The sequence below is a fragment of the Xenopus laevis genome, chromosome 8L, assembly GCF_017654675.1.
Source record: "Xenopus laevis strain J_2021 chromosome 8L, Xenopus_laevis_v10.1, whole genome shotgun sequence".
In the NCBI taxonomy this organism is placed as follows: Eukaryota; Metazoa; Chordata; class Amphibia; order Anura; family Pipidae; genus Xenopus; species Xenopus laevis.
In genome coordinates, this window is record NC_054385.1 from 87,566,779 (window position 1) to 87,638,867 (window position 72,089).

General features: G+C 39.0%; 4 protein-coding genes across 10 annotated transcripts in view; 2 read left to right on the forward strand and 2 right to left on the reverse strand.

Moving 5' to 3' along the window:
• Positions 1–8,420: 8,420 nt before the first annotated feature.
• slc25a29.L (solute carrier family 25 (mitochondrial carnitine/acylcarnitine carrier), member 29 L homeolog) lies at positions 8,421–27,378 on the reverse strand. 3 transcript variants are annotated; one of them, NM_001094110.1, is given in 5 exon segments: positions 8,421–12,688; positions 13,755–13,838; positions 16,720–16,801; positions 20,604–20,647; positions 26,981–27,226. In NM_001094110.1, a coding segment is annotated over 1 exon segment (741 nt). In that variant the 5' UTR covers positions 12,686–12,688; positions 13,755–13,838; positions 16,720–16,801; positions 20,604–20,647; positions 26,981–27,226; the 3' UTR covers positions 8,421–11,944.
• An 11,339-nt stretch (positions 27,379–38,717) lies between these two features.
• slc25a47.L (solute carrier family 25 member 47 L homeolog) lies at positions 38,718–51,111 on the forward strand. Of its 2 annotated transcripts, XM_018230557.2 has the most exons (6): positions 38,718–39,209; positions 41,781–41,824; positions 41,912–41,983; positions 43,231–43,413; positions 44,982–45,252; positions 50,178–51,111. In XM_018230557.2, exons 1-6 carry the CDS (start codon positions 39,179–39,181, stop codon positions 50,456–50,458), a joined length of 882 nt encoding a protein of 293 aa, XP_018086046.1. In that variant the 5' UTR covers positions 38,718–39,178; the 3' UTR covers positions 50,459–51,111. The 2 variants fall into 2 exon arrangements, with proteins under 2 accessions (XP_018086046.1, XP_041429002.1); XM_041573068.1 differs by lacking the exon at positions 38,718–39,209 and having other exon boundaries at positions 41,791–41,824; positions 41,912–42,035.
• Positions 51,112–57,365: 6,254 nt separating this feature from the next.
• On the reverse strand, positions 57,366–69,680 carry wars1.L (tryptophanyl-tRNA synthetase 1 L homeolog). Of its 2 annotated transcripts, none has more exon segments than NM_001091076.1 (11): positions 57,366–57,818; positions 58,632–58,772; positions 58,909–59,082; positions 60,243–60,355; positions 61,053–61,153; positions 62,014–62,196; positions 62,392–62,511; positions 63,363–63,471; positions 66,713–66,926; positions 67,701–67,825; positions 69,468–69,680. In NM_001091076.1, coding segments are annotated over 10 exon segments (1,428 nt in total). In that variant the 5' UTR covers positions 67,815–67,825; positions 69,468–69,680; the 3' UTR covers positions 57,366–57,659.
• A 66-nt stretch (positions 69,681–69,746) lies between these two features.
• Positions 69,747–72,089, forward strand: part of wdr25.L (WD repeat domain 25 L homeolog) — a 109,680-nt gene continuing 107,337 nt past the window's right edge. The window contains exons 1-2 of one of the 3 annotated variants that reach the window (XM_041573069.1): positions 69,747–69,887; positions 70,268–70,394. The gene's annotated coding sequence lies outside the window, so the exon portion shown is untranslated. The remainder of the gene's footprint in view (positions 69,888–70,267; positions 70,395–72,089) is intronic. The other 2 variants (XM_041573070.1, XM_018230558.2) reach the window with 2 other exon arrangements.

Sequence of the window (72,089 nt, forward strand, 5' to 3'; positions counted from 1 at the left end):
CAGACTGAAACACCAGAGACACAGGGACTTTAAACTTAGATTAGAAACGGTAAAAATAAAAGATTTAAAAGTAATTGAAAAAAGTCTTTATTTCTGGTGAACAATCTGAAAACAACTAAAAAAAGTGTTTGGAAGGTGAACAGCCCCTTTATGGTATGAAGATCCAAATAACACCAATGACAAGACCAGAAAGTTTCCTACCTATGTTCCAAAACACTGGGTGTAATTTTTGTATTTTAATACTGTAAATACATTTATTTCCCAAAAATAATAGCGGTTTCTATTTTATTTTGTTCAAGGATCAGTCATACTCCTAGTTGTTTGCTTGTGGATGAGTAATGTGTGGAGGCTGGTATATTTGAGTGTATGCAAACACCAGAGTCAGACCAAGAATGATGCACTTTTATGTAGAGGTATGGGATCAGTTATCTGGAAACTCGTTAGCCAGAAAGCTCAGAAATACGAAAATGTTGTCTCCTGTAGACTCCATTATAACAGAATTTTTAAAAAATTATTTCCTTTTTCTCTGTAGTAATTAAACAGTAGCTTGTACTTGATCCCAACTAAGATATAAATAATCCTTATCGGAAGCAAAACCAGGTTATTTGGTCTATTTAATGTTTAAATGATTTTCTAGTAGACTTAAGGTAAGAAGATCCAAATTCTGTAAAGATCCGTTATCCGGAAAACACCAGGTCCCGAGCATTCTGGGTAACAGGTTCCATACCAATATCTGTTTAAACAAGTTTCTGAGCGTTTGCTAAAAATGACATTCTCTTTCTAGCAGGAGTGAAACCATACTGTAAAGCCCGACTGTCTTGTCGTTGTTGCTGTGTGGATAAACTTCAGTAACGGGTAATGCACAGAGATTAAAGTATAGAACATTGTACTTGATGAAGGGAACTATCCGCTGAGTAGAATTTATAGGTTGGTTGCCCACACCAAAATCCTGGACAGCGCACTCTTCGGATCACATCAAGGAATCGCTTGGTCGTCAAATCATTGGTAAAAAAAACTTGATTTTATTTAAATATTCAACATCTTAACAAACTGTATAACCCTGTGCCATGAGGTCTGATGCGTTTCGTGTCACTGCACTTCATCAGAGACCTCACTTCCTACTGGCAAATCCCACACGAAATGCGTCAGACCTCATGGCGCAGGGTTATACAGTTTGTTAAGATGTTGAATATTTAAATAAAATCAAGTTTTTTACCAATGATTTGACGACCAAGCGATTCCTTGATGTGATCCGAAGAGTGCGCTATCCAGGATTTTGGTGTGTGCAGTATTTCGTTTCCCTTAGCGACGGACTCACAACGAAGTCTGGGTAAGACCATATATCCTTATATATCTGGGAAGCTGAATCCGGTGATTTTACCAGGGGTTTGGGGCTTTGTGCACCCGGACCAGCAAACTTGGAGGGTGAGCCCAAAACCGGCATTAAGCGTATTTAAATAATTAAATAAACCATTAAACAAATTAATAAATAACAAATGAAGTAAAAGTGTACCGCAGGACTCGTAGGAAGAGAAAAAATCTTTTGAATCCTAATAAGCAACGCTGAGAATTCTTTTTTGTGATATAGGTTGGTTGCCTACAAGTTAGCCCATGTGTCATTCTGCCTCCTATCAGACTCCTGTTCCAAAGAGTTATAAAGGCTCTATGGTAGATATCGGGGACATTTTGTTGAGTGGGAACCAATGGCAGATGAGGAAGTTGTTTAACTGCTTCAGTTCTCTATGAGAGCACAATGACAGTAAAAAAGACAGCCGTGCAACTGAACTGGTCTGATTTGCTCTTTTGAAGACCATAGTTAAAATGCCACCTTCTGTACTTTTTGCAAGATTGTCAGATGTGAATGTTAAGTATTTCTTACATTTGATTTCAAACCATTGGGAAGGTGTATAGTTATCCATGTAATGTGCCCTATTTGCAAGTTCACTGCGGGTAGCTAACATAAGGCTGCACTACATGGCCATTCCTAAAACAAGTGCATTAATATCAGGTCAGTACTCCACTGCTATAATGGCCTCTGTCCTTCTGGAAAGGATGGTCTCTACATGTTGGAGCATTGCTGGTGGCATTTGCTTCCATTCCATCACCAGAGCATTAGTCAGATTGATTTGTGGGATCTGGGTTGGCTTCCAGTTGGCTAAATTCTTCCTGCAGATGCACAGTTGGATTGAGGTCAGGGTTCTCTGCAGGACAGACAGGTTCTTCCATTTCAGCAAATCCATTCTGTACAGACATCACTTTCTACATGGGGGCACTTTAGTGCTGAAACCTTAGAGGGGGTGGCTCACCTTTGAATTAACTTTTAGTAGGATGTAGAGAGTGATATTCTGAGACAATTTGCATTTGGTTTTTATTTGTGTTATTTAGCTTTTTATTCAGCAGCTCTCAGTCTGCAATTTCAGCAACCTGGTTGCTGGACTCCAATTATCCTAGCAATCATGTGTGGATAAGAGACTGGAATATGAATAGGAGAGGGCCTGAATAGAGATAATAGTAAAAAGACACAACAACCGTAAGCCTTACAGAGCATTTGTTTTTAGATGGGGTCAGTGATCACCCATTTGAAAGTTGAAAAGATTCAGAAGAAGGAAACTAATTCCAAATCTTTGAATAAAATAAATAAAGACCAACTGAAAAGTTGCTTAGAATCGGCTATTCTTTAACATATTGAAAGTTAACTTAGGTGAACCACCTCTTTAAGTTTTGCTTTCAATGTAGCAACCAACCCACTTTTACCTTCTTAATTATGCATACAGACAGCTAGAGACAGCTGCTCTTCCACCCCCCCCCACCAGGGTCCCCACCCCAGATGCAAAGTGTCCTTTGGCCCCCTTCCTGAGCCACAACATCCCCCGCGCCTACCTTCGTTTTAGTTTAGTCATGCTGGGGTCCAGGGAGGGAAGTCAGAAGCAGGGCTGGGCCCACCAGATTTTTTTCCCTGTGTCTCGCCGGCCCAGTCCGACACTGTTCATAGTCTTTCCTTGTCCTTTAAAGAACACAATATATCATACAGATTCTCCTTGTTAAAGGGTTTTGATCACCTTTAAATGTACATTGAGTGTGATGTAGAGAGTGATATTCTGAGACAATTTGCAATCGGTTTTCATTTTTTATTATTTGTGAGTTATTTAGCGTTTTTATTCAGCAGCTCTTCAGTTTGCAATTTCAGAAATCTCATTGCTAGGGTCCACATTACCCTAGCAACCATGCATTGATTTGAATAACAGAAATATTGAAATATGAATAGGAGAGGGGCTGAGTAGAAAGATGAGTAATAAATAGTATCAATAACAATAGATTTGTAGCTTTACAGAGCATTTGTTTTTTAGATGGGGTCAGAGCCCCCATTTGAAAGCTGGAAAGAGTCAGAAGAAAAGGGCAAATAATTCATAAACTATAGAAAACAAATAATGAAGACCAATTGATAGCTTGCTTAGAATTGGCCATTCTTTACCACAGTAAAAGTTAACTTGGTGAGCCACCACTTTAAGAATGCTGGGGGTTGGGTCACAGTCTAGAAAACCCTATTGTCAAACTGCCAGTGCATCAGTGATGGCACCAGTTACAGTGGTGTGAAAAACTATTTGCCCCCTTCCTGATTTCTTATTCTTTTGCATGTTTGTCACACAAAATGTTTCTGATCATCAAACACATTTAACTATTAGTCAAAGATAACACAAGTAAACACAAAATGCAGTTTTCAAATGAGGGTTTTTATTATTTAGGGAGAAAAGGGAGAAAAGAAATCCAAACCTGTGTGAAAAAGTAATTGCCCCCTGAACCTAATAACTGGTTGGGCCACCCTTAGCAGCAATAACTGCAATCAAGCGCTTGCGATAACTTGCAACGAGTCTTTTACAGCGCTCTGGAGGAATTTTGGCCCACTCATCTTTGCAGAATTGTTGTAATTCAGCTTTATTTGAGGGTTTTCTAGCATGAACCGCCTTTTTAAGGTCATGCCACAACATCTCAATAGGATTCAGGTCAGGACTTTGACTAGGCCACTCCAAAGTCTTCATTTTGTTTTTCTTCAGCCATTCAGAGGTGGATTTGCTGGTGTGTTTTGGGTCATTGTCCTGCTGCAGCACCCAAGATCGCTTCAGCTTGAGTTGACGAACAGATGGCCGGACATTCTCCTTCAGGATTTTTTGGTAGACGGTAGAAATCATGGTTCCATCTATCACAGCAAGTCTTCCAGGTCCTGAAGCAGCAAAACAACCCCAGACCATCACACTACCACCACCATATTTTACTGTTGGTATGATGTTCTTTTTCTGAAATGCTGTGTTACTTTTACGCCAGATGTAACGGGACGCGCACCTTCCAAAAAGTTCAACTTTTGTCTCGTCGGTCCACAAGGTATTTTCCCAAAAGTCTTGGCAATCATTGAGATGTTTTTTAGCAAAATTGAGACGAGCCTTAATGTTCTTTTTGCTTAAAAGTGGTTTGCGCCTTGGAAATCTGCCATGCAGGCCGTTTTTGCCCAGTCTCTTTCTTATGGTGGAGTCGTGAACACTGACCTTAATTGAGGCAAGTGAGGCCTGCAGTTCTTTAGATGTTGTCCTGGGGTCTTTTGTGGCCTCTCGGATGAGTTGTCTCTGCGCTCTTGGGGTAATTTTGGTCGGCCAGCCACTCCTGGGAAGGTTCACCACTGTTCCATGTTTTTGCCATTTGTGGATAATGGCTCTCACTGTGGTTCGCTGGAGTCCCAAAGCTTTAGAAATGGCTTTATAACCTTTGAAATTGAACTCAGGTGTGATAAACCACAGTTAAGTTATTTTTTAACAAGGGGGGCAATCACTTTTTCACACAGGCCCATGTAGATTTGGAGTTTTTTTTCTCCCTTAATAACGTAAACCTTCATTTAAAAACTGCATTTTGTGTTCAATTATGTTATCTTTGACTAATAGTTAACGGTTTTTGATGAGCAGAAACATTTAAGTGTGACAAACATGCAAAAGAATAAGAAATCAGGAAGGGGGCAAATAGTTTTTCACACCACTGTATATAAAACACACAATGCATACTATGATTTCTAACCAGTAAATCAAGAACAACATAATTCTATATTTACATATTTGAACAACAATCACATGAAATTCTCAGAGTCTCTAAAAGTAAAGTGACCTACTGTCATTAGGGTCCCCACCTTTTCTGGAAAAAAAAAATACCGGTTTTCCTATATCTTTTTTCCCTATTAATAACATTGGGATCAGCCATTATTTTTACTGGCCAGTAGGGTTGCACCTTTGTAAAAAATTATTTTACCGGCCAGCAGGGGGACGGGAACTAAAGGGATGGGCTGTGACAAAAAAGGGCGGAGCTGTGGTGCAAAAGGGGCGGCCACATCACGCTAGGGCAAGATGAGGAAGGAAAGGTAAGTTTCCACCCGAGGGAAAGGCCTTTTCTTAATGGTATTACAAATTACCGGCAGCTACATTGCCGGTAAATTTGTAATGCTGGCAACCCTACCGGCCAGGCTGGTAAAATACCGGCCAGGTGGCAACCCCAAATGTCATGGGTTTTGTTTTAGTCCTGTACCGTGGGAATTCACCAGAAACCGGAGATCGCTTGAGATAAAGAGTTGAGTGGATTCTGTACTCGCAAGAACAAAGAATAAGGTGGGGGTTTTATATCCCTTCACACAATACACTGTTACATGATAAAAAAACATTGATGATGACACAATGGTGTGGGAGCCGTACGTAGGAACCTCAAAGGGGAGTTGTACCTCCCAATCGGGCCCCACAACCATAAAACTATGAAACCATACATAGTACTGATAAGATATCGCTCTTGAGATGTTACACCAGTGGTGCAGCATTGCAGGGTTCATTTATAACCGATTCACTGTGTTCTTGATAGTCGATTTGAGGTGGGCAATATTGGGCCCAATGATCGGATCATAACAAAGGGTAACGGGCGGTCGGATCTACGGGATTTTGTCTTGTCTGATCGACATCTGGCCAACTTTTGGGCAGATATCAATTGGGGAAGCCTGTCGGAGGGCCCCATACACGGGCCAATAAACTGCAAACTCAGTCTGTCGGCAGCTTTTATCAGCTCGTGTATGGCCACAGAACTGACTAGTGAAGGGGGGCATGAATCTGCAAGGAGGAGGAGGGCTCTCTATACTGAGTCAGGCCTGCTAAACAAAAGGCAACCCTTACAGTTAATTTAACCATTACACCTGTTTTTTGTGCATATTCCCGCTTCAAAGGTACAAGGGGTCTATTCATCAATAGACTAGAGTGCAAATGTTTTTCTAGTAATTACAAGGAGTACCAGGGCATGCAGGGGCGCTCCACCAATGAGGCGAGTTGAGACACTCGCCTCAGGCGGCAGCGCCCCCCTGGTTACCAGGGGCGGCAAAAATGCCGCTCCTGGTAACTAAGAGCCGAATTTCCGGTTTTCAACCCGGAAATTCGGCTCTTCTAGTGCAGAGAGCGCAATTGCGCTCTCTGCACTAGCGTCGTGCAGCGCCCCGACCCCCTACTGCGCAGAAAATGTGAGCGCCGTGAGGAGGGCAATGGAAGGCCGCCTCAGGCGGCATAAAGGCGCGGATCGGCGCTGAGGGCATGGACACAATGCTATTTGTAGATGTGGTTAAAGTGCACTGTGTTTTTGCCATGGGAGACATGAAGTATGTGTTCTAGAAATGCAGTATACTTTAAGTACCTCCCCATGGGTATTTATAAAGGGATTTTTGTGCAGTGTTGTACACATAACAACACCAATGCTTAAGGGGGTGCTTTCACTGCACATGCTCTGTGCTGCTGTCACTTATTGAGCTTAGGGGCCCACTCACAATATACTGTATATATATGAAATGTCACAGTATAAGGCTGATTAGTAATTAATACAGATAATTACTGCACGGCAGCACAGAAACCAGTGCAACTAGCATCAAAATTTAATAATCAGCCCTGTAACATTAGCTTATATTAGAGGCCAAACTCATTGTCTGCTTGATAATTAGTAACGACCCCTAAGCTTAGCTTCTCAACAGCTGCTCAGAGCCCACTGAGCATGTGAGTGTCACAGACACTTTCCAAGATGGTGACCCCCTGTGACAAGTTTGAAGTTCTGGATCATTGCTGCTATTTTAAGCTGGTGCAATAAAATCAGTATATAAAACATGACATTTTCATTTTTATAGTTTCGTTCTCCTTTAATAAGTACACTCAGTCTCAGTACTTAACATAGTGTATGCACTGCTGAAAACTGAGACTTCAAGTTCTGGAGAATGCTGGGAATTGTAGATACGCAGAATTTAGGCACTTTGCCTGTATCAATAATAGGGATGTACCGTATCCAGTATTCGGTTCGGGATTTGGCCTTTTTCAGCAGGATTCGGATTCGGCTGAATCCTTCTGCCTGGCTGAACCGAATCCGAATTTGCATATGCAAATTAGGGTTGGGGAGGGAAATCTCGTGACTTTTTGTCACAAAACAAGGAAGTAAACAATGTTTTTCCCTTCCCAGCCCTAATTTGCATATGCAAATTCGGATTCGGTTCGGTATTCAGCCAAATCTTTCACAAAGTATTCGGGGTTCGGCCGAATCCAAAATAGTGGATTCGGTGCATCCCTAGTATTAATTATTCAAAATACAATTTTTGTATTCTGAGTATTCAAAATAGTTGTTGTGTATTGCAGCTGAAGTAAAAGGGTTTTTTTGTGCTTTCCTGAGAGAGTAGTGCAATCCTGTTGAGGTACATTGCAGGTGGAAAAGCCCAGTAACTTGTCCTGTAATAACAAATAAAATACTTGCTGCTGCGGTTGCAGTCAATAGTGTAGCTCCTGGGTGAAATGCAGTTTGGTGCATTGGCAATGGTGTTTAGACAAGGCTAAAACTGCAAGATGAATCAGTGACACCTATAATAGCTGGGGGTTGGGTAAATAAAAGGCATCTGTACATTCATCTATTGATATGTTGTTGCACAAGTACAGAGGCAATATAAAAAATAAAGTACCGGTACAGGATCCATTATCCTGAAAACCATCATCCAGAAAGCTCCGACTTACAGAAAGGCCATCTCCCATAGACTCCATTTTATCCGAATAATCCAAATCCTGATTTTCTTTTTCTCTGTAATAATAAAACAGTAGCTTTTGCTTGATCCCAACTAAGATATAATTATTCCTTAAGGCAAAACCAGCCTATTGGGTTTATTAAATGTTTACATGATTTACTGGTAGATTTAAAGTACGAAGATCCAAATTATGGAAAGATCCATTATCCGGAAAACCCCAGGTTCCTAGCATTCTGGATAACAGACCCCATACCTGTACTGTCGCCACTTTGATTTTCTAGTTGATCCTCAGTTTGTATGTTCATATTTGAAATGCTTTAGAACCTGACAGATTTTAATTAAATAAAGAATAGCACCGGAACCTGCATTCAGTAGACATATTATTACAGTTTATTTATAAAGCAGCAAGGTTGTTTCACAGCACTGTACAAAACATTATAGAGAACAAAGAAAATCCATTTTGTGTCAAGATCAGACAGACCAAAAGAAACAGAGGTCCTGCCCATGACAGCTTACAATCTAGAGGTTTCATATTGCTCAATAGACCCCCTCAAAATGAGAAGAATGGACATTATTACTAAAAAAAAAAATATTCCCTTGGGGAAAGGGCATGCAGAAATCCCTACTAGCAGTAGCCAGGCTGCCAAAAGCACTACCATAAATTGCTTCTATGTAGAAAAAGAACACATACATAGTAACATAGTATTATTATTTGTCTCCTTATTCACACCTCTGATATTAATACAATGTATAGCTCCTACTAGGTCAAAAAAAAGACCCACCTGAATGTTCTGGGCCTTTCTACATTATGTAGTTCATAGTCGCATTGTCTGAATTCTATGGATCCTTATTACATTCTCACCCATAGTATTAGCAACTGACTGATCTGAATCTCATATGACCAAGTTGCATAAAAGTCTGTAATGTGAGAGGTCAAAGGCTGACCACACACTCACCAACCACCTTGTGAGAAGGTCCGTCACCTTGCATGCCTATTGGCTGGGAGGTATAAAATTGTAATGATCCCACTGTTGGCAAGAACCTGATTAAAGGGGAAGTACATCCCCCTTTTCAACATTATTGCCTTGAATAGGGTATTTGCTGTCAACAGTCATTCTGTATATTGAGCTGCTCCTTGTCTGAAAGTCTAACACACTGCAACTAGGGAAAAGAGGGGGTTTGTTTATACAAAGTGCTTCTCAGTTCTGATTTGTTTTCATTGTGCTTGGCAGAGTAGGAAGCAGAATGTGACTTTAAAGGAATAGTAAACACTTTTACTTTAGTACGTCCGGTCCCTTAGAATGTCAAAGGAGCTGATAAAATAAATTGCCAGTCCATTGAGAAGCCCCTGATAATGATCTGCTCAAAGGCTAATGCTTAGATAAGGGTGAGGGAGTTTGTAATCAATTGACCTATTTATAAAAGAAGGGGGTAAGGTCAGTGAAAATAGCCCAACTTTAATATGAGTGCTCTATAATGGCAAAAAATAGGAAAATATGGATATGCTTTTAAAATTTAAACAATAGGCAGAGTGTAATTTCAACACAAGTCTCATTTTAAGCAACGTTTTTTTAGGTGTATACTGTTCCTTTAATTTCAATTTCAGATTTTGCCCTTTTTAGTACAAAACCCATTTGATATTTCCTAATTAAAACAATAGGCAAAAAGCATGTTCAGCTCAGGCCTAGGCATGAAACAAATGCTGCAAAAGGTGGATATCATTATAAAAACTCTACTTTATCCAAGTCAGCCAATGAATAGCTTTTGCTAAAGTTGGGTTTTGGTTGTTCACACAATCTTAAGAACCCTAAAGGAGCACCTGAGTGGCCAGTAGTATCAATCTAGTTCCATGTATGTGTATGATTATTATGCTTGTATTGGGACAACATTGCATAGACTACAATACCTTCTGAGCTATTGAGTAATGTATTGAGCACTTCCAAAAGTTTGATAAGATAGCACTGGAGGCTCTGCATTGCCCTTGTCCTTTCAGTGCAGTTTGTATAGGACATGTAACAGACGGATTTAAGGTTGTGAAGTCAACAACTGGCTCAGTAGAGATAGGAATACAAAAATAAATAAATTAAAACGCAGGGCTGTGTTTAGTGTGGGGAACCATAAGTCAAATATATGATTGTATTTGCTCATAAAAGACCAGTAATAGCAGAAAATGTAAATGACTTCTGCATATTCACATTCTACAGCATTTTTAGAAAGCACATTTATATGTAAAATACTTTCATCTTGTAAGGCTTTCTGACCCAGGTTGTGAAGATGAAGCATCTGAACATGGATTTATTCACTATTTACATGGACACCACATACACAATGTCTGCAGACACTACAGCCGAGAGAAAGCACGCAATGTAATAAATAACAGGACTTTTGCTTCACATACAAGAAATTCATTCATATGCCATTTACATTTTGTTGTGTTACTGGCCATTTAAGAGAAGCAGCTTTATTTCAATGGTAATGACTGTTGATATGTGATACAGGTGTGGGATTCTTATCCAGAATGATCGGGCCTAGAGTTTTCTGGATAAGGGGTCTTTTGGATCTCCATAACTAAAGCCTTCTAAAAAAACAATTTAAACATTAAAGGAGAAGGAATGCTACAGAGGCATTTTATTGGCAGTAGATTAGATGCAGTAGTGCAAGATAGAATGCTATATTTATTCTGTAGAATGCTTTACCATACCTGAGTAAAAAGCTGTAGAAGCTCTCTGTTTGTTTAAGATAGCAGCTGCAGTATTAGCTTGGTGTGACTTCACTTCCTGCCTGAGTCTCTCCCTGCTCACTTATAGCTCTGGGCTCAGATTACAGCAGAGAAGGGAACAGTGTTTCTTGTGACAGAGGACTCAGAGCAGCACTTCTTTGAGGGTTCACTGGTATATTTAGGTGGACCTTTCTGATAAGGCTTACTTAGTTTTAACCTTTCCTTCTCCTTTAACTGCACCCAGAAGCATTGCTGTTTCTTCAATAAGGATTAATTATATCTAACTTGGGATCAAGAATAAGGTACTGTTTTATTTTTACAGATAATGGGGAATCATTTTAAAAAAATTTAATGATTTGATTAAAATTGAGTCTATGGGAGATGGACTTCCTATAATTTGGTGCCTTCTGGATAACAGGTTTCCGGATAACAGATCCCATACCTGTTTTATCTTTCTGGAACTGAAGACTGACTGTAGCATACCATGTAATGTAACATTTAGAATCAGCTGTAGCAGCTGAAAAGAGAATTTGGCATACATCAGTATGGATAACGGCTGTTCCCATATCTGGAGTAATCAGTGTCGGACTGTCCCACAGGGATGCCAGGAAAACTACCGGTGGGCCCAGGTGTCAGTGGGCCTCTTGCTTCTGACCATTTGGCCTATTTCTTTATGGGAACTTAAAAATGGAAGAATAAACCATAGTATGTAGAGAAAAGAAACTAGAAGAATAACGAGGTTGAGTGAGGAGAGGAGGTATAATAGTTTGGAAAGTGGGCCCTCAGCCTACGGTTTTCTGGTGGGCCCCTGGCATCCCAGTCCGACACTGGTAGTAATGAATGCATTGAGAGTAGCAGGAATTCTATAAAAATGGATATTGAAGACATAAGTTACTTTTTTGCTGGAAGGTCCCGATACCCATACCATACCTCAGCAACCTTTAGCAATACCCTCTACTGTAGTAGATCTACAAGGAATCTCCATAAATGTGACCTCCCCATTCCAGAAATATTTTAAATTAAGGCCTAGTCTATGATAAAACTAATGAGATGAAATCCTGTCTAAATGCATAAAAAAAACTATATATAATAGTTATGTACATCCAAATTATACAGCTCCCATATATAAAAATAACTCTCAGAGAATTATGGTCATATTTGCTAAAATGCATTCACATGCTATTTGGCTGCTGGATGGCTGGACCAGCCTCACATTCATTTACTTCATTTTCTCCTCTCATGTACATAAGGAACAGGGTGACTGTAGCAAATGTAGCCGCATTAACCGGAAAGGCTCGGAGTAAGGTAGAGGTCAGGCCTCGTGAAAACACTCTCCAGCCTTCCTCTTTGTAACTCTTTCGAACACAGTCCATTATCCCATTATAATTGTTCACTCCTCCAATGCCATCTGCCTGAAGTCTTGACTTGATCACATCAATGGGATAGGTGGAGAGCCAAGATACGATCCCAGACATTCCTCCAGCAAACAAAAGCTTGGGAATAATGAAAGTGTCATTGATTTCACAACTGAGATACCTTGATAGGTAATCGTATGTCAAGAAGTAAAATCCGAAACTCGGGGTCTCCCTAAGAAAGGTGGTTACCATCCCTCTATTAATGCCCCGTAGACCTTCCTTGCGGTAGATTTTCAACAGACAGTCCAGAGAATTTTTGTACGTTTTTGACTTTGATTTGTATTCCCCTGTTCCCTGAAGTTGCAGTCTTGTTTTAGCTAATTCCATGGGGCAACAGATGACGCACTGAATAGAGCCTGCGGCGGCACCAGCAAGAAACTGGTTTAATGGAGTGTCTTTGCCTAAATATCTTAGGGTGTTTCCTTGAACACCAAACACAAGGGCATTGATAAATGTAAGTCCCATCATGGGTGATCCAATTCCTTTGTAGAGTCCCATAGTCTTAAAATTAAAAAAATAAAAAAATTAACATGCGATTTAAACCAGAATTCATTATAAACTTAGATTTTTATAATATAAACTTATATTTAACTTATTTTTTATTCATAATGGTAAATACTAGATATAAAATAAATATTCTCGGTAGTACTGTGGTATATTAGGTCTACTGAGCCAATCAGGCTCATAACTAAAGAAGAAGCAGATGGGCCAGCAAAGGCTAGTTACACCACTGGAGCCAATCATATTGTTTTAACTGGTTTGTGAATCATGGATTAATCATGGAGAATACATGCACTTTAAAAATGGCTCTCCTCTCCGGACTCAGCTCTTAAAAGGAGCTAAAATATATAAGGGCTTTTGGGGGCAAGTTATAAACAAGTATTTATGGCTGTAATGCGCACAATGGGGTATGAGAATAGATCTTACAACAGTCAGGGACATCTCACAACTTTCTATTCACCAGTAAGGTTTTTTTTTTGGATATATTTATAAAAGGTACAAACAGGGTGAATATTATTGGGCAAATCTCCTCTGGTAAATTCCATTTGTATTGTGTCTCTTGTTCTTGAAGAAGACGTGAGAGAAGAGAGAAGGTAGAAGGAGGAGGTGTCTAATAAATACAATTTAGAGTGAAGTAGATCTGGTAGCTGTGAGACGAGATAGGAACTGAAGAGTAGGCAGACAGAAGGGTACCAAATATTGTACGATTTAGTCAAGGAGTTGCACCCGCACACCTGGCCTCTCCATTAATTACGTACGGTGCCTGGGGTATAAGAGGACGGCCCCTCCACGATTCAGTGATCAAAAGTAACTCCAGCACGTTGTTACTGTTGGATTGACATTAAACACGGGAGGAATCCATTGAGCAAGTTACGTGTGCTGGAGTTACTTTTGATTACCAAATATTGTATAAATTAAGAAATTCACAAGAAGAACGAGCAAGGAGTAGTGAAAGGGAAAAGTGGGGAAGAAATGAGAAGGACAGAGTAAATAGGAGATAGCCATGAAAGACACAATATAATTGATACTCTTAATTATGCCACTTCTATTTGCACAAGCAACTTACACTTTCTTGCTTGATAATGGACTGGAAGCAGTGAAGGGTCCCGCGATACTTGGCATTTGATACACTCTGAACTTGAAGACGTACCTATGAATAAAGGTCCACATGTTGAATAGGTTTTAAAGGCAAAGTTGGTCTTAAAGGACCAGAAGCTGATTTTACAGAAATTAAATGTATATTTCAACCATATTGGCAAGTTAAGGAATATATAGATTATTTGAATCACAGATATATGCAGATTTATGCTTAAAAACAGAACCATCTTGAGTGCTAAAACAAATAACACATATTACAAGACACAGAAATACATACTACACAGTGTTTATCTTTCCATGCACATTAACACTAATATAACCTGTTACATGACGTGCACAATAACCTTACTTCAAAACCTCTAGCAATGGCTTAAGAACTGTAGCTAAACGTAAGCAATATCTGGGAAGTTACATGTTCACACTAATTGGCTGCCTACCCCTGTTCCACATTCTAATGTTTGCCGGACCATGGCCTGCTCGCCCTAGTTGTGACCGACTGAGGAAAAACATCTCCAATGATTCAATGAGCTGTTTTTCTTGGTTATGGCAAATGGAGGTTTTTGATTAAACGGCTCATAACTCAGAAATCATATGAATGGAAGTTGTTAGGGCCTCATATCAAAATCATTTCTGGGTCCCCCTAAACTTTAGGAATAAGACATTTTTTTACAAACATGCATTTGAACTACTTATAAGCCTCCAATATCTCGCTTGGCCCTATAACTCCTGGGCCCCAAGCAGTTGAAGGCTCTACTTTCTCTATTTTGACACCCCTGAATGGGAGTACTTGTAGTAGCAATTACCCACCATGTGTAGGATGTGAATGTTTTGTTTTTTGTTTCCTTACGCTTTGCTCTTAAAGGGGTGGTTCACCTTTAAGCAAACTTTTAGCATGTTATAGAATGGTCAATTCTAACCAACTTTTCAATTTTACGTCATTATTATTTTTTTTTTTATAGGTTTTTAATTAATTGCTTACCTCTACAGACTCTGACTCCATTTAAAAACAAATGTTCTGTAAGGCTACACATTTATTGTTATTGCTACTTTTTCCTTACTCATCTTTCTATTCAAACAAATGTTCTGTAAGGCTACACATTTATTGTTATTGCTATTTTTTCCTTACTCATCTTTCATATTCCAGTCTATTATGTAAATCATTGCATGGTAAAAGTAACCAGATTGCTGAAATTGCAGATGGGAGACTGCTGAATAAAAGGCTAAATAACTCAAAAACCACAAATATTAAAACATTAAAACCAATTACAACTTGTCTCAGAATATCACTCTCTACATCATACTAAAAGTTAATTCAAAGGTTATTAGCTCCTTTAATGCTATGTTGTACTTGTCACATCTCCTCTCCTGTGCAGAGTGCGCTCCCTCCCACTGATCTTATGGTACTCCTCTATCCAATAATAATACTCAAGCACTCATCTGAACCTATCACTCACTTTCTTATATATCCATCTGCCTATAACTCTGTCCAACCCCAAATACAGTGTACTTATGTATAAGAATGCAAATAAATAAGGGCCCAGTCTTATCAACTACTGTTATCTTTTTGCAAGTGGTACTGATATGTACCCACTGGTAAAGCAAGTAATGATAACTAAACACAGACTCAAGTATATTCTTTAATACTGCATTAAACAAAGTTAGTTTGGGATAGTTCTACATTAGAGAAATGCACACTAAAATGTGAATGATAACCAGATGCATTGAACTTTCTCCCTTCTTGGCTGCACAGGAATTAGATAAAGGAGTCTCAGCCAAGGCCATTCCCTTCCAATGCCATAAGCAGTTAAACATCCCCCATTCCCAGCCTGACGTAGGCAAAGATAATATGCTGAACCCTGCACTGCAGGTATTTTTATGCTGATGGAAAATCTCATAGAATCCAAGGTTGCAGCAAGTGAAAACATTCAGACTTCTGGTTGAATACTGACACTAAAACAAGCATGTACAGAGGAGTTGACTAAGCCATAGGAGGAAGATACCAGTGTAGTACAGAAGTTTGTCAAAAGTACCAGATTATGTGTCATTTGTCCATATATTTTTGGGCAATATTGGGTTCACTGTCTGGATATTGACCAATTTGGCTTTCCACATGGATATATTTATTTCTCTAATTTGTTTATTTGTTTGATGGTGGGAATAAATGGATCTTAACAGAAGTTGGGTAGGGGTTGGACACCTACTCACTCCTGGATTTGCTGCTGCCTTATCCATTCATACAAGAGGTATCAGCCTATCAGCTCCCATACAAAGATGACACAGACAGGCAATACAGACTAAAACTAGGCAATGCTGACCAGAACATTTTTAGTCCAAAAAGTGCTCACACCAGGACTTTTGCCATTCAAGTGAATTGGAGCCACAGTAGGGGATGATTGGTATTTTTCAACCAGATGCAGCATGTCATTAGTCTATAGCAGGGATCTTCAACGTGTAGCTCTCCAGATATTGCTGAGCTACATCTCTTGATATTGCCACATAGCTAGAAGTGGCCAATCAACAATAGCTGGGAAATCACTAGCTAAAGAGTCAATGTAAATGTAAAATCTGAGACCTTCGAACTCTTGCAGAGTTACAACTTCCAGAACCTACTACCTCTCAGCACAAGATCCCCCACACTGACTGAAGTTAAGAGAGCCTGATAGCACTGAAAGGCAAGAGATAGCTATCACTGGTCCCCTAGGGCTAAAACACACTATACAAAGTTGGGGGAACTGGTTATAAACAAGAATTACCAGTGCAGCAGCTTGATACAATTATAAGCTATGTTTGCCAAAATAAGGTTACAATCAAAAACAAGAAAAGTTTTAATTGTAAAATAGACTGATTTATATTAATTCATATTTATCTAGAAGATAAAAATTAGAATAAATGATACTTAGAGAAACAGAAGTATTCACCTAGTCTATACTTACTTGGAGGTAACTCTCCGTGGGGAGGCTTATCTCTCATCTACAACAAAGTAACACTTTTGCTGTTAATGAAGACAGCCCCTAGCTTAAAAAGTAGAGGTAGTTAAAAGCAACAAGGCAATGTATCACAGTACACAAACAGTACACACACAAGAGAGAAGGGAACCAGCATTAATAAAACAGTAGTGGGCTGTATTTGTCACGGTAAATAAACATGTTGTTATAGCCAGGGCTTTGAATAGAGGTAAATGTAGGTAAGGCTAGGGGCACACGGCGCAATTTCGCCGCGATTCTGCGCTGGGCGAGTTGTCGCTGCGTTTTTTAAGCCGAAATAGCTTTGCTAACTTTGGCGCTGGCGTCAATGCAAATCGCGGCGAAATCGCTGCGCTAATTCACACGCGGCGATTCTTTTTCTACTGTCGCCCGGAAACGCCCAGCGAGGCAACTTCGGACGACAATAGAAAACGAATCGCCGCGTGTGAATTAGCGCAGCGATTTCGCCGCGATTTGCATTGACGCCAGCGCCAAAGTTAGCAAAGCTATTTCGGCTTAAAAAACGCAGCGACAACTCGCTTAGCGCAGAATCGCGGCGAAATCGCGCCGTGTGCCCCTACCCTAAAGGTCATAACAAAATTAAAGGTCTATAATACCTACAGTGAAATTACAAAATAAAATCATTGATTGAGGTTCATGAACCTGATTGTAGAAATTACTGGGGGAAAACATTACACATTTTTCTACGCCTTGGTGCACCTGCTCTGTTTGTACCATTGGAATTCTTACTGCCACGGTGTTGTATACTCCTCGAATTGAAGTCATTCAAAACGTTATTAATATTAATCTTTATGGAATGCTGGGCTTCCTAAGATTCTATGCATACACACAGCCACTAGGGTTACCAACTTTTCTGGAAAAAAATACCGGCCCTCCTATATATTAATCTTTTTTCCCTATTAATAACATTGGGATCAACCATAATTTTTACCAGCCAGGTGGCAACCCTAACATAGTTACATAGTTACATAGTTAAATTGGGTTGAAAAAAGACAAAGTCCATCAAGTTCAACCCCTCCAAATGAAAACCCAGCATCCATACACACACCCCTCCCTACTTTTAATTAAAATTCTATATACCCATACCTATATTAACTATAGAGTTTAGTATCACAATAGCCTTTAATATTATGTCTGTCCAAAAAATCATCCAAGCCATTCTTAAAGGCATTAACTGAATCAGCCATCACAACATCACCCGGCAGTGCATTCCACAACCTCACTGTCCTGACTGTGAAGAACCCTCTACGTTGCTTCAAATGAAAGTTCTTTTCTTCTAGTCTAAAGGGGTGGCCTCTGGTACGGTGATCCACTTTATGGGTAAAAAGGTCCCCTGCCATTTGTCTATAATGTCCTCTAATGTACTTGTAAAGTGTAATCATGTCCCCTCGCAAGCGCCTTTTTTCCAGAGAAAACAACCCCAACCTTGACAGTCTACCCTCATAATTTAAGTCTTCCGTCCCTCTAACCAATTTAGTTGCACGTCTCTGCACTCTCTCCAGCTCATTTATATCCCTCTTAAGGACTGGAGTCCAAAACTGAACTGCATACAGCCACACGTTAATATGTGACTTTAGGGTCAGGCTCCCTGCATGCTGCCGCTGATTCTAACCTCCCTACCGGCCCCCAGCTCGGCCGAAAAAAGAAAAATGTACTAGGGTACGTACTCACCTCAGGTAAGGGAGTTGCTGGGGAATTTCTATACCGCTATAGAGGAAGCAGACTGCATTCCAGGCCCCCTGTCCCCCAGCAATTGTGAGGTCTGCTTCCTCTCTAGTTACACCACTGTTAACTATTCTCATGGTATCCAATGGTTTAGACATAATGCCAAAAAATGTCTTACTGGTATACAATCTCTTAAAAATTCCAGTGGGCCCTAGAACACTTGCATATTCCTTGCACACCCAAACAAACTAGAACATACAGAACGCAATAACACATTATATATCCTAAACAAAAGGCACAATTTATAGTTATAACCAGCATATATATGTTCTGCATCATTAGCTCCTAGTCTCAATAAACTGCTCAATACAATACAGATTTCTTTAGATGACCACTAGCACATTCTTATGTGTCTGGAGCCAGATTTAAGACATTCTTTGGCATTTAAAGATAAATGAATAAACATATTGAACAAGGTATTGAGATAGAGTATGATGGTTGCTGCATATCTCCACTGACATTACAACTGATCTCTATTGCCCACATAAGCCAGCATGATACAGCCTACTGCGTTAAGCAAAAGAGGCACATCAGCAGTGAAATTCTGGGGGTTCACCTGTCTCCATGCTCTAGAGCTGACCCGTGTTCTTATAGCTTTACTATAAAATGTCACTCAGAGGGACAAGCTACACTGGTACATGACATATGACCAGGGGCATCTCTGGCACCTATGGGGTCCTAGTCGAAGGACAGAGTATATAAGTGTATCAGATCTAAAAACATTGAAAGCCTTATGATGAAACTATCTTTCCTGTTTACAAGAACATATCTGGAGTTTTCAAAGTTTATAATAATGCAACAGCATTGCTAAATCTCCAATGTGTTACTCTTTGTGCAGTAGTTGGCATAGGGTTATTGGACATTTAAAATTTGATTTTCACATTAAACAATAGAGATCAATATGACAGCAAATACCATGTAGACTCAGAAGATGAGTGGTACTTCTGACATCAACCCAAAAGCAGAATACTTTTCTACGGAAAACTGCAATTATGCTACATCTTACACCATCTTGCCATCCTTAATTATTACTTGTATCAAAAGCATCTACTGCTGTTTGAATTTGGATTTGAAATTGCAAGTTCATATTCAGATTGGCACAGAGGGTGTTAGTAACAAGAGTTTGTCACAGTGGCATAACTAGAATGCACTGGGTCCCCATGCAAAAAAATCTTCAGAGGGGCCCAGCGCACACCGATCACCATTCTCCCGCCCACTTCCCGTCCAGACTCCACCCACTCACCCGCCCAGACCCTGCCCACTCTTCACCCCGTGTCGACGTACTCTGCTTCTCCCACAGCAGATAAGAGAGCGGCTGGGGAAGGGGGGTTCTTATTAGCTATAGAGCAAGCAGACCCTCTATAGTTACGCCACTGGTTTGTTAGCGTGCTGCCACTGGTCAGCTTCACAATACAATATTGCCAAAATCCACATTTTCCTGAAGCTTTTGAAGCGTGAGATGTTATAACACAGAATCTGCTCAAACTATATTATCTGGGGATGACTCTGCCTTCAAGTAGGGTTGAAGTGTCTATATATTCCCACTAGAGAAATTATATTATAAATATAGAATATTTAATTTAATAGTGTTTTTCACAGTTAAAAGTGGATGATGCAGGACTGGCAGGCAGTTCTACTTATGGAACAGTTTAATTAAGGCCACCATCCCTAAAAAATTGTAAAATATAATTTTTATCCCCATGCCTTTCAACCAAAAAACACTAAACTTTTTAACAAAAGAACAGCTTCAACCTTTAAGTCATATTATTATCAGATGTGGATAAAGAATCAGATGTTAGAGTTTGGATTCTGCAGTCACATGTCAGCATGTGTTAGGTGATTAGGGCCATCCACGCAAGCTGTATTCGTACATATTATAATATTTGATCTAGTTTGGCATCGTTGTTTCTTTTACTGAACTAACATGTAACCTGATCAGTTTTGAGTCATCAAAAATAATCCTAACAAAACAAAACCTTAACTGTAGACTGCCTCCTGATCAAAATCTAAGGTGATTAATAATGCATGCAGAAAAAACTAAAATGATGAGGAACTACACTTATGTGTGTATATAATTGGATCTCATGGATATGAAAACGTGAACTCACCTTAACGGTATCAAATGGATGTCCAACTAGCACACCAGCTGCACCTGTATACAGAAACAGAAGGCACAGTCAATAACCAAGTGCATTTTACTAGACAATTATTCTAGTGAGTTTAGTTAAAATACATTTTCTGTATGTCCCACAAGATCAGTTAAATTTACACCATCATATATGTTCTTGCAAGTTGTCTATATATATATATTACATTGTTTTTGCTAGTGGCTTTTATAGGTATTTTAGATGAGCCTGCATGACAATCTGCTCCATTGAGGGGATATTAGCGAGGGACTTATGTTGGAGGTCCAGACATTGCAAGGGCTCTAAAAACAAATACTTACAACAGATTAAAGGAAAGAGGAAAACCTATTTAATCTGCGTAATGTTGTTACACATTTTGTGACATTGTAAATCGGATGAGTAAAAAGAAACTTGTCATCGGATTGAGGTAATTGTAGTCCAGTATCTGGGATTCTATGAATGTGATTTGTAATACAACAACAGCTAAAGATTTGTTGAACACCGAGATAATTTAATACATGCATTATAAAATGTTATTTTAAAAAGGCCCATAAAAAGATTGCATATGTTGATGTGTCAGACAGGCCAGGCGAGGTTACAATTGTGGAATTATGCTTAGATTATTATTACTGGCTGTGCTATTGGGTTTCCAGATAACAGTGTATTGGGATAAATGCCATGGTGGAAGAACATCTCTGCAACCTTTACCCAGAGTTGACCGTGTTTAAATGACCTGACCTGAACAACCCTTTTAAGGAAAATATACCCCATGTATAAGCTGGGTTGTTTGCCCACAAACATACAGTTGTTGGGTGTGATGAAAATAACCCCACTTTATGTGTGTGAATCTGATAATGATATCAGATTGTAAGCTCCACTACTGCAAGGAATGATTTGAATTGTTAAACTTTTTCCTTAGTGCTCTGAAGAATATATGCCAAAGCTATATAAAATATAAAAATAATATCAAGTAGGCCACATTGAACAGAACCCCCTGATGCAAATTATTACAACAATAAAAAAGTAGGTGCTTGTTTAACAAAGCGTAACTGAACTGAACATACCTCAGACATGAACCCTTAGCTTTTCAGTACAGGCACACATTCATACATTAACAACTTTTGTATTTAGAGCCTATATTAAGAAGGTACAATGTCTCTTTAAGGCATAAATCCATAAAAGTCTGAACTCTGCTAACATGATCTGATCAGTATCACACACAGCTAAAAGCAGGAGACTGAAAACTGATCCTCGCTCTCTTTTTACACCAGGGCATCTTGTACAGGAAGAAAATAAGAAACAACTCAGAGTGAAAGCTAGAAAGCAAAGCAATGCTGAAACTTTAAAGGAGAAGGAAGCTACTGAAGCAGTATAGGTTAACCAATAGGTTGGCCACAATAGTGCAAGCTATAACACTATATTTATTCTGCAGAATGCTTTACCATACCTGAGTAATCAGCTCTAGAAGCTCTCTGTTTGTTTAGGATAGCAGCTGCCATATTAGCTTGGTTTGACATCACTTCCTGCCTGAGTCTCTCCCTGCTCACTCATAGCTCTGGGCTCAGATCACAGCAGGAGGGGAGGAGGAGCAAAGTGAGCATGCTCAAGCCCTAGCCCTAGAGGTTTAAGCTGAAAACAGGAAGTCTGATACAGAAGCCCATGTGTACACAATAGAAGGAAAGAAATGCTGTGTTTCTTTACTTTCAGGGTTTACTGGTATCTTTATCTAGACCTTTCTGATACAGCTTACTTAGTTTTAGCCTTTCCTTCTCCTTTAAAGGGCACCTATAACAGCCAAAATCAAACACATATTAACAATCTGACCTAAACACATTTAATCAAACTACATTATAGGTTTTTGAAAAAACTGCAGGTTTTAAAAAAATCCCTTACTTTGTCAAATGGGTTCTTTCACTGAGGAGGCCATACTGTGACTATAACAGAGACTCTAATATGCAAATTTCAGGAGCATGCTCAGATTGTAACACTGCTTTGAGTATTCTACCCAGAATGCCTTGTTTAAGTAAACTCCTCCACTAGAAGTATCAGGAGATTTCCCTATCTTGTCCCCTGCTGGTGATGTCATTATGCAAATGAAGGGCACACACTAACTTCCAGCAGGTGGCACCACTACTGAACAGCAGCTAACAGAGGTTTGGCTGATTTGAAAATAGCTTAGAAGGGTTGATAAGCAAGCAAGGAATTTCAACTGAGCATGTGCGAGATTTTAGAGCTGCAGTTGGCTGGGAAGATATAGGTAGGAGGAGCCAGTGAAATCCAAGATGCCTGCCTCAGCTAGAACTGCAGGGGAGATAGGGGAGATCTTGCAGAAGGTATAGTGAGCTGATCATTTACATTATACAAACAATTCTAACTGTTTTAAAAATCGGATTTCTTGAACGTTCACATAGTGTATTTACTTAGTAAATGATTTTGATCATGATTGGTGCCCTTTAAGACAGATAGATCTATATACAATGAGTCAGAACTATATACCTTACAGCAGAACAGTGTTGTTTCTTTTTTGCCAGTATTTTCTCTCCCAGTATTACAATATACAAAGCAAAATGTTTCTTTTGAAAGAAGCTGGTTGTGGGTGGAATACATCCTGTTTTGTGCCCTTGGAGTCAAGTAGTGACAATACATAATGAGTTTTGTTTGGCAAGCAGGATCTTTGTTATACTTTATTTCAAAGCTATTAAACAACAATTTTATCCCCCCCCCATATAATGTAAAAACATAGTTGCTCCCATAAGAAAGTGGGCACAGTAGCATTGATAGGCACATGTAGATGTTCCTTTATCACATTAGTAATGCTGAAACATTTAGAAACATGATATATTTTTATTTCTGTGTAACTCTTCTCAGATGTTCCATGACCTGCAATACCTGGCCACCCACACAGACCTTTCACACAGTTCTGCCAATTTCCTAATGATCTGTATGATCCTCTGGAAATTATTCGTTTTTGGCAGATCAGTCTGCTTACAGACTGGCATTTGTTTGTTCCACCCTATGTGCTCTGCCTTCTGGTGCCTTCTGCCTTGGGACACGTGTGGCAATGGAATTAGGCCACAGAGCAAACACCTCTTAAAGCTGAATGGTCTATAATCTCATCTGAATGGCCAATGTGTACATATCTATTAGTAATGCAGCCTGCCTCCAGTGACAAATGATAAAGCCCAACACTACACTGACAATGCTGGGAATAGCAGTTTACAAAAGCCGAAACAGGGTGAGTAAGAGGGTTAACAGAAGAGGGCTTTAATCAACAAATTTAAATACTCTCTCTGCTATGCAAGCTGAAAAATATGCAGCAAACATTCCCCATATGTCAAGTGACGTTTTTCTTCCAGGGCATCTGTGATTGGTCACTTGGGGGGTGTGTTGAAACGTAGCACTGCCTGCACATCCCCTAGCCATACATTCCGTAACTGGCGTGGTTTACTCATTATTCCTTTTAGGACTGTTATTGTAATGCAGAGTTTCATTTCTGTAATGTCCTCACTGACCTCTCCTGAAAGGCAATGGCATTCCCAAACAAGGCAGCAGATAATAATGAAATATATATATATATATATATATATATATATATATATATATATATATATATATATATATATATATATATATTTATAGACAAAAAACGGCAGCACTCCAAGGATTTTAAACAAAAATCAAATGTGAAAAAAGGGAAAGTTCCAGATAGGAACTGAAAAGTTGGACTCTAATAAACGTTGGACTCTAATAAACCTGTTCTTATTTCACATTTGATTTTTGTTTAAAATCCTTGGAGTGCTGCAGTTTTTTGTCTATATATTTCTGTTCTGGTTGAAACACCCAGGTCTTGCTGCTGGCTCAAGGTGTGCGCTCCATTTTGCATTATATATATATATATATATATATATATATATATATATATATATATATGATTTTATTTAGAGGTTCAGATGCTGGAGGGAGTACTGGATTGGTGAGTGATAGGCATAGCATGGAACACGCATACTTACAAATCTACAACCTACTGCATCACCTAACCAGTTCCACTGCAATACAATACCAAGAAATATGATACAATGCTGGGAATTCTAGTTCAGCTACAGAGGCAGCAGCTGCAGATGGCAGTTCATTGGATATACCTTCCTTGGACAGTCAGGGAGCCTGCTAGTTACTCAGAACTTGAAGGAAGTGGTCACATATCTCCACTCTTGCATTGAGTGTACAGCAAATGATACAGCCACCCACTACTCTTAACCTCTAAAAAGCCACCCTCTTAAAAGATGGCTTTTAACCTGCAGGAAAAAAATGAAAAAAGAAAGCAGATTGCTATAAGGTCCTGCACCTGTATGTTTTGCCTCAGTAACATTGCAGTTTACTATAAAGCTCCACAACCAGAGTCAGTGTATACATTACTGTGCTGTAACATTATAACAAAAAACCAGACCTAATCACATATCATTCGTACTGTCTGTACAATTCTGATATTAAAGCATAAATAAAGGCTGGACTCTCTGTCTTTTCCTTTAATGCCTTATCTGATATATTAAAATGACCTATCACTCATTCTCTCCTGCTTAGTCAGTATATGGCTTCTATACTGTTTAGGCCTATAGGGATTAAAAATATGTTTTGACACTGAGTCCACTAGATTTCTATGGGGTTTGGCAGGCCAGCCCAACCCTGGCAGGAAGTGGATATGTGCAAGTATTGGGAAATGTATAATTGTCTGAAAATAGAATTGTAATAATAACCCACAACTAAGATTAGCAAAGACTGGATCTGTGCCCAAACTAGCCAGTTTGGGACTCCATCTGTGGAACAAAACTGGCCACAGATAAAAAAATATTTGAGGGCAAGTTGAAACAGCTGTATCTGTTCATACATGGCTGATAATATGACTCACTTCATGGGTGTGTGCATGTGTGTAGAGATTGGATGGAACATTGACACCTTCTCCATGAACCAGATTCCAGAATGTCTCTCATAGATAACAATGTTGCCCCAGGGCTGCTGTCCTAAATAGTTTCTGACCTAAGTCACATATGTGGTAACTCTTAATGACCCATGTACAAACAAGCCACTAATGCAGGCCTCACTTTCATTTTGAACAATGGATGCACCCCACACTCCCTCCCCTTTGTTGTTGATGCAAGCCAATTGTTTGCTTTATTTCTGCTTTTGATCCAGTACATTCTGCTTTCAATCTGATAGGGAGTCAATTTCCTCAGGCTGCAGCAACTTGTTAGCTGGCGTGTCTTGTGGTGCAGGAGGGCTGGTGAGGCAATAAATACAGAATATTTCTATGTTCTGTGGCAGCAACACCCGCCTGCTGCAACAAACTCACACACATACACCTGCCATGGGCAGCACCCAGCCTGCAGCAAACCCGCACACCAACCTTCCTGAGGTATAGCACCCAGCCTGCAGCAAACTCACACACTAACATTTCTGGGGTATCACCCAGTCTGCTGAGTCTTACACATCAACCTCTATGGAGTATCATACAGCCTGCTGAGTCTTACACATCAACCTCTCTGGGGTATCAGCCAGCCTGCCGAGTCTTACAGCGGCACTAGCCAGCAGCAGTCTCTCACAATCCCTCCTGACTGGGGGTAGTCTGAGGTCACAGACCCACCCCTGCAATCTGCATCATCTCAAGAGGGACTAAGTCTTCAGTCCAAGGAAGGCGACACGTGAGTCCGGGGTTGGCTTTTCCCGGTCCCCCTACTTTACGAGAAATACGTGGCAGTAGTGGGGCCGATTATTAGCACCTCATCAGTACCAGGCAGAAGCGGCAGAAGCCGATAAGTGATTTAATAAGTAGATAAAGCTCAAATGGTGCAACCCCTTCGCTAAGAGCCAGAGGCCACATGAAGCGGACATCACCCGGCACTTTGGACACCCAGCTGGCTCAGTGGATTGGCACACTCATCCCTCGTGACTGTGCGGGCACAATAATACCGCCAGCCTGCAGCTTCCCCATTATAGTACAGTCACGTCGCCTTCCCCGCCACATCAGCCAGGGCACTGGCCAATACCACTTTCCATACAGGGGGCTGAATGAGACCCTCCTACCTGAATGAGGGAACCCAGACCCCCGTCACCTGATGGTACACACCGTAGACGACACTATGCTCACTGCCAAGCTCTTACTCTCCTTTGTGCACCCCCCCCCCACACACACACAGACACACACACACAGACACACAGACAACACTGCCACCACCACTATGGGCCGATTTCTCCAGTAAACCACGAGCAGCCAGACAGCACCTAATCTGTCGCTTTGTGGCAGCCAGCATCCCGCAGTAAGCGGCAGTGTATGGTGAATAATTGATAGAGAATCGAGTCTGTCTCACCTCCTGCGCATCCTGCAAAGAAATCCAGCGCCATGCCTGCCGGCTACGGATGGAGATGAGATGGAAAGGATCTAATCGCCCAATGCCAGGGCTTCCCCTGTGCCAGTCACTTAACCCCAATCCCAAGGAGCTCTAGGGACAAGGCTCCCAGGTCACAGCTGCTCGATGGGCTCTGCTTCCCTTTGATCCCAGATAACAGAGAGATTGACACACGGCTCTCCCGGAGCAGCGCGGACCTCTCCCAGCAGCCACTATTAATCTGGACTCTTCTATTTCTGACGCCACCAAAGAAGGTGCAAATGTCCTTATTTAGGACACGAGTCTTGTCCAATGAGAGCGGGAGGAGAGGACAACACCCCCAGGCCCAGCCTCCTTGTAATGAACACCTCCTTCTCTTGGATGTAGCTGAGGTTAATTGCTGCACCGAGATGGAGGAGGAGGAGGAGGGGGAGGAGAAGTTTACCGGTACATGAAAGAGCTGCCCAAGGTGGAAGGGTGGGAGCCAAGGAGGGAGGGGATGACAATAGAGGGGAAAGGAATGTGGCGGGCTCAATTACGTTCATAGTAAACACTACAATGGGGCACATGGTTATGTCAAGGTTACCAATCAAATAATAAACACCATTGTACAGTTGAAGGCATTTACCACACAACGTTTTGCAGCTCTTGTAAGGTGATGGCCTGGTAATCTTTATTTTCTGTGTGATATAAACAGAGTTTCCATAGGAGTGTGCTTGCGCAACAAACATATTTAACATAGACTTTCAATACTAATGACACACAGCCCCTTGGTTTGGCTGCCATTTCTGCAGACTCCCCCCCATGTTTGGCTGGCAATTCTACTGATACCTACCAGGTTTGGATGCTAATTCTCAAGGAAAAGTGTTATATTGATATTGGTAGCTTGGTTTAGTAGAGCTTGGTGTAGAGTTGTGAGATTTTGGGACATTGCCTCCAGATATGTAGTAACATTCCTCCCATTGTTACACTCTTTCCAGTTTCCATTCAAATTTAATCCATCAAGTAAAAACTGGTCCATAATGCTCATCAAATAGTAAAACACTGTAAAACAATATTTTGTTTTTTTAACACATACACTGTTTAGGGTTGCCACCTGCCTGGTATTTTACTGGCCTGGCTGGTAAAAGTTAAGCTTCATCCCAATGTTATTAATAGGGGAAATGCATAAAAATATAGAAATTGTTTTTCAAGAAAAGGTGGCAACCCTAATTTTGGGCTATAATTGGTTTTGTAAAGGGCGCAAAAAAGAGAGGGAGGCAGAGGGGTGGATAATCCAGGCTCCTATTGAGATGAAGGTGAAGCTCAAGGGGAGGGGGGATGACAGAGAGCTCAGACAAACGGCAAAAATATCCCTGTGTTTCTATTGAGAGAGAAGGATAAGCTGCATAAGAAGATAATGCTTGGCTGAGAGGACAGGGACAAAGTGTAACTCCCTAAAATATAATTATATCTGCTATATAGTCCTTCTATGTTCACTTTTCAAATGTACAGTACCTTCATTTTGTAACTATTATTTATTGTGCTTTTATATATATATATATATATATATATATATATATATATATATATATATATATATATATATATTGAAAAGAGGGCCAGCACACTCTGTATGATTTAGTTGAAAACAAGTGTTGGTTTATTCACACATCATCCGACGTTTCGGTCCCACGTGGTTACCTCTCTCAAGGATGTGTCCCCATGTGGGACCGAAACGTCGGATGATGTGTGAATAAACCAACACTTGTTTTCACCTAAATCATACAGAGTGTGCTGACCCTCTTTTCAATATTGCTACAAACTTGGTCATGCACCTCTGGCTTCGTCTATGACCGAGTGCAGGCACTGTCTGACATTATATATATATATATATATATATATATATATATATATATAATATCAAAACAGGGGGGTTGTGGGAGCACTCTAAAGGCTTTAAAGTATATATAAGTATAATAAATGCTATTGCATATGTACCCAAAACAGGGGTTATTTTGTTACAAAGTTATGATCATAAAATTGATAAGCCACCATACCACGTCAAGGTAAACCCCGAATGGCGGTCCCTAACTTGTTTTATATTTTATGTGCATTTTAGCATTACCTGTAATCAATGTCCGTTGAACGCTGTTTTTTTCACTAAGGGCTAAATCCTCCCCAGCCAGCAATCAGGCTTTTAAAGGAGAGATATTCCCAAAACAAACGCCCAATTTTAAAAGCATAGGATATATATATATATAATATTTTATATTCTATTTTCTTCAATTTGCTTAGATGCCTTTTGTGTGGCTTTTTGATCATACAACCCTGTCACAATGCTGTGTTCCCTTAATAATTCAGAGACTTCTGGCAACTTAGGTTTTATTTGTTTGTATAGTTAAATGACTTCCTTCACTTATAGGGTATAACAGAAGCACCTCTTGATGCTAGATCAATGCTGTTATGCCTAGTGCCCCCCAAGCAACGACTCTATATACATAAACTTCTAGCATCAACCAGCTTTGACCACATTTTGCCAGAGAGAGAGTAATTCACAAGTGAAATGTATCAACCTCTATTGTGACCTCTATATATAACTGCCATTTTCCACAGCATGGTTGGGTATTTATAGTACTAGAACTTTAGACCCTGCCCCCATCTAAACCAAACCTGTAAACAAGCATTACTGTACTCACTGGTGGAAATGTCTTTTTGCCACTGCTATATAGCTTAATATATTTCAGCAAGTATTATTGTTACAGGTAAGTGTAGTTTTGCACATTTTTAAAAGTAGGATTTGGGTGGGCATGGCAGGTTATGCGTTCGTGTTAAACAGCTTCTTTCATTTATTCCCAGGATCTGGACAAGACAACCTTCCAGCTAGGTCCCAGTAAAAACAGCACAATATACTTGTCCACTCACTGGTGCCTTGGTGAGATTGTCTCCGGGATATGCTAATACAAATATTTCTACAGGTGTGCCTTACCCACACCTGCCACTTTCAAACACACAACTGCAATATGCTTTTATTGACTGCAATATTGGGGCAATTTCGAGGCATAGTGGAGGTACTCGTTTGTGGCAGCTTGTAGTGTCAGTAACAGTGTTCTTATTTTTAAAGTACTTAAATGGTCAGAATTGCAGGACAGTACTCACTATAAAACAGTAGCAAACAGCTGTTGGAGAACAAGGACTGCAAAACCAGATGTGCAATACTGGGCTGGAGGCAGAAAATAAGTAATCCCTGATTTGGTATAAAGACGGGGGCACCCAGCTGAAGGTTTAAAAGACATATGTCAAGCATGTCTAACCAAAAGACTTCCAGCATCTATCCTATAGATAAAGGTTAGAAAACATAATTGTCTGTCATTATGTTGTTGAACTTAATCCCAATGGCAGCTGGCTCTGAATAAAATATTTAATGGGTCTAATGCCTCTTAATGTATGATTTTAAAATCTAAAGGCAGATTTTAAAAAAGCTAAACATTGATAAATGCTTATGTAACACAACTTTGTCATTCTACTGACACGTCCACAGACTAATTGCAGTGATAAAGCACATAAAATATATTAAAGCAAAGTGCATACAGAACACATAGGGCTCATTACTAACATTGGTGTTAATTTGCACACCCAATTGTATTGTAATTAAGCACTCCAAAACAGGCCCGGATTTGTGGAGAGGCCACCAAGGCGGCAGGATTTTAGGGGGCAGCATGCTGCCCAACCACACCAACATTGGTTCAGAAACAACAGGGTTGTGCAGGAGATACAATAGTTTTTTAAATTGCCTGTGCACCAATCCCCATTGCTCTGATCCTGGTGAATAAAAGGTAGGGGGAGATGAACGACCGCAGGCCTAGGGGCACCTGCTATGTAAATCTGGTCCTGCTCCAAAACACCAACTTCTACAAACAATACAACATATTTTCTTTATACTTTGCTTGTGGCTCTTCCAGGCCTTTGTCATCACAATTTGCCTCCAGAAAAATGTGGCTGAAAGACTTGTGGCTGCAATTTTCTGCAACAATTAAAATTCCCATTAAGGTCAGTGCTTGGAGCATGAAGGGATTAGTAGCCCTCCAATCAAAACATCTGCCTTTCACACAGCCTGATTGGTTCTGCTTTAAGGCGAAGTATAGCTGCATATAGTCCATGCGTGCCAAAAAAAGGAAAGTGAAAGAAACTAGTTGCACTGGTTTCTGTGCTGCCATGAAGTAATTATCTGTATTAATTACTAACATTTATATTCTATGTGTACTGTATATTTTGAATCGGTCCCCAGGTTCAGTAATTGACAGAGGAACAGAGCATGTGCAGAAAATCAACAGAAAAAAAGATGGGAGCTTCATCATTGGAGACACAGATCTTCCCTGCAATAGGGCTGTGGTTACCTTGGGCTAATACAGAAGCCCAAAACATAATGTACAACATTTCTAACCTACTTTAGTTCAGCTTTACTTCTCCTTTAAGGGCAAGTATAGTCGCATATAGTCCATGGGGCCAAAACAAGGAAATTGAAAGGAAAATTTTACTGTGTTTGAAAATCATTTTGTGTACATAGATACAATGTGTGTTTAGTAGCACATTTACATTTTAAGGCAAAACATTCAAGGGTAACCATGAAACAATATAACAACAATATATAAGATCAATTCTCAAACGTAATACTACCAGGTTCCATTAATGACAGGTATTGTATCACTGCTAAAGAACTGCTGTAAGCATGGCTTACATGACTTGTGTTTGTAGGCATATTTGTCTTTATTCATATAAATGGTAGAAGCCAGAGTTAGCTTCAAGAGTTAATTGCAAAACAAGGGTTGGGGAGTATTGCAGTTCTTGATAAATCATATATCTTCATATCGTAGAGCAGTGCTTTCCAACTTCTGTGGTACCCAGGGCCACAATTTTTCTGTCGAATGTCATAGAGGGACAATAATGGAAGCCAGTGTTTACCATATTCTTATCTTATGTAATATTGTCTATATTTTACTCCTTTTAAAGTTTTGCAAAACTTGTTTCTGTCCCCACCCACTTTTGATGACGTCACTTCCAGTTTGCAGCAACATCACTTCCTGTTTGATGGTGGTCGGCGATTGCAGGTCGGGTTGCGGATAAGGCAGTTGCGGGTCCAGGTCGAGTAGCAGATCAAAGTTGGAAGTCTTTTGGAAATTGGTTTCACGCAGGACTCTAGAGTATGGCACACACAGGGAGCACAGGGCAGAGAAAGTATGGCACACACAGGGAGCATTGGACAAGCAGAGTATGACACACACACGGAGCATAGGACAGGCAGAGTATGGCACCGACAGGTAGTATAGGGCAGGCAGACTATGGAACATAGGGAACATAAGGCAGGCAGAGTATGGAACACAAGGGGCAGAGGGCAGGGAGCGGATGACACACACAGGGAACATAGGGCAGGTAGAGTATGGCACACACAGGGAGCATAGGGCAGGCAGAGTATGGCACACACAAGGAACATAGGGCAAGCAGAGTATGGAATACAGGGAGCATAGGGCGGCAGAATACAGCAGGAGACAGGGAAACATCAGGAACTTTTGCCCCTTCAGCAGTTTGTATGAAATGTGAACAGGTGAACAATGTGGGCATTTATAGTCTGGTACTGAGGTGTGAACAGTAGAGGGCTTTAGGGGTTTTAACAATAGAGGTGTCATAGGTGTGAACCATGCAGGGGGGATTAAAGGTGTGAACAATGCAGGGTTTTACTGCCTGAATTTGAGGTGGAAACAATGCAGGGGCCAGTTAATCTCTGTACCTTTTAAATCTTACATAAAATGTCAGCAGTCACAGCAGGCAGACTTTCATGTGGGGGCCACAGAAATAGGGGGTCGGCCCGCTGTTTTAGAGTGATTATAATATATTGTACCAATATAATATTTATACCTTTCCTATTCATATAATATGCGAGAGTCGTTAATAACCTGTAAAATATATCCTTGTAAAATTGGTTATAAAATTCGCATTCAGGTCACTCTACCTGTGGAACATGTATAGATGGAGTGCTTGGAACATGGAGGGGTTAGCTTAGTAGTCCTCCAATCAAAACACCTGCCTTAATATGGCTAGAAATTCCATATTTTATATACTGAACTTATTGCAGCAGCCTAAACTTTCAACTTCTCAATAGCAGCAATGATCCAGGACTTTAAACTTGTCACAGGGGGTCACCATCTTGGAAAGTGTCTGTGACACTCAAATGCTCAGTGGGCTCTGAGCAGCTGTTGAGAAACTAATCTTAGGGGTTGTTGCCAATTATCAAGCTTAAATTGAGGTTGACCTGTAATATAAGCTGGTGCTACGAGACTGATTATTAAATACTGATGCTGGTTGCACTGGTAATTATCTGTATTAATTATTAATCAGCCTTATATTGTAACATTTATATTCTATGTGTACTGTATATTTTGAATCGGTCCCTAAGCTCAGTAATTAACAGAAGAACAGAGCATGTGCAATGAATCAGCAGAAAAAAGATGGGAGCTACATCATTGGAGGCACAGATCTTCCCTGCTCAAGGGCTGTGATTACCTTGGGCTAATACAGAAGCCCAAAACACAATGTACAACATTTCTAGCTACTTTAGTTAAGCTTTACTTCTCCTTTAAAGGGAAGTATAGCCGCATATAGTCCATGGATGCCAAAACAAGGAAAGTGAAAGGACATTTTTACTGTGTTTGAAAGTCATTTTGTGTACATAGATACACTGTGTGTTTAGTAGCACATTTACACTTTTAAGTAAAACATCAAGGGTAACCATGAAACAACATTTCAACAATATATAAGAACAATTCTCAAATGTAATACTACCAGGTTCCATTAATGATAGGTATTGTATCACTATTAAAGAACTGCTGTATGCATGACTTACATGACTTATAATTGTAGGTATCTTTTTCTTTATTCATATGAGTGGTAGAAACCAGAGTTAGCTTAAAGAGTTAATTGCAAAATAAAGATTGGGTAGTAGGGATGCATCAAAACCAGAATTTGTTTTGGTATTTGGCCAGGATTTGGCCCTTTTCAGCAGGATTCTGATCCTTAAAATCATGTGACTTTTTGATACAGTACAAAACAAATGTTTTTTAGCTGCACGCTCTTTTTCCCTCCCCCTCACTGACTTGCATATGCAAATTAGGGTTCATATACGGTTTGGTATTCAGCCGAATCTTTCACAAAGGATTCGGGGGTTCAGCCAAATCCTAAATTTTGGATTTGGTGCATTCCTATTGGGGAGTAATGCAGTTCTTGATAAATCACATATCCACATATCTTAGGGTGATTATAAAATATTATACCCATGAAATACTTTTACATTCCCTATTTATATAATATACAAGAGTCATGAATAACCTGTAATATATATCCTTATAAAATTGGTTCTAAAATTCCCATTAAGGTCACTCTACCTGTTGAACATGTTTAGGTGGAGTGCTTAGAGAATTGAGGGGTTAGGTTAGTAGCCCTTCAATCAAAACATCTACCTTCCACACAGCCTGATTAGTTCTGCTTTAAGGGAAAGCTGCATATAGTACATTAAAGGCCAAAAAAAGGAAAGTGAAAGGAAAATTTTTAGTGTGTTTGAAAGTCATTTTGTGTACATAGATACAATGTGTGTTTAGTAGCACACTTACACTTTTCAGCAAAACATTGAGAGTAACCATGAAACAACATAACAACAATATATAAAACAATTCTCAAATATAATACTACCATGTTCCATTACTGATAGTAATTGTATCACTACTAAAGAACAGTAATTGTATCACTACTAAAGAACTGCATTAAGCATGGCTTACATGACTTAGTAAACATCTTTGTCTTTAGTCATATGAGTGGTAGAAGCTTCAAGAGTTAATTGCAAAACAAGGGTTGGGGAGTAATGCAGTTCTTGATAAATCACATATCCATATATCTTAAGAGTGATTATAATATATTATACTCATATAATATTTATACCTTTCCTATTCATATAAAATGCAAGAGTCATGCATATCCTGTAAAATATATTCTTATAAAATTGGATAGTGCTCAGTAATGTCACTTCTGCCATATGACTCATATAAACTTTTGTATTACAAAAATAATATACCACCTAATGTAAAATGTAAGGATATTAGCACTCAACTTTCATATAATGGTCATGGAACTACTTTAGCCATGAATATCCTGTAAAATCCTTTTAAGTGATGCTTAGTGATACAATCTATTGTAATTGGTGCTTAGTGATGTCATTTGTGTCACTTGACTTGTGTATTATAAAAAAGAAAAGGCAGCACCTGCTCCAAAATTTGAGATTATTAGATGGCACCACGGAGTTCAAGGACCTGTATATGATCATGGAACTCCTTAGCAATTTCTGTTATCCTTATATGTTACAATAATTCTGTATATAAAAAAAGCACACTTGGCTGGAAAGTAATGTTTTTTTAAAAAAAAAATGCTTTTAGTAAGGCTTCAATGGAAACAGAATTGGCAAGAATTCCCATTTTGGAAAAGCAATCATTTAATATGAAGATTACAGTAGACAGAGATTGTTGTTGGAATTGAAAATTGCAAATCCCACACACTTGTAAGGGGTAGAGAGAATTGAATTAGTATATTTTATTTAAATAGTTGTTATTGATATTCCAGTTACTATGGCACAGCTAAATTTAAATTGAGGAGGTTCTAGAGCAAGTTCTCCTTTGTGGTATTCAAAAGGGGGTTTTCTTATGGAAGCTATATAAGGGAGGGAGCAGTAGTCAACTTCCTCCTTGGCCAATGTAAAGATTGGATGTGTAACAAATAGTTTCCCTGGTGGTCTAGTGGCTTACCCTCTGGCATGCGGGGGTGCCCGCCGCATGTGTCCTGTCCCCTTCAGCGCCGGTTCTCCTCTGGCGCCCGGGGTTATGCGCCGGCGTGATGCAGTCATCGCGCAATGGCGCGGGATTCAAACTATTTAAAGGGATCTCAGTAGTTGTAACATTGCCCATTGTTAGGTCCAATTTAGGTTGTTCCTGGTGCTATTTCTATTTGATTCCTATTGATCTTCTGGTTATTGACCCTTGCCTTACCTGACTATTCTGAACTCTGTATCCTGACCCTTACCTGCTTGTTTATTCTGAACTCTCCAAGTTGATCCTTGCCTGCCTGATTATTCTACTCTCTCCAACCCTGATTCCGGCCTGTCTGACTATTCTACGCTCTCCAATCCTGATTCCGGCCTGTCTGTCTATTCCACGCTGTGCTTGTGCTGGCCTGGACTGCCTGTTCCACGCTGTGTTATCTGGCCTGTCTTCCAAGTTGTGTGATCTTCCATTTCCAGTATCCTTGTGAAACGATTGTGCACCTTTGCTCGTCCAGAACCTTTAGCTCTGCTCCTCTCTTAGTAAGACCTGGCAGCTGTTAAAGGCAGAAGCAAGAGACGAGACCAGGGAGCTTAGCATCGGTTCTGGATTTAGTGTGCCGAACGTGACAAGATGGAGACTGAGGTCAGCCACTTCATAGAAGCGAGTGTTAAGCCTGTTTTGTGGAGCTCGCTGTAGGTGGTGACAGATAGCGACAGGCAAGCTAGCTGAGTAGCTGAGGCTCCAACCTGGAGTAAAGAAGGGACCAGTACACTGGCGGTATCTCGCCAAGCAGGGCCCAGACTATTGAGCAAAAGCACAAATTGGATCTTGTTGCCGCATAGAGGGCAACCTAATGGAAGCTATCTCCTGTGCCAGATACCTGTGAGCCACAAAGCCTCCTAACCTAAATAGAAGAGGCAGGAAGGTAGGCAGTAGGAGGGGGCAAAGCAGCCTGGTAATCCTTGTAGTGTTTTGTTGATATTAATCTTCAAATATGCATGAGCAAATGAAATTGGAGTGACTAGCTGAATAAAGCTAAATTATTTTCGTCTGCAAGAACATGTTGCCCTCCAGTTTATCACTTCCTAAGTGTTCAACTTCAAGTCTCTTATTCTCTGTAAAATTGGTGCATCCATCAAAAGGATTTTGCACCACGTGACATACTGTATTTCTAAATTGAATACGTGTCAAAGAACAAAGTGTGCATTTTTTTTTTTTAAATATGTCTTTATTGAAATTTTTTTATAACAAATAAAATAAACAAATACAAAGGAATTTGGAATTACGAAAAGAAAAGAATGACGGACAAATCCATCGTTAATACATTTCAAACGTACACACGCAATGGAAAGTGTGCATTTTAAAACAGAAGATAATCCTGTAATCCAGTTTGAAGGAACATAGAAAATTGCTTATTGCATATTGCATAATTCCAAATGCTACTTCAAAAGATTCTGCACACCTTTACCCAAAATGAAGTGCATACTTTTAATGTACTTTAGTATTGAGCTTAGCTTCATGTTACAGAATCAACAGGCTGTGCCAAAAATGAAGGTACTGTATGTTCTTACCATGGATACCTGTGACATACAGATATGCCATTTCAGTTCATGATGTCTTAAGTCAGTCTCTTAAGGTTGCTGACATTAACCTAGAGACTCCATTCTTTTTCCGTGGTCCGCTTCATGTAGCTCTATGTGAGATGAAGAGATGAACCAGGACACATATATACATTATGGGGTGGTATGGGACCTGTTATCCTTTCTGCTAAAAAATAATTTAAGCAATAATTAAATGCAATTGTTGGATTGTTTTGGCTACAATAAAAATAAATTATACCTTAGTTGGGATCACGTGCAAGGTATTGTTTAATTATTACAGAGAAAAAAAATATGTCAATTATTTGCTTAAAGGAGCTTTCTGAGTAACAGGTTTCCAGATAATGGATCCCATACCTATGTATCATTTTTAATATGTTAATATTTTAAAATGTTATATTTAATTTTACATTTAGGTATTTAAGTAAATATGTAGTATAGAAACATTGCATTCTATACAGTTGTTACATATTATACACATATTCCACTTCATGTAATCACTTGGGACACATTTGGCTATGAGAAATATTATCTAAACCATGTCTACAGGCATACCAGATATTTTTTTTATGTGTAATAACCTTATTGGTAACTCTTTGCTTTCAATAAGTAGCATGTATTTTAATATCCTTTTTTGGAGATGTTGAATGATTTTTGTTAACAGATCTTTCTGTAATTTGGATCTTCATGTCTTAAGTTTACTAATAAATTATGTAAACAGTAAATAACCCCAATAGGCTGGTTTTGCTTCCAATTAGGATTAATTATGTCTTAGTTGGGATCAAGTACAAGGTACTGTTTTATTATTACAGAGAAAATGAAATAATTTTTAAACATATGGATTATTTGGATGAAATGGAGTCTATGGGAGATGGCATTACTGTAATTCAGCTCTTCCTGGATAATGGGTCGCCAACCAATTTTTTTCCGTACACCACAGAACGGTACTTATCCGTGCCTAGCATGCCACTGTTGTATCAGCATAATAAAAGTCAGTACTATGAATCTAAGCATCACATCTAATATATTATTAAATGATCATATTTCTGGAAATCATAATATGAAGCAATATTTTCTACCTCCTGTTGCAAAACAGTAGGGCTAATGACCAGTCCATTTAGTCTATAGAGTTTAGTTATGTGTTGAAGTAGAAATCCAGCCTGTTGATGCCATTGGAGATTAGAATTTTGGTCACTGCTGTTTTCTTTTACACTAATAATTTTTAATGAGTCAGTGCTAATTTACTATGACACAAGACAGCGAGAATTGCATGTGCATGGAAAACTGCTTCCCTCAGTATCATATTTCACATTTTCAGTTAATGGATGGATTGTTTTACATTCATTCTATTTTCAGTGCAGCAGTTCATACAAATGTTTCTGTCTTTCAGCAATAGTGTCCCTGTGAAGTCACCTTTATAACAGTGACGGGGAGTGTTGCTGAGGTGAAAGGGTGGGTAGGAGGCTGTACTGATTGTTCTGACCTCTAAAGATTGGCTTAGTACTTCATTGCACTCCGTACTGGACACACGTTTTTTTTCCTGGTCTGTGCTCTTTATTTTGATTTCATTCCAGGAGGAGGGAAGGTGCTTGTAAGCCAGGAGGAAATACAGGTCAGAAGTACATTGCCTGGAATTAATGCTATTAGAACAATCACTAGCTGAACAAGTTATCGGTGAAGGACTTGGATTTATCAGTGAGAAGGGAGAGACGCAGCAAGACACTGTAACTGGAGCACACTGACAGATGGCTGACTTCATTGCTGGGGCCTTGGGAGGTATAGTTACTGCATGTATATGTAGTTACACACTGAGCTACACACTTCTACTTACATACCAACACTCCTCTCCTGCACCTGTTTCACACAACATTACATTATGTTGGTGCTTTCTATTAACATTCTGCTTTCAGTCTTGGAAATATTACTGTACAGTTCTGAGTACATGCCACTTTGTGCTGTATCTCTACATTAAACTGTACTGGTAATTTGTAATTATGAATTACATCATAGTTACATTTTTAATCTTGACAAATGCAGACACCAAAACAATTAGCTTACAGTTAAACTTGGTTAATACACAGTATTCATTTTACAAGGCATTCTTTTCCCTAGAGTTTTATGCAAATATTCCTCAGTACAGTAGTTATGTTTGTAATCTTGTTGTTGGTTTACACATATGTATATGTCAGAGATACACTCTGAGTGAATTTGGTAAAGCAGTGTTGTACGAAGTTGTATTAAGTTTGTATATGAATGGCTATTCAGCCTAGCAGAGTTTTACTGGGTAGTGGCATTAGTACCTCATTTAGCCCTAGAGAATAAAGATGGCCATACATATCCACTCATTTGGCGAGGTTGCCAAACAAGCAAACCTTTGGACCCAGGACCACATCAATTAACCAATGTGTTTTTTGATCTCTTGGGATTTTTAAACCTGGCTGATTGACATCTGGCAGATTTTCGGCCAGATATCGATCAGGGGATGCCCGTTGGAGGGTCCCATACACTGCCCAATAAGCTGCTGTCTGTCTGCAGATTATATTGGCCCATGAATGGGGGGGGGGGCTTAAGGTACTGTAAGTACTATACTGATTGTTCTAATAATAAACTGCATTGACACACATTCTGTACTAACTGTACTATTATTATTATTTTTTTAAAGAAACACAGGCAACAAATGTATTGTTGTCCAAAGTGCTTATACATACGCCACATTGTATATTGGTCCATCTTGTAAACTATATGTGAGTCTTCTGGGCATAGGGGGCTCAGTGTAACTCATGCACTAATGTTATTGCTAGTCAGAGGGAAAATTGGGAGCACCTGCTAGTGTTGCAATGGTGTGTTCAGAGACCAAATAACTGTAAACTTAACTACCTAACTATTTTCCTTTATATTGGTTTTAATAAGAATAGGCATCACCTTTTCAAAGGAATCATATGTTTCACACACAGTTGACTACTGCAAAGGTCACCACCATTGTCCTCTGAAGGAATGGAAGCATGTCCTCTGGACTTATAAATGACCCTTGGCAGTAACAGTTTGGGGAATGCTCTTATCTATTTCAGCACAATAATTCTATGCTGCACAAAATCATACAAATGGGTTTGCTTATATGGGATTGGAAGAACCTGGCTGGCCTGCAGAGATCCCTGACCCCAACCCAACTGAACATCTGTTAAATGAATTGGAACACTGACTGTGAGCTAGGCCTGACCCCAACATAAATGCTTCATCACACTTATGCTATTGTGATTTAGCAAATCCCATCAACAATGTTCCAACATCTAGTGGAAAGCCTTCTCAGAGGAGTAGAGGCTTTTACAGCAGTAAAGCAAGAACCTCCACATTAATACCCTAATTTTTGGAATGAGATGTCGAACATGCAAGCATCTGAATCATTTTGGTCAAATGGTGTATGTCTGGGCTGAGCTGACAGCATAGGAGGGCTTTTAATCATTGAAAAGCACTGCTGCCTTTTTAAGCCATATGAATGTGATTGAACATGGCTGATAGGAATATGCCAGTATCACTTTAAACATTTGCCATTGCCTTTTTTTTTTTTTTTTCCTAAATGGTTGCTCTATAAAAGAGATGGAAATGATACAGGCTAAAATAAGTCAAATCAGGTAACCTAGCTCTATAAATATGTACAATGGGCTTAACCGAGAGGCTGTTGCTCTAAGGACTTTGTTAAAAAAAAACCTCTTTGTTGATATGGATCTTGATGACATTGAACTCATTTTACAAAACCTGTCCTTGATAAGACTTTTATCTGGTGAGCTTTTCACAGACCTAACCACTTTCCTAGGCTTGTCTTCGCCATATACAGTTTCTAAATATGTGTACAGGTTGCTAGTCACAGTTCACTTTTCTCATTCAGTTAGAAAGGTGATATAGCGGCCCCCTAAAGCTGGTGATATCGAGCTGATCTGATCATGGGCCCTAGGGCCGAACAATCGGATCATTACAAGGAGAAAACAGGCGGTCGAATCAAGGGAGGCATCAACGAACCGATTAATCTGTTGGCAGCTTATATTTGCCTGTGTATGGGGGCCTTAAGACATTTGACTGATACACATCAACACCACCAAGAATGCTGACCAAACTCTTATAGCAGAAACCATGAATTTTCATAATGGAAAGTGCAGCATCCAACTCTTGATTCCAGTCTGAATTTTGGCCTTATTATACTAAAGACCACAGATTTATGAATGTGTAACATCATGTTTTTGGTTCATTACACCAGGCAACAAAGCCAAACTAAATAAGTGGGATCACACAATGGAATGGCACTTTAAAACATCTAACAACAGACTAATTGATAGCATTTTCTTTTTACTGTAGGTGCTTGTGGGGTTATGGTTGGCTACCCTCTCGACACTGTTAAGGTATTATATCTATACTGCATAATCAAATATGTCATTTTATCATTTTGTTTTAGTGCTAACAAAAATATTTTCAATGTATGGCAACAGGTTCGAATTCAAACGCAAAAGAACTACAATGGAATTTGGCACTGTGTTCACTCAACGTACAAAATGGAAAGAGTAAGTCGGTAGTGCATTCTGCATTGTGCAAAGGAACTGCCAGAGGTTCTGGGTTAGTACATATTTTATAGCAGCACCCCAAACCTTATAGGAAAGTAGCCCAGTCAGATGATATTTCAGTATCATACCAGGTTATGAAACAGCTGATTAAATCCAATTAAGTTAGTAACAGAAATGTCAGTATAAGACTACATATAAAATAGGGATGCACTGAATCCAGGATTTGGTTCAGGATTTGGCCTTTTTCAGCAGGATTCAGATTCAGCCAAATCCTTGTTACTGGCCGAACCTAATTCGAATCCTAATTTGCATATGTAAATTAGGGGCAGATAGGGAAATCACGACTTTTCGTCACAAAATAAGATTTTTTTCCTTTCCTGTCCCTAATTTGCATATGTACATTTGCATATGCAAATTAGGATTCAGATTCAGTTTGGTATTCGGCCTGATCTTTCACCAAGGATTCTGGGATTTGGCCAAATCCCAAATAGTGGATTCGTGCATTCCTAGAATAAAAGCAGTGAAGCAACAGATCCTAAAAAGCCTAAAGCATTTAGGGGCACATTTACTAAGGGTCGAATATCGAGGGTTAATTAACCCTTGATATTCGACCCTTGAAGTAAAATCCTTCGACTTCGAATATCGAAGTCGAAGGATTTACCGCAAATACTTCGGAAAAATAGATTTTTAATCCAGCGATCGTAGGATTTTCCTTCGATCAAAAAAAGCTTAGAAACCTTATGTGGAAGGTCCCCATAGGCTAACATTGAAGCTTGGTAGGTTTAAAGTGCCGAAGTAGGTAGTCAAAGTTCTTTTAAAGAGACAGTACTTCGACTATCGAATGGTCAAACGATTTTTAGTTCAAATCGTTCGAAGCGAAGCCATAGTCGAAGGTCGTATTAGCCTATTCGATGGTCGAAGTACCCACATTTTTTTTTCAAAATTCAACATTTTTTTACTTTGAATCCTTCACTCGAGCTTAGTAACTGTGCCCCTAAGTGTGTTTCTCAGAGGAACTTAATTTAAGGAATGGGTAACAGTACACCCCTCCCTTTTCTGATCAATATCTATCAATACCTATCAATCAGTAAAAAATGGCAACGAGAGAGTCATATTAAAAAAACAAGGTGTTCTGTATGAGATTCTTTGTGCATGAAAGTAGTAGTTCCGTGACAGATAATGAGCCATGTGCTGCACATCCTTGTGTAGGTGTTATTTTCTCTAACTCTCAATGCTTTTCTTACAAGGTGTCTGGGTTTTTCAAAGGAATGTCAATGCCCATGTCCACAGTATCTGTCAGCTCATCTATAGTGTTTGGTGTGTATAGAAATGTTCTCCGCAATTTGTGCAAATTAAAATATGGAACAACAACAGTGAAGCCATCAAAGTTTGATATATTCCTCTCTGGCTATGCTGCTGGAGGAGCTCAGGTATGCAATTATCACTGGGTGGAGGGTGTTTTTTTTGGTTGGGGAGGGTTATTAAAGACATTTTCTATACTGATTTTTTTATAGAATCCAATGGCCAATTCATTATATAATTCCCCACAGGCCAGAATTTGTGGGAAGGCCACAAAGGCCTGGGCTTAGGGCAGCACATTTACAGGGGCAGCATGCCTCCATGCTGCATTTGCTTTCATCCAGAAAACTGGGAAATGGGCAAGCAGGATTTCTGACAGTTGTATAACTGTCTTGTGCGCCATTTCCCCAGTGCTCTAGGACCCAACGAGGCAGGCTTGGACTGGGAGTCAAAATAGGTAGTGATGGGCGAATTTGCGCCGTTTCGCTTCGCGAAAAATTTGCGAATTTCGCGCGAAATTCGCGAAACGGCGAAAAATTCGCGAAACGGCGCCGGCGTCTCGTTTTTGACGCCGGCGCCCGTTTTTTTCGACGCCGGCGCCCGTTTTGTACGCCGGCGTCCATTTTTCGAAAAAAAAAATTTTGACGCCGGCGAATTTTCGCGGGCGTTTCGCGAATTTATTCGCTGGACGCGAATCGCGCAAATTCGCCGCGAATTCGCGCCTGGCGAATAAATTCGCCCATCACTAAAAATAGGCCCTGCCATTCCAAGTACACAGAGGCACAAACAGCCCCCTACCAGCCCAAACAGCCCCTACCAGCCCACTCTATGGTAACTTTCTATGGAACCATACAGCAGCCCCTCTGGCATTTGCCAGAACCCATAGATTGCCAGTCCGGAGTGTCTGTGTTGGGGGAGTAGCATGCACAGGTAGTGTAAGTTGGCCAGCCTGAGGCGCACATATTTTAAATCTGAGGCTGATTTCCCCAGAACACATGGCAGGATAAATACAGTAGCAATTTCACATAAAACGCTTCCCAGAACTCCTTGTAGGATAAATGTAATTGACAATTTCTTATATAATACCCCAGAACACATGGCAGAATAAATACAGTACAAAAACCATATAAAAAGCCTCAGAACAAATTTGATAATACATTGCAAGCTCCATTTATAATAACTTCAGAACACATGGTAGCACAAGTGCACTGCCAACTTTATGTATAATACCTCCATCTTATTTGTTGAAGGTTGTGTACAGATAACAACTTCATAAATCTATCTATTTAGTCGACTAGACTAAGGAAGTCTACAGAGAACGTCAATATGACAACTCCAGGTCATATTGAGGGACAAACAAATGGGAGCATATTCAAATGTCTTTGCCTCTATTTTTACATTATGTTGTGATATATACCATGCTACCTATTTCTTGTATATATGTATACGTGCATAAATAGGTGTTTGAAAAACAAAGCACATATTTGTAGTTAAATGGCCACTCCATTTTCAACTGTTCTTTTGGATTCACTCAGTTGAAATTTTAAGAGCTAAGTGTATATTTATTTTCCCTTTATTCTTTGCCTACCACTACAGCCTCTTTAAAAGTGATAGTGGCTAGGAAACATTTGCACTGAGAATGAACATGACTGCCTACTTTACTGTATAAATTGCTAATCGAAACTGTTTCTTATTCTAGATTTTAGTCTCCTCTCCTGCTGACATGGCGAAGGTTCGTTTACAGACCCAAATGTGTCCATCTAATTCTACCACAAGCTCTTTGCTGACTGGGCCCAAGTACACAGGCCCGATTAACTGCTTGTTGACAATTGTAAAAGAGGAGGGATTTCTTGGGCTGTACAAAGGCTCCTCTGCTTTAATGTTCAGAGACTGCAACTCCTTTGCAACGTATTTCCTGTCTTATGCCATTTTGCGAGAATGGCTTCTACCATTTGAACAAAGTAACTCAGGTACTTTTCAAGGCAACATATTTGACATTATGAAAACTAATATACCTCTGTCTGAACTCCCACTCTCCCATCACTGAACAACAAGGTGAATTCTACTATCTTTATTGTTTAAAGTAGAGGGTAAACTATCCTCCAGATTTACAGTAGCCAACTGATTTCCCTTCATAATGTGCTCCTGTGAAATGCTCTGTTATATGTGTATATGTAAATAGTTTACCATTTAGGCCTATCATTGTTCGCTGATTCTTTTTATCTTTAGTTATAGCCAAAGACTAAGATGAATTAAAATCAGACTAACATCAATACAAGCCAAAGGGGTATATTTATCAAAGATTGAAGTTTGAGATCACCACAGTCCACAAGAGTGAAATATTACATAGTTACATAGTTAAATCGGGTTGAAAAAACACAAAGTCCATCAAGTTCAACCCCTCCAAATGAAAACTCAGCATCCATACACACACCCCTCCCTACTTTTAATTAAATTCTATATACTCATACCTATAACTATAGAGTTTAGTATCACAATAGCCTTTGATATTATGTCTGTCCAAAAAATCATCCAAGCCATTCTTAAAGGCATTAACTGAATCAGCCATCACAACATCACCCGGCAGTGCATTCCACAACCTCACTGTCCTGACTGTGAAGAACCCCCTACGTTGCTTCAAATGAAAGTTCTTTTCTTCTAGTCTAAAGGGGTGGCCTCTGGTACGGTGATCCTCTTTATGGGTAAAAAGGTCCCCTGCCATTTGTCTATAATGATCTCTAATGTACTTGTAAAGTGTAATCATGTCCCCTCGCAAGCGCCTTTTTTCCAGAGAAAACAACCCCAACCTTGACAGTCTACCCTCATAATTTAAGTCTTCCGTCCCTCTAACCAATTTAGTTGCACGTCTCTGCACTCTCTCCAGCTCATTTATATCCCTCTTAAGGACTGGAGTCCAAAACTGCACTGCATACTCCAGATGAGGCCTCATCAGGGACCTATAAAGAGGCATAATTATGTTTTCATCCCTTGAGTTAATGCCCTTTTTTTATGCAAGACAGAACTTTATTTGCTTTAGTAGCCACAGAATGACACTGCCCAGAATTAGACAACTTCTTATCTACAAAAACCCCTAGTTCTGCACAATTTAGTATCATCTGCAAACATAGAAATAGTACTTTCAATGCCTACCGCCTCTCTCCATTAATTTCTATGAGATATTTAAAGGCGTAATTATCAAAGGGTGTTAGTTCACCATTTGATAAATACGCCTTTCAAAATCCCATAGAAATAAATGGAGAATGGCGGTATTTCACTCTAGTGGACTGTGGTGATTTCTGACACTCTTTGATAAATATACCACATAGATCTACACAGCATATCCCTACATAAAAAAAACAAAAAACTTTCGTATAGGAATGGGATCCCTTATTTAGAATCCTGTTATTCTCTGAATTAGGGGAAGACTCCATTTAATCAAAGAATTCCAATTTTTTAAATTGTTTTCCTTTTTCTGTGAAATAAAGAAACAGTACCTTGTACTCAATTCCAACTCAGATATAATTCATTCTTAGAGGCGATACAATCCTATTGGGTTGATTGACAGTTCAAATTAATTAGGGATGCACCGAATCCTGGATTTGGTTCGATATTCGGCCAGGATTCAGCCTTTTTCAGCAGGACTCGGATTCGGCCGAATCATTCTGCCTTGCTGAACCGAATCCGAATTTGCATGTGTAAATTAGGGGTGGGGAGGGAAATCACGTGCAAGGAAGTAAAAAATGTTTTCCCTTCAGTATTCGGCCAAATCTTTCACAAAGGCTTAGGCCGAATCCATAAAAGTGGATTCGGTGCATCGCTAAAATTAATTGTAAGTAGACCGAATTACAAAAAATTATTTTTCTCTAAAACCCGCAGATCCAGAGCATTCTGGATAATACGATCAGTTATAAGGAAACCTGTTATCCAGAAAGCTAAGGAAAGGCCATTTCTAGGGATGGGCGAATTTTTTCACCTTGTTTCCCTCGCAGAAACGACGCCCATAGACTTGTATGGCATCAAGCGTCAAAAATAAATTTGCTGTGTGTCACAATTTTTTTGATGCCCATAGACATTAATGGGCATCGGCGACAGAATGGGTCAAATTCGCCCAAGCCTAGTCATTTCCCATAGACTTAAATAATTCAAATTGTTTTTTTTCCTTTTTCTCTGTAGTATTAAAACAGTACCTTGTAAACTGTTCCCAAATAAAATTAATCTATTTTGTCGGCAAAGCAATAATATTTAATTAATGTATACATGATTCTTTAGTAGACTTACGATATGGTGATCCAAATTACGTAAATACACATTCTGAATAACTAGTCCCATGCCTGTATAAGATAAGGGATTTACTGCAAATATAAATATATCAGAAGACACCTTGGAAAAATGTGATTTATATAAAAACATTTCATTGGAGATCTTCTATTAAACAATATGAGCTGAGATTTTTAAAAAACGTGTTACAGTCTAAGTTTCATTGCTATAAAATAAAAATATTACAGAGGATAACATGTAATTGTAGGATTTGTTAATCACTGCAATGTGTGGTCAAGGGTCTGAATACTTATAGGGTTATGTCACATTTGGCATATCTCCAGCCTGTGTCTGTTCAGCATTGACATGAATCACATCCACCTGTCGTTGTGTACACTGGATCTGGCCTGAAAACACAACACAGCATGTGACATAGTCCTTACAAGACACTGATATATATATAGACTGAAATATAACCTTAGGTAGATCATCATTAGAAATACTAGAGGCTAACTAATACCCACCTATGCTTACCATGAATGCAATCTTAGATAACTGTAATCCTTTGGTTTATTCATATGCTTTATTCGATAATCTATTTTTTTTAGACAAGCCCTCCTATTAACACTATAGAGGTATGGAACCTGGAATCCAGAATGCTTGGGACCAGGGGTTTTCATGATAAGGGGGTCTCTCTGTAATTGAGATCTCTATAACTTAAGCCTGGTAAAAAATAATTCAAACATCAATTAAGCCAATAAGAAATGTTCTGTCTCCAATATGGATGAATTATATTTTAGTTGGGATCAAGTACTAGGTACTGTTTTATTACTACAGAGAAAAAGGAAATACTTTTTAATTATTTTAATTATTTTATTATTTTAATTATTACTTTTTAACTTAAAGGTATTATTTAAATACCTTTAAGTTAACTTTCAATATGTTATACAATGGCCAATTCTAAACAACTTTTCAATTGGTTTTCATTATTTATTTATTTTTTTATAGTTTTTGAATCATTTTCCTTTTCCTTCTTTCCAGCTTTTAGATGGGGGTCATTGACCCCCCAAAAAACAAATGCTCTGTAAGGATAGAAATTTACTATTAGGGGCAGATTTATTAAGGGTCGAATTTCAAAGTAAAAAATACTTCGAAATTCGACCATCGAATTGAAATACTTCGAATTCGAATATCGAATTCAAACTTTTTTCATCGAATTTGGGTATTCTGTGGTCGAAGCAAATTGTTCGATCGAACGATTAAATCCTTCGATCGAACGATTTTACGTCTACTTGCTGTAGAAAGCCCCCATAGGCTAACATAGCACTTTGGCAGGTTTAATTTGGCGAAGTATTGAAGTCAAAGTTTTTTTAAAGAGACAGTACTTTGATTATGGAATGGTCGAATATTCAAACTATTTTACTTCGAAATGAATTTGAAGTCATAGTATCCTATTCGATGGTCGACATCGATGGTTTGACATTTTTTACTAAGAAAATTCCCTCTAATTCACTTCGACCCTTGATAAATCTGCCCCTTATTGTGTCTTATTACTACTGCTCTTTCTATTCAGACCCTCCACTTTTCATATTGCAGTCTCTTATTCAAATCAATGTATGGTAATTTGGACCCTAGCAACCAGATTGCTGAAAATACAAACTGGAGAGCTGCTGAATAAAATCACAAATAAAAAATGAAAACCAATTCCAAATACTCTCTGAATATCACTCTCTGCATACTAAGGGGCAGATGTATCAAGGGTCGAATTTCGAGGGGTTAAATCCCTCGAAATTCGACTGGGGAATAGAATCGAATAGGGAATTCGGGTGAATTTACGTGTTGGCGAATAGTCGAATGGGCGAATATTCGTCCGGCGAATAGTCGAGCGATCGAATATTCGATCGAAGGATTTCATTCGATCGAATGCCTTTTTATTCGATCAAAAACTTAGAAAAAAAACCTATGGGACTTTCCCATAGGCTTTTAAAGCAATTCGGTAGGTTTAATCTGGCGAAGTAGGCAGTCAAATGATTTTTAAAAGAGACAGTACTTCGACTATCGAATGGGCGAATAGTCGCAGCGTTTTTTCGCTCGATCTATTCGAATCATTCTACTCAGGCAAATTTACGCCAATTCGATAGTCGAGGAGCACAAAAAACTCGCGTTTTTTCCCCTCTATTCATTCACCCGAGCTTAGTGAATGTGCCCCCAAAAGTCAACTCAAAGGTGAAGAACCCCTTTAATTATTTGATTAAAATAGAGTCTATGGGAAATGGCCTTCATGTAATTTGGAGTTTTCTGGATAACGGGTTTCCGGATAATGGATCACATATCTTTATGAGTAACTGAGGATGCTTTTATTGTAAATCTCCAATATTTAAATGTGTCTTTGTCTTGTCCATCACCAATAGGATCATCATTATTCTAATGTCTCGGTGGGATTAGTTCAGTATTGAATTTTATAGACTCATCTGAATCGGCCATTGGACTATCTCTTGATGTTCATACTAGTCATGATGAACTAGACACATTTAAGTTTAATTTGTGGGGTGTATGCTTCCATTATTCATGTTTATTACATAATATACATTGTTTAATTCAAACCAGTGGATTTGTTTTTTGTTTTTTTTTCTTACAGAATTTATAGGAGTTTTATTTGCTGGTGGTTTTGCCGGAGTGGTGGCTTGGGGCATCGCTACCCCCATGGACGTCATTAAGTCTCGCCTGCAGGCTGATGGAGTTACACAGCAGAGATACAGAGGGGTGCTTCACTGTATCAGAGAAAGTGTGAGGCAGGAAGGGATCACTGTTCTGTTTAAAGGACTCTCACTGAATTGTCTGCGGGCCTTTCCTGTAAACATGGTGGTATTTCTTACTTATGAAGCCATATTGAGACAAATCAAACCATTTTCCGAATGAACTTAATTAGCTTTTGTTTGTTTGTTTTATATAGCATAAATATATATTCTGGTATATATTTCAACTCTAATCAGTAGAATAGCATACATCCTATTGTGAGCATGTTATCATGCATAGTTTGCGTTGATAAGAGGGCTCATAGAGGATTAAGGGACCAAGAAAGCAGAATTCTCTGTTACAGTAATTGCCAAACAGAACTGTGCATGGGCAGAGACAGTTGAGCTAGCACTTCTGTCTCACAGCACAAGGATCTTGAGTTTAATTCTGGCCAATACCCTAACTAAATATTAGGGTTTCTATATTTTCTTTGTTCCTCCCAGAACCCAAAAAATACTGGTATAAAAATAATCTTAGTTTGTATGTGGGGCCAGATATCTATATGTTAGGCTATTTGTCAATATTAGTTATTCATGATATATTGTAGGGTGAAGTGACCAGAGGAATACTCAAACTAATGCAACTCTGCCTGTCTCATACATGAGCCCATCTGCTCCACAAACCCCAACTGGCCAATGGTACATTGAAAGTGAGGAGCAATACAGGTAGGGGGAGACTTAGGGAATTGAAGAGAGGGCAAGGTTTATTAAAGGGATACTGTCATGGGAAAAAATTTTTTTTCAAAATGAATCAGTTAATAGCTCTGCTTCAGCAGAATTCTGCACTGAAATCCATTTCTCAAAAGAGCAAACAGATTTTTTTATATTCACTTTTGAAATCTGACATGGGGCTAGACATTTTGTCAATTTCCCAGCTGCCCCTGGTCATGTGACTTGTGCCTGCTTTCTGGCAGGCTGCTGTTTTTCCTTCTCAATGTAACTGAATGTGTCTCAGTGGGACATGGGTTTTTACTATTGAGTGCTGTTCTTAGATCTACCAGGCAGCTGTTATCTTGTGTTAGGGAGCTGCTATCTCGTTACCTTCCCATTGTTCTTTTGTTTGGCTGCTGGGGGGGAAAAGGGAGGGGATGATATCACTCCAACTTGCAGTACAGTAGTAAAGAGTGATTGAAGTTTATCAGAGCACAAGTCACATGACTTGGGGCAGCAGGGAAATTGACAATATGTCTAGCCCCATGTCAGATTTCAAAATTGAATATAAAAATATGTTTGCTCTTTTGAGAAATGGATTTCAGTGCAGAATTCTGCTGGAGCAGCACTAAAGTATCCCTTTAAGGAGTACAGGAGAGCAGAGGGACTGAAGTGACTGAGGGACAGAAAAAGAACAGGGAGAAAAGAAAAAGAGTATAGACAGCAAAAATGTTTGGATTGTAAAGTCGAGAGGGTCTGCACAGTGAAACGTGAAGGGTAAAGGTTAGAAAAAGAAGGAAAGTTTAAGGGTCATTGGAAATCAAGTGATTTTCAGTTTATTAATAGTCAAGTATTAAGTTTTGAATCATCACCAATATACTAAGAACAAAATAATTAATATTTGCCAAGAGAAATTTCTCCAGATAGGCCATTATAACGATAGAGCAGCCACTTTAGCATTTCATTATCTATGTCACCTCCTCCATGCTAATCTCCCACATACATCATTTCTTCATGTGAAAATTCAGAAAATGTGAATTCTCCATAATAAAATTGTATGAGGAAAATAACTCCAGTTCATGCAGGTAGAACACGACTTGATAAGTTCCACCTTTATTCAGCACTTACATGCGCCTCAATGAGTACAGCATAACTGTTGTGATTTAAAGGGGGGACTACTGGGAACATGAAAATGTAATATACACTTGACCACACTGAAATAAGAATATTTGTAAATACAATCAATTAAAAATTCGGCATCCTTTCCGAAATAATAAAGTTTATCTTCACTATCCCTCTACATCTGTTTCTCTTCATGCAGAACTAGGGTGTCAGATATTCATTGAGGGATAGATCCAATATATCTTATAGGAGCTTCCTTTCCTAGCAGATGAATTAGAGCTCACTCAAATAACTGATTCCAGTACAAAAAAAAATCTAACAAAATAACTGCCTTTTGCATAAGTCCCGCATGTAGAGAGACAGGATTTCTGGTGGGTTTTAATAAAGTGAGCTTTAATACATGCTCTAGGCAAAATGAGCCCCCCTATAAGATATATTGGATCTAAAGGTGGCCATACACGGGCCAATAAAAACTGCCAACAGGCAGCTTATTGGCCCGTGTGTGGGGGCCCTCCGACGGGCTTCTCGTTACCTTCCCATTGTTCTTTTGTTTGGCTGCTGGGGGGGAAAGGGAGGGGATGATATCACTCCAACTTGCAGTACAGTAGTAAAGAGTGATGGAAGTTTATCAGAGCACAAGTCACATGACTTGGGGCAGCTGGGAAATTGGCAAAATGTCTAGCTCCATGTCAGATTTCAAAATTGAATATAAAAATATGTTTGCTCTTTTGAGAAATGGATTTCAGTGCAGAATTCTGCTGGAGCAGCACTAAAGTATCCCTTTAAGGAGTACAGAAGTCGGCCAGATGTCGATCGGACAGGACTAAAAATCCCGTTGGATCGCGGCCGCATCTGTTCGTTGATGCGGCCCCGCGATACGCCCGCACGTTACCCATCATTAGGATCCGACATCGCCAAATGAGGAGATCTCTCCGTGTATGGCCACCTTAACTGTCAATGATTATCTGACACCCAACTCCTGCATGAAGAGAGAATGAAGATAAACAGATGCTGAGAAAGAAATGATGAAGATGAACTTGATTATTTCAGAAACAGGGCAGAATATTTAACGGATTGTATTTAGGTTTTTTTTTTTAATTTCAGTTTAATGAAGCTTATATTACATTTTTATTTTCACAATAGTTCCCATTTTAAAGAACTACACATTGATTAACTCTTTTAGTAATAAGAAAGAATTGTAATTGTTCCCATGCTCATCAGTAACAGGCTTAGGAATTCAGTGCATGAACAAACCTGGCAGAAATCTGCGACTATTCTATATATAACTCACACCCTGAACATCTTGTTCTTCGTCGGGGACAGTTTATCCAAAACACAAGCGTAGATGATAGTGCTGAAGAATGTTTTATCCTTGAAATCTATTTTTAAGGGAATGGAGTGAGTTGCTGGAAAGAATATTAGACGGTGACTAGTTCATACGATTTTGCAGAGTAGAAGTTTCTGTTGATCACATTACTGGTGGAACTGAATATGAAATCTTTATTAACAAGTGAAGTTAAGACATGAGGGGTTTCTGTCACATGCAGCTTTACTGTGTAACGGTTATGGCACTAAATGGTCTTATAGTGCCATGTTCTAAACATTGAAAAATACAGAACCGTGGACTTGATTCTGTAGAAGAACAGGACCAAAAGAAGAGGTTGTTTATTTTACTGCACCACAATGTGCAAAGTGCAATCGCAATGTTTTTTTTTACCCAAAATGTAGTGCTTTTTGCTATAATTCCCACAATCCTTCATGCAGCAGAATGTGGTAAATTTAGCATCCCTGCAAGCTCACTAGTGGTTGCAAATTACAAAGTTTGATTCTCCCGGTCATTGACATCCTTCCTCATTTTCTTAATACATGGACTACTGGCAGCAGTGAGAGGAAGGGACAAGCTCATTATCTCTCTATAAATGTATTCTGATCATTCAGTGGCAGTTAAAAGAAGCACACATTTATCATTTTTAATAAAACACAAACTTTGCATTACTTTTAACCATAGGAACACACAAAAGACAATTACAGTACATGCCCTATTTATCTAGATATGATAGTTATACAGTAAAACCTCAATTTTACAACCCCTGATTTTAAGAATTCCATTTTATTTTTGTATTGCAAATTGTTTTTTTTGGTCCCACCACTATAAACTGCATAATGCATTTCCCTGGTTTTACTTTATTTTCTTGGCCCCCTGAAAAACCTAAAATGGGAAGTTCTACATTAGTTCTTAAGTTATAGCAAAACTGGGCATAGACTGGCAAAATATCCAGATGTGAGTTACTGGTATCACTACCTTATGTATTCAATAGAATCTTGTTGAGTTGTCCTTTCTTTTAAATTATTGAATTCTGTAATAAACATAACAGATTCCAAATCATAGCAGGTTTATGTGTAAGTCTGTACTACTGGAAGAGCATATACTTGCTGCTAAAGAGGTTACATATATGTGCTCATTATGTTTCTTTATATTATAGTGCATTACTGTGCTAGGATCAGCCATAAGTTAGAAAGCTATACTTTTATGTAAACTAAAATATTCTGCATTTGCACAATATTATGCACTTCAAGAAACCAAAAAAAAAAAACACAGGGAAGATTACAAAGGGTCAATCACAAAACTGGCAGGCGTGTACCCCTCCAGAAAAAAGCCAAGATTGCAAATGCTAATTTTAAAATAAATATTGAACATCTATACTAACCACAAACATTCTTGGGAACACATTTTATATCCTGAAAAGAATATGTTTGCAAAGAATTGTTCTGGTTTCTGAAAACTTTATGCAAGCCCAAGCTACAGATGATTTTATATATATATACACACACACACACACACACGTGTGAAAAACTATTTGCCCCCTTCCTGATTTCTTATTCTTTTGCATGTTTGTCACACAAAATGTTTCTGATCATCAAACACATTTAACTATTAGTCAAAGATAACACAAGTAAACACAAAATGCAGTTTTTAAATGAGGGTTTTTATTATTTAGGGAGAAAAGAAATCCAAACCTGTGTGAAAAGTAATTGCCCCCTGAACCTAATAACTGGTTGGGCCACCCTTAGCAGCAATAACTGCAATCAAGCGTTTGCGATAACTTGCAACGAGTCTTTTACAGCGCTCTGGAGGAATTTTGGCCCACTCATCTTTGCAGAATTGTTGTAATTCAGCTTTATTTGAGGGTTTTCTAGCATGAACCGCCTTTTAAGGTCATGCCACAACATCTCAATAGGATTCAGGTCAGGACTTTGACTAGGCCACTCCAAAGTCTTCATTTTGTTTTTCTTCAGCCATTCAGAGGTGGATTTGCTGGTGTGTTTTGGGTCATTGTCCTGCTGCAGCACCCAAGATCGCTTCAGCTTGAGTTGACGAACAGATGGCTGGACATTCTCCTTCAGGATTTTTTGGTAGACAGTAGAATTCATGGTTCCATCTATCACAGCAAGTCTTCCAGGTCCTGAAGCAGCAAAACAACCCCAGACCATCACACTACCACCACCATATTTTACTGTTGGTATGATGTTCTTTTTCTGAAATGCTGTGTTACTTTTACGCCAGATGTGACGGGACGCGCACCTTCCAAAAAGTTCAACTTTTGTCTCGTCGGTCCACAAGGTATTTTCCCAAAAGTCTTGGCAATCATTGAGATGTTTTTTAGCAAAATTGAGATGTTCTTTTTGCTTAAAAGTGGTTTGCGCCTTGGAAATCTGCCATGCAGGCCGTTTTTGCCCAGTCTCTTTCTTATGGTGGAGTCGTGAACACTGACCTTAATTGAGGCAAGTGAGGCCTGCAGTTCTTTAGATGTTGTCCTGGGGTCTTTTGTGGCCTCTCGGATGAGTTGTCTCTGCGCTCTTGGGGTAATTTTGGTCGGCCGGCCACTCCTGGGAAGGTTCACCACTGTTCCATGTTTTTGCCATTTGTGGATAATGGCTCTCACTGTGGTTCGCTGGAGTCCCAAAGCTTAAGAAATGGCTTTATAACCTTTGATATTGAACTCAGGTGTGATAAACCACAGTTAAGTTATTTTTTAACAAGGGGGGCAATTACTTTTTCACACAGGCCCATGTAGATTTGGAGTTTTTTTTTCTCCCTTAATAACGTAAACCTTCATTTAAAAACTGCATTTTGTGTTCAATTATGTTATCTTTGACTAATAGTTAACGGTTTTTGATGAGCAGAAACATTTAAGTGTGACAAACATGCAAAAGAATAAGAAATCAGGAAGGGGGCAAATAGTTTTTCACACCACTGTATATATATATACATATATATATATACACACACACTTATATAGATAGGGCAAATATGTTATGCAATGTTGAACATAATTAAGCTGAGATTAGATCAGGCCCAAAATGGAATGATTTTTGGGCAGTTTGTGTAATTCTACATCACACTGAACATGACACTGAAACATTAGAATGGGCCATGGAACAACCACATTTTTAGCTTTGGTGCCAATCAGCAACACTGCCCATCTCTACCAATATAGAGGGTCAGTTAGCTGATATACTGTACTACCAGAATTGAAAACATTTGCCAGCCATTTACAGGACAATGACATGGGTGCAGGGATAGGGCAGACTATGGGCAGATTAAAGCAGATAAGGAGGCTGCTATGGGAATAGGATTTGGGTAGATTGTTGTGTTCATACCAGCCCTGACCATTACTAGTTCTTTACTGGCTAGCCAGGTGGATAACTGGCCAGGTGGCAACCCTACATATTAAAGGTGTGTGGGCCTGATTTTATCAAGATGATGATATTATATACAGCAGTCTTTGCAGCCCATGGGCAGACAAGCATTGTTTCTAAGATTATATCTGTTCTGTACAGTCTCTACACTGGAAAGGACATTTAGACAAAAAACAAGCTGAAACAAGAAAATAGGCTCCCCAACTGTGCGTGTGGGGCTCTAACTTTTATACTGCTGTGAGTACCCTGCCAGTGATATGTGAGTACTGCACCACTAGTGTAGTAAGTGACTTAATAATGGGTGTGCAGTGAAAAACTTAAATTGGAACTTACCAAGATCTGCCAAGATGTTGTTTCAGTGGAAAAGACAATGGAATAACCCTCTAAGTATGTTAAAAATCCCATATAACAAACCTTTTGTACTAAATGCAGCCACTGCGGAAGAGTGAGTGAAAGACTGGTGATCATTTTAATTAAAATATAGTTATGATTTCCACTTATGTACAACTGACTGATTAGTAGTTTGCTGTTATAATGTATTAACACTACTGAATAAGTAAGTGCAATCATAATTATTTTATTAGGTTAGTATTGGTTAGAATAGTTCAATAGCACAGATGCAAAATTATAAATATGAATTATGAAGAAGGTATTGATACCTTGGATAAGTTTCACTTTAAGTCCTCTGGGAGTGTGATACCAAGATCAACAAATCCACATAACTTGCCTTAAAACATGTCAATTTGACACATATTCCAAAATAAGTGGAAGGTGCAAATGCGATCTTATTTGGTTGATAATTCATTGTAGAGTACATTGTTGAATTGCAGAATCTTTTCTTTTAAAACTTTCTAAAAATCAAATGCCAACTTTCTAGGCATCATAAACTGTTTGACTGCTTCTTCTGTAATGTGTTTCCTTCTCTCCTGGTGTGCTGCGATCAATGGCTGCAGGGTTTCTATAAGGATTTTCTTAAGCTCTCCTGTTAGAAGGGCACCACTTGAATAATCCTAGAAAACAAACACAATCTTTAGTAAGGGGATAAATACTTAGTAGTAGAGTTGGCTGTTTATCCATAATATTGGTATCATCTCTAATAAGGCACAAACTTCCATACATTTTGAATTTGGTCCCTTGGACCCAGCACTAGCAAAACATATGGTGCCAAGATCTAGTATAAGGGGTTGAGTTTAAATCCCAGCAGTGGGGCTATTAAAGTATATAAGCATCTAGAAAAGGGGCTATACTTAAAGTAGTGCATGGATAAAACAGTAATATTTCCAACTCCAGCAACTGGCATGATTGGTTTTCACGGGTTACTGCCCAGGTAAAGGTTTGCCCAGTGTTTATAAAGGAAACCCACTTTGTTTGAATGTGTGTAGGTTCTTCAGTTTGCAGCGAAGTTTTTCTTGTTAAATACATTTCTGTGTACTGTTAAATTGGAAACATAAAAGTGATGTTTCTATTGGGTGAGGCCTGAGGTGAAAAATCGTCTTTCTCCAGTTTGTTCTGGACTAACATATATACCCAAGTATATTATTGGTTATATTAGCTAGGCAATGTTAGCCTTCAATATACACTGGCCTTAAGATGAAAGTGATGATCTACTTAAGGTTTACAAATGTTAGGTCTCAGTACCATGAAAGGCAGCTGGATATGAATGCCAGTTTTAAAATCACCCATTAAGTGACAGCATTAACTTGTGTAAAATGCATGCTTTAGTGGTTCTATGTTTTCTGCTCACTATACCACTATTATCTTTAGGGGGATGTACTGTAACAAGGGGATTTGTATTGCAACATTCAAGCAGGGAAATACCTTACCTGTTTTATTTGTTCAAGCCTCTCATCATCTTCAAGAAAGAACGTCAAGTACATATAAGAGACATCAACTTCCCAGTTGCCTCCAAATTGCCGGTGTTCTTCAATAGTGTCCTTTCCACCAGAGAAAGCATACTTGTTGATCTAGTATTAAAAAAGAAGTATGATTTTGGTAAGAGACTACTATATGGACAGTCAATGCAGGAAGAGACATGAACTCGCCTTTGCTAGGAATATGCACACACACATGCTACACTGTTAGAATTTTAAAATGTGCTACCTTATTTTTGATTTGCTTTGCTGTGTCTGTAAGGAATATAGAAGAGTTTGGATCACTGGCGCTCATCTTTGTCTGTGCTCCTTGAAGTGCTGGGAAAAATGTTGAGTGCATTAATGCAGGTTTAGGATAATTAATCCGAGGAGCAACATCTCTAGTCATGCGGAAATATGGATCCTATGACAGATAAAAGGACAATGTCATTTAGAGATAAAGTGATTAAATTAAAAAAAAACAAAAAACAACTAGACAACACACAGTTATAGGCTGCATCAACTCCCTCTCCCCTGATATTCACATAAAAGCACTCAGTAAGGGAACAAATGAGTATGTATTTGCAATATATTGGTAAAACATATAGGTGGTACTTTCCTTAAAGATGCACAACTGGTTCTAGTTAAGGTTTCACTATGTGGCAGACCAGAGAAAGTATAATTAAAGGAGAACTAAAGCTTAAGTAAAGAAGTAGCTATAAATGTTGTACATTGTGTTTTGTGCTTCTGTACCAGCCCAAGGCAACCACAGCCCTTAAGCAGTAAAGATATGTGTCTCCAAAGATGCCCCAGTAGCTCCCCATCTTCTTTTCTGCTGATTCACTGCACATGCTCTGTGCTGCTGTCACTTACTGAGCTTAGGGACCCACTCACAATATACAGTATTTACAGACTATAAATGTCACATTATAAGGCAGATTAGTACTTAATGCAGATAATCGCTACATGGCAGCTTGGAAACCAGTGCAATTAGCATCAGAATTTAATAATCAGGCTTGTAGCATCAGCTTATATTACAGACAAACCTCATTTTCTGTTTGTAAATTTGCGACAACCCCTAATCTTAGCTTCTCAACAGCTGCTCAGAGTCCACTGACTGTTGCAGACACTTTCCAAGATGGTGACCCCCTGTGACAAGTTTCAAGTCCTGGATCATTGCTGCTATTGAGATACTGAAATGTTAGGCTGGTACAATAAGTTCAGTATGTAAGATATGGCATTTTTAACCATATTCATTTTTATGGTTAGTCTTAAAACCACTTGCCCACAATGGAATATGAAGTTCATATACTGGGCCATTAAAGGAAGGTTATTCCTGTGGCTCCTCAAAATCTATGCTATGGGGCACCAGTGAACCTTTTTCCAATAATATTCCTTTTAAATTAAACGTGATGATCCTCACCTTTATGCCACAGAATAAAATGTTTTACATTTGCTATATGTATACATATATCTCATATCTGTATTCAAACATTCAGGAACTATTAAAAAGTTAAGACAGTGTACTTTAGTTTTTTTGTAGAGCAGCAGTTGTACAATGGATTTACATAAGTAGTTTTATACCTGGTCAATGGCACAAGGGATGAGGCACTGAATGTCTTTTCTACCCTTGAATATTTCTGGGAAGGAACTGCTGAAAGATGGAGCAGCTTGTATGGCTGGAAAGCTTATCTTCCCTATAAGCAATATAGTTGGTTAAATAAACATATTACGTCATCATACTTTTGAACTCAAAATACAATTGAACTTTTCAGAAAAAAATTCTGACCCATATTTCATTAGTATTCTCAAGGCTATTCTGCAAGAAAAAAAACTTACTGTTGTGTTTATCCCATAATAATTATTTCTTCCCAAAGTTCCCATATATCTTAGCCATGTCTATAATAATCCCCTTCTTAAACAAACAAGAGAATGTACGATCTAACAACCAGGGTTGACTAATAAAGCAATACTGTGACATCAAGAGATCAAGGAGTCATTGCATAAGAAGAATTTATAACTAAATTGTGCTATCAATCACATGCTGTTTGTAATTAATGTACAACTGACTAAAGTGGATGAAAACATCTGCTGCCCATGCTGAATTCATGTGCATGAGTAGGATCACTCAGTTACCAGTAGAAAGCCTCAATACTGACTGACTAGTTCTATAGCTCTGACTTTAAGCTTAACATTGCTGGTTATGACACTTATATTGCTTGCACAGATAGAGGTAATTGCCAAAGTAGTTCACACATACAAATTACTGCCATATAAACATAGCAAGGAGTCTGGAGTTCACATTAGGTCAGTCTTTAAGTCTGAGAATCACAGTTTCTGCACCCAAGAATGAATTGCACCATACTATTCTAAAGGATTAAAATGTATTCTTACCAATGCAGTCACTGTCTGTAAAGCCAAATATTCCTTTCACTTGATTGAAGGTTACATGTTTTTGAACCTTTACAACATTTTGGTAGAATCCTGAACTCTTCCTAAAAAAAAAAAAAAAAAAAAAAAAAATGTCATTAGTTGCAACTTTTAAAGGGGACCTGTCAGCCAGACACAAAAAGCTGTATAATAAAAGTCCTTTTCAAATTAAACATGAAATCCAATTTCTGTCATTTAAAATCTCAGCTGTCAATCAAATAGTGTCTGCCCCTCCTCTATGCTTTAGGCATTGAGGCGGGGCAGACAATTACTTTCACTTTCCATTCAGCACTTCCTAGATGTCACTGTTCTCCACACATTCCCATGTTCTCTTCACCGTTTAATTGTGTAGCCAGGGCATGGGGATGGACATCTGGTCCCCTAATCTAGTACACAAACAAGATTCTGAGTTGATGCAAGGCTTGCCTTAATAACAGTGTCCACAAAATGGCTCCTGCCTGCTTGCTATAATTATGAATTCCAAGACTGAAGGAAAAAAGATTCAAATAATTTATATGTTGTAATTAAAGTTCATTTTGTTTGACAATTGAGATAAAATAGGATTTTAAATAATTTTTTTGGGTGATGGGTCCCCTTTAATAGTAGCGGCATGTGACTCTGTGCCACTGTACTATAATTTTTCCTAGGTATTCCTCTAATCACAATTTCAAAAGCAGAATGTTGCATTTATTTTCCTTTTTTACTCCAAAAAACTATAATGATAATACTGCTAACCTTGCAGTCACTGACTCTCTCTGGCCAAATAAGGTGCAAGTCCAGCAAAATTGAACTATAGAACAAAAAACTCATACTCTCCTACCAAGTACAAATCAATCCATACCAGCAAGGAAATTGCCCCCAAAGAAAGAAAGAAAAGTTGGTCTAATTGCAATAGCCTCTAAAGATTCATAGGCAAAGTACTTACCCCATGTATTCAAGATCCGAAAAGATGAATGTTTTATTTACATCAAAGCCACATGCTATAATATCCTTGGCATTTTCTATTGAATACTGGTAAGCCTTTTCTAGTGTGAGATCCTTCCATAGATATTTCTCATCATCGGTTAATTGTACAACCAAGGGGACATTGAAAACTTCCTGCAGCCACCTAATAAGGGAAGATATAAGGGGGATTCAAAACAACATAAAGCAATAGCAGTAAAATGAATATCAGATGCACTTACAGGATAATTAGTACCAAATGCAGTTTATTTACATTTTCAGAAAAATATTAAGAATGTCTGTTAATAAGTGAGACAAATACATCAATGGTAGCATTCTCAAATTTCACATCTGCACTTACTTTGTGAAGATAAATGGAATGAGGTGACCCACATGCAATGCTTCAGAAGAAGGGCCCCTTCCTGTGTACAGGTAAAATGGCTTCTTGTTCTCATAAGCATCAAGGACCTGGTGCATATCCCTAAGCACAATAAAGGACATATATGTTACAGCTATATATATGTACTTAAAGGAGAAGGAAAGCTACGGAGGCATTTTATTACCAATAGATTAGCTGCAATAGTGCAAGCTAGAATGCTATATTTATTCTGTAGAATGTTTTACCATACCTGAGTAAAAAGCTCTAGAAACTCTCTGTTTGTTTAGGATAGGAGCTGCAGTATTAATGTGGTGTGACATCACTTCCTGCCAGAGTCTCTCCCTGCTCTGGGCTCAGATTACAGTAGAGAAGGGAGGGGTGGGGGGAGAGGAACAAACTGAGCATGCTCTTGCCCGGGGCAATGAGGTTTAAGATGAAAACAGGAAGTCTGATACAGAAGCCCATGAGTACACAATAGAAGGACAGAAATGTGGTGTTTCTTTTGACAGAGGACTCAGGGCAGCATTACTTTGGGGGTTTACTGGTATATTTAGATGGACCTTTCTGATAAGTCTTACTTAGTTTTAACCTTTCCTTCTCCTTTAAAGAGATATGGACACCAGAAATTGAACATCTATCATAACAATGTCTTTGCATGCCATTTATAATTTTGCCATAAAAGTATTTGTGTAATGCTTTCACATTACTTATTACTTATTTTTCCAAGCAAAGATACATGTTGTTTTAAAGCACAAACACGTCAAACCTTTTTATTTTAAAATGAACCGATATATCACAACAAATGTGCATTTGGCATTTTAAAATGACCTGCAGAAACTATACTTTGTAGCAAAATGCATCAATGTTATTGTGCTGCATTTCGACTATGGAAATCAGAGCAATAAAGCAAATATTAATTTTCCTGTTTCAGAAAAATAAAATAAATTAAATACCTGTGTGAAAAAAATATCCCTCTGCGTAAAAAGTGATGTGGCTTTTGTCCAGTGACTCGTTGTATTCGATCGACGAGTTCTTGATCAATCTTACTGCTCCCAAACCGTACTATAAATGTGAAATAAATAATACATTAATAAATGCAACACCTGCATGGAAAAATATGCAGAAGAAAGCTGGAAATTTCTCAATAACACTTTTCTCTTGTAATGAATCATTTATGATTGTGAAGATCCAGATCATTTCTCCAGGTCATGGTATATCTGTATTAATAGGCCGTTGTCCACTATGTCCTAATAAACTTTTTTGCACTTTTTTTTTTGGAGGGACTCACAACTATTGTTGTTTTCCTATGGATATGCACCTGTGAACTGTGGGTGAACTGTGTGTACACCCTCCCCTTTTACTAATGTTTTTTTTCTACTATAATTCTATTTATTTAGGTAGTGCATACAAAAAACAGCGATGTGGCAATGGCAGAGCTCATCCCATGCACACCAGCTCCTGCTAAGCCACAGCTCTTGTGATGTGTCGGCTCCTTCTGACCGGCTACTACATCAAACCACTGTTACCGCTGTGGAGCACTGATCAAAGCATTCTTGGAGTCTGGTAAGATTAATATCAATGTATCGGCTTTATTTGTGCGCTTTAAAAATTACAAAGGAGGGGATTTACATCTAACGGAGGGGATCTAACAGTGGTTTGATTTAGGTAGTGCATGTATTGGTTTTTGGCACCTGTCATTTTTTTGTTTTTGTTATCTTTAGTAATAAGTCAAATCAACTGGACTTGCTGTGTTTTTCTTGAAGACTTTTCACCAGTCTGACTGGCTTTCTCTATTCAGAATAGATAATGTCGCACCTCCTACCGCCTCTATTCAAACTTGGTTTTTCTGTTTTTTCATACATCGCTTCTTTAACACATCTTTTGAACCAGTTGTTCTCCAGGTCTAGAATCTGGACTTGGCAGTCTTCAAACTGCTGATTGGAGGAACATTCCTGGGTATTTATTCAAGAAAGATCTTCTTACATCCTGAATTGAGAAAGCCAGTGGGATGATTGGTGAAATGTTTTCAAGAAAAATAAAGCAAGTCCAGCTCATTTGAATTATTACTACAGATGAGCCATTTATGACTTCACATAAAAATAGAATCCACAGTCAATTAAAAATTAAAGTAAACTGCTTTCTAAACAACTTTGTGGTAAACCTTCATTTTCAGTTTTTTTTTAAGATTTAAAGAAAAATTATATCCCCAAAATGAATACTTGAGCAACAGATACTTTATATTTTAAATTAAGTGGCATATTAAAGAATCTTACCAAACTGGAATATATATTTAAGTAAATCTTGCCCTTTTACATCTCTTGCCTTTAACCACCATTTTGTGATGGTCTGTGTGCTGTCTCAGAGATCACCTGACCAGAAATACTGCAGCTCTAACTGTAACAAGAAGAAGTGTGGAAGCAAAAGACAGAACTCTGTCTGTTAAATGGCTCGTGACCTAACATGTATGGTTTGTTTGGTTTGTTCGTGTGCACCGTGAATCCTACGATCCCAGAGGGGCGGCCCTTATTTTTAGAATGGCAGTTTTCTATTTATGATTACCCAATGGCACATAATGCTAAAAAATTATATTATAATGAAAATGGTTTATTTATATGAAGCAGGGTTTTTTTTATAGAGACCTACATTTTATAGTTTTCCTTTAAAGGTATTCACAGTTTCCACTACAGCGACCTCTCTTAGGGTTTCTGGGTCGGTGGTGGCTGAGGGTTATCGATGCTCTCCCCAACTAATAGGTGACTTTAGACATTGATCGGGTAGGGGGAAAATTATAACCAGGGAATATTTTGACCCACTCCGCAAAAGGCCAAAGATCACCTTGTTTGACAGCACTGCCAAATGAGTGGATCTTCTCATGTCAATTTTTACCAAACAAATACGTTACCTTAAAGGAATTGTTCTGTATAAAAATAAAAAGTGCACAAATAGATAGGCTGCACACTACTTCCTGCTTTGCAGCGCTCTTGTTTCCACTGATTGGCTACCAGGCAGTAACCAGAAATCAGAGACTTGAGGGGGCACATGTGTCAAAACGGTTTGCTTTTGAATCTGAGCTGCATGCTAAGGATCAATTGCAAACTCACTAAACAGTTATGTCTCATGTGGCCCCCCTTAAAGTCACTGACTAACTGACTTGGAGAGATGAAAAGCAGGAAGCGATGCTCTATTATGTTCTGTTCGACATCCAGTCACTCCAGCCTTTATAGATTACATTTCTGGCTAATTAACTATATTAGAAACAGCCTATTTACCCAGTTTTTATTTTTACACTGAACTGTTCCTTTAAAGTTAAAATCAATGTAACAAAAATGTATACCAAAGGCAGAACAAAATTTCAATCCAAATTTTAAAAGGACAATGAAACAAAACACTGGGGGTGCCAATTTGTTAAGCACACTCTACTGGGCATAAACTACAGGCTGCAAACTTTGGTCAATCAAGTTCTAACAGCTACTCGCTTGGCAATATCGTCCAACTGGAAGATCTCGACGCCACCAACCTTGGCTGAAATAATTACCAGAGTAAATTCGAATAAAGCATTCGAAGCAGGTATAGCTCATCTGACCAACCGAATGGACCAATACACAAAAATTTGGGACATATGGGTTCTGAGAGGTTTGGTTGCCGGTACTCTACAGGGTCTCCCCCCTTTACCTGTTAGTTAAATTTGGAAGGTTACATATTCTAACATTTTTCGTGTTTCAGAAGGACCATATAGAAATGACCAATTTAGGTATAAGATACTGTTGCAGAATAACCAGCACTGTTATAATATATTATGTGTTTAAATACTTCAACAATGTTACTCAGATTATAGACAGCAATTTTGGGCATTTTACTTTTGCTGTTAGTAAAACTGTAAGCTTCCATTATCTACATGAAACAAATGATGTGAAAAAGGGTACATTTTTTGTATGATCCCTGTAAAATCAATAAAAAACAAAAATTTAAGTTACAAAAAAAAACTACAGGCTGGTGCAGTGCCTCTCTAAATATTCCAACCAGGGTTTAGGGATTGTGTGTGTGTGCATGGACAGCACCATGGCAGTGCCACATTCTACTTACCATAACCCAAACCAGTTCGTAATTTTGAAAAGTACTGTATTGGCTTGGAAAAAAAGCTTAATGTTTATACACACTATGGGCTTCTGGTTTGTTAAGCACCTCCTAGTGAGAATAACTATTTTAATTAACAGTTTTTATTGTCCTTCAATCTGTGGTGTTATTAACAAGGTGACTATACATTGACAGAATATTTAGATAAGGTAGTAACTCTGTAACTCACCAATAAGCTTGTCATAATCTACACCTTTTGCGCTTCCTGTTTGCACAGACCATGGATCAACAAAATCATCACCGTTATCTGTGGTAGATGGTCCATTGCTGTTAGTGGGCATGTCATCTGCTGGAGGAACGCCAGGTTTGTAATCCTGCCCAGTCACATTCTTATAATCCACTTTCAAAGCCAATAAGAGCTTCACAGCCACATCAATCTCTTCCTGAACCCAAAATAATAATTAACTTTTAGTATACCTTATTCTTCTGCCTCTTATTGATAGTTTTTATCACTAATTTTTTCATTCAGACCAACTCCTATTTATCTTTCCCTCAAATTCATTATTACATTAAAAGAGCATAAGTGGCTGCTGTGTAATGGATGCCCAACGCATTTTGGGAACATCCCTTAACCATAGGCCATGATCAGCGTCTGACTAGGACACCAGGGGCCCACCCAAAAACCTTAGACCAGGGGCCCACTCTCAGTACTATTATAATTCCTCTCCTCATGCAACCTCTCTTCTGCTAGTCTCTTTTCTTTACATGCTATAATCTATTATTCAATCTATTTAGTCTCTTTGTTCTCATAAAAATAGGTAATGGCCATTATATATGCCAAATGTATTGAAGCAGGAGGGCCCACTGACACCTGGGCCCACCGGGAGTTTTCCTGGTATCCCTGTGGGCCAGTCCGACACTGGCCATGATAGAAGCCTCTGATTAAGGGGTGTTCCTGTAACGCGTTAGGCGTCTTTTACACAACAGCCATTTGCACTCTTTTAATGTAACAATAAATAGTGGGTTTTACTTTATGAGGAAGTATGCCCTGCATTTTTCTTTTTTTCTTGTTCTAAAAGTATTTGGCAGCTCTGAGGTTGCCCTTTAGGGATACCGTAAATGCTGTTACTTAATGTCAACTGAATTTATACCGCAACATCAATGCTTCTATGTTGTAAGTTAACTAAGCAAATGCATGCAGTTCTATAATTAAATACCTTAGGAGCCTTTTCAGATTTGAGCACTCGAACTTTGTCTCCTTGAGCTGTTACTCTGTCATATAAGTCCATAGGTATGAGGGACCCAGATGCATCTGTTCCACTGTCAGACATAATGCTGAAGGCTGTGAAGATATGACAATTAATGGAATACAGTAGATAAAAGTCAAAAAAACATTTTTATATATATATCTATATATATATCTATATATATATATATATATATATATATATATATATATATCTATATATATATATCTATATATCTATATATCTATATATATATCTATCTCATGTGTACAGGAAAAACAGGGCAAAATAAGAATATCCTTAAATGCCAAATAAAAATCTCAATATACCTGAAAATTAAAAAGGGTGGCTTCTGAACATCTAACATTTTTGAGGTCAAGTGCCATTGAATTTCTAGCAAGCAGATTTTCTTTGGTTAAATGTTAATCTCTACCCCGTTTTTATTAACGCATAGTGTTCCCTCATTTACAATCTTTGTACCGTGTGACTGTGCCTTTGCCTACAGTACTTCATCAGTCTTTATGCAATTAGCTATGTGATCGTTACTTCACTTTTGTATCCCTAAACTCCTTCATCCCTCTTGTAAACTGATCCTTTTTGGTGTACCTCCTGACACAACCTAAAGATGAGGCTGCATAATAAAATATCAGTATGAAATCATCAGTAGAATTGCTTTTTGTAGTGGTTTCAACAAATGCTTTATATAAATGTCTGATTCCAGTTCAAGTACTATAAATGTCAGTCCTACAAAACAGCTCAGAGATATTTTGCAGCATAATTAGTAAGACTGGCTCAGAAGACTAATCAATGCAGATGGGCCTCGCCCAGCCGATTCATGTGTGATCCAAGGAGGGACTCTACAACAGAAATTGATGATTGTGCAGTTCAGTCACAAACTGAATTGTGTGTGTGTGTGTAACCCTGCTGCTCTGCAACTACTGCCATACTCAGCGCTGGACACTATCTACTCTGAGAGCAAAAGAGAATGTATAGAAGGAGAGTAAATGCATTCCAAGTGTGTAAATATAGAGGAAGTAGACCCTGCGACTGGTAGCGGGCTAGTGGCGCCACTGGAGAATAATTGATAAATATGATTTTAATAAATGGCACTCTCAGATTAAAGTTGGCCCAGTAATTTCTTTTTATATTGGAACAAAGTATATGGATTACATTTATATAATTATCTTCCCCTTTAAAATAAGCAGAATACTATAGAGGCATGGCATGGAGTTAAAGTGCAATATAGGCCTATGACTAAGTGTTACACGAAACGCGTAAGGCTGTCTTTCTGTATAAAATAAACTGCTTTCCAATTGTACAGTTTAGGCAGGGGGTTTGGTTTTTGAGTGCCTGTTACTACATTACTGGTGTCAATTCTGCTGCACTAGCGGAAGGCACTGGACTACTGTTGCCATATCGACGATTCATTTGCCCTCCCATTGGTTTGCAGGTTATGTCCCTAGAGGTAACTGCTAATAAAGGGCATTTGGACGCATATTTGCCAATTAGAGATAATAAAGCAGCTGAGTGTTAAAGTTCAACAAGCCACACTATGCACGTGTCCATCTCTGGGCAGCAGCCTGGGACAGACATATGTCAGCATGTGAGCTCAGTATACGCACCCCGCGACTTGCATTCCTGCTGCTCTGCCCTCACATTCCCTACTGTTACACTTATCCCCACCACCAGCTCCCGAACTTAGGCTCATCAACGAACAAGTCTGCCGCTTCTTCTCACCGTGTGTCCAGCAGTTGCCGGTTCTCTGTCTGCTGCAATCCCTATGTCACCACGCAGCCGGCCAGCATTGGGTGCAACACATAGTGGCACCGATCGGAAACAGTGACACACGTGATAAGATTCCGATACAGTATCAGCCCTTCCACTGCTGTATCCGGTAAAGCGCGAGTCTAATCAAGGAATGCCGCTACTTCCCGTGTTACGCTACAGCCCAGCCCTCTCTAGCCTCTAAAGCGGCTCTCACTTCTAACACCTGGGAGGCCATAGAATGCAGTGACAGGATTTATTTGTAACTTGAGCAATAGCGTGACAATTTAGGACGTGTTTTCCATTATTTCTGCTGGAACTTGTATCACCGCCTCTTGTTTCCGCACGGAGCGGAAAGATGTCGGAGCCAGTGTGTTTTGACAGCCAATGCTGGTAAGTATTGATGAAATACTACTGTAAATTGCTCAGCCCCCATGATAAACGTACAGGCTGCAAGCATGGGACGCGGGGCTTGTTTGTGTAATACTATCCTATACATTTTGCTTGTTGGACAGACATCATACACGTTGCCCCTATCTTTTCGGACCCCAAACCCCCAAAAAAAGGAGTTCGCTATTAATGTATGTATGTATGACTTTGTGTAGCACGATAGGAATACGCTTGTATTAAAATGTGTTCTTCTAAAAACCCCAAAACTGGTTTTGTTTTGTTGCCTAATAAAAAAATGTCATTTTAATCAGATTTTCAATTTCAATGGTTTATCATTGTATTTGTAAATGCAATTGAAAACGCTGTTTGTTTTCTTTTCTCAGGTTCTGACTCAAATGTAACAGTACAGGTCCGGACTGAGAATCAAAATAGGCCCTGGCATTTCAGGTACCCAGAGGCCCAAACAGGCCACACGGTGGCCCAAACAGCCCCCCACCAGCCCACTAAATAGTGAGTGTCTATGGTATCTTACAGCAGCCCCTCTGGCATTTGCCAGAACCCACAGATTGCCAGTCCGAGCATGGTGTGGCAGAATTTAGTTTTCCTCCAGGTCTGTTAATCAGAGCTTCTGCTACATTGTTTCAGGAGTTAGGGCCAGAGTAGCAGAAAGTATATGCGGCCAGAGAGATACTGCTCACAATCATCATTTCTGGTACACATAACTTTAAAATCATTTAAAACATGTATTGTATAATAGATATGGGAAAGTTGTTTAGAACTACATTTTATTTAACGAAAAAACAGGTTTAAAGTGGGCCCCCCTTGAACTGAAGAAAATAACTTGTGCTCCTTGCATCTTGGGCTCTGGGTGCAACACAAGCTTGCCCTGACTGCCTGCCATACTCACAGCCAGCACCAGCCACATAATTCTTTGGTTTAAAATGTCTTTATTGGAACATGGGCTCTGACTCAGATATTTCGCTAAATATCTACTTGCTGACTGCTTGACATAGCCTGCAGTGTATTCATTTAGGATGTGAAGGTCCTTGTGATCTATTCTGTACCTTTGGGTAATCACTAGGGGGCAAGGAGCAAAGTGAGAAAAACAAGGAGGCATTGGTCTAGGAATGTTAATTGCGGTCTCCTTTAACTCATTTCCCTCTCAAAATTGTTTTTGAAAACCAGCATGTGGGATCAAGTGTAAAACTAACATCATTTCAGTTTCCTTGCTCAGCACTGTTTAATGAACACATAATAAAAATGTATAGGTTTTTTATTAAAGGCAAAACGAGTTTTCAGTAAAAGCTCTTGATCGTTATGCTTATGCTTTTAACACAGGTGAAACTTTGGTGTAACTTCAGGTAGGAGACTGCCTCTGGGGTCACTGAACAGCATTAACCACATCTGCTCATGTGGTCGTGTTGCTTTTTGAACAGTTCATTTTTAAAGTGATACTGATATGTTCCTATAAAAATCATAGGAACGTGTCAATATAAAGAAAATGCTGCACACGTAATGGTTCCCCGCAAAACTGCCCCGTGAACCTGTGTGCTGCAGACCCGCTGACACTACTAACTGATCTGGGCTGGGGGCGGAGCAATCCTTCCATAGACTGAATTCCTGTTTTCATTCGTAATCAGCCTATGGAAGGATCGCACCACCCCTAGCCCATCATCACTGAAACGGCTCAGAAGGACTTTTAGCAGTGTCAGAGGGTCAGGTGAACGCAGGTTTGCGGGGTCTGGGGGCGCTTTGCGGGGGACTTTGAGGGGAACGATTACGTGTGCAGCATTTTACTGACACGTTCCTATGATTATTATAGGAACGTGTCAGTATCGCATTAAATCAACGTGTTTGTGTTTGGCTAAATTTGCAATTGTCCCCAGAATGCATATTTGGGCAGATGCAGGCCTTACCTAGTCACCCATAACAATCAATCAGAAGTTAACTTTTAAAGGAGAAGGAAAGGTTAAAACTAAGTAAGCCTTAACAGAAAGGTCCATCTAAATATACCAGTAAACCCCCAAAGTAATGTTGCTCTGAGTCCCCTTTCAAAAGAAACACTGCATTTCTTACCTTCTATTGTGTACACATGGGCTTCTGTATCAGACTTCCTGCCTTCAGCTTAACCTCATTGCCCTGGGCAAGAGCATGCTCAGTTTGCTCCTCTTCCACCACCCCTCCCTTCTCTACTGTAATCTGAGC

Excerpts from the sequence above, each read along its gene's own strand:
- slc25a29.L (XM_018229032.2), bottom strand. The coding sequence starts at position 27,014 with ATGGCGCTGGATTTCTTTGCAGGATGCGCAGGAG. Across the intron at positions 20,648-26,980 it reads CTTTGCAGGATGCGCAGGAG|GTGCAGCTGGTGTGCTAGTT; the intron begins GTGAGACAGACT and ends TTCTGTATACAG. Across the intron at positions 12,689-13,754 it reads CCATTATCAAGCAAGAAAGT|ACTATGGGACTCTACAAAGG; the intron begins GTAAGTTGCTTG and ends TTTAATTTTAAG.
- slc25a47.L (XM_018230557.2), top strand. The coding sequence starts at position 39,179 with ATGGCTGACTTCATTGCTGGGGCCTTGGGAG. Across the intron at positions 41,825-41,911 it reads ACCCTCTCGACACTGTTAAG|GTTCGAATTCAAACGCAAAA; the intron begins GTATTATATCTA and ends GTATGGCAACAG. Across the intron at positions 41,984-43,230 it reads CAACGTACAAAATGGAAAGA|GTGTCTGGGTTTTTCAAAGG; the intron begins GTAAGTCGGTAG and ends TTTTCTTACAAG.
- wars1.L (XM_018228799.2), bottom strand. The coding sequence starts at position 67,814 with ATGTCTGACAGTGGAACAGATGCATCTGGGTCCCTCATACCTATGGAC. Across the intron at positions 62,512-63,362 it reads GGGATATTTTTTTCACACAG|GGATATGCACCAGGTCCTTG; the intron begins GTATTTAATTTA and ends TATTGTGCTTAG. Across the intron at positions 60,356-61,052 it reads TACAGACAGTGACTGCATTG|GGAAGATAAGCTTTCCAGCC; the intron begins GTAAGAATACAT and ends TATTGCTTATAG.